The sequence below is a fragment of the Nicotiana tabacum genome, chromosome 10 (genome assembly GCF_000715075.1).
Source record: "Nicotiana tabacum cultivar K326 chromosome 10, ASM71507v2, whole genome shotgun sequence".
In the NCBI taxonomy this organism is placed as follows: domain Eukaryota; kingdom Viridiplantae; phylum Streptophyta; class Magnoliopsida; order Solanales; family Solanaceae; genus Nicotiana; species Nicotiana tabacum.
Window position 1 is genome coordinate 12,434,560 of NC_134089.1, and position 60,764 is coordinate 12,495,323.

The 60,764-nt window shown below is 37.5% G+C and overlaps 1 protein-coding gene across 3 annotated transcripts; it reads right to left on the reverse strand.

Annotated features, from left to right (window-relative positions):
- Positions 1 to 13,509: 13,509 nt before the first annotated feature.
- On the reverse strand, positions 13,510 to 28,310 carry LOC107810014 (protein PTST homolog 3, chloroplastic). 3 transcript variants are annotated; one of them, XR_012695368.1, is made up of 13 exons: positions 27,977 to 28,310; positions 26,510 to 26,629; positions 23,089 to 23,225; positions 22,790 to 22,999; positions 21,542 to 21,728; positions 21,044 to 21,107; positions 20,903 to 20,953; positions 20,709 to 20,762; positions 19,785 to 19,904; positions 17,716 to 17,876; positions 16,985 to 17,047; positions 14,888 to 15,020; positions 13,510 to 14,003 (listed from the first exon to the last, which is right to left on the reverse strand). XR_012695368.1 is itself a non-coding variant. In XM_075222585.1 (13 exons), the coding sequence occupies exons 1-12, from the start codon at positions 28,111 to 28,113 to the stop codon at positions 14,922 to 14,924; spliced, it is 1,392 nt and encodes a 463-aa protein (XP_075078686.1). In that variant the 5' UTR covers positions 28,114 to 28,310; the 3' UTR covers positions 13,510 to 14,003; positions 14,888 to 14,921. The 3 variants fall into 3 exon arrangements, 1 of the variants encoding a protein (XP_075078686.1); XM_075222585.1 differs by having other exon boundaries at positions 16,985 to 17,036; XR_012695369.1 differs by lacking the exon at positions 17,716 to 17,876 and having other exon boundaries at positions 16,985 to 17,036.
- Positions 28,311 to 60,764: the final 32,454 nt, after the last annotated feature.

Here is a 60,764-nt window from a genome sequence, read left to right on the forward strand (position 1 = left end):
AAATGGCACCGTATGAGGCTTTATATGGGAGACGGTGTAGATCCCTGGTAGGTTGGTTTGAGCCGGGTGAGGCCAGATTATTGGGCACAGACTTAGTTCAGGATGCTTTGGATAAGGTTAAAATGATTCAAGATAGACTCCGTACAGCTTAGTCCAAACAGAAGAGTTACGTGGACCGAAAAGTTCGTGATGTTTCCTATATGGTTGGAGAGCGGGTTCTGCTTCGGGTTTTGCCTATGAAGGGGGTCATGAGATTCGGGAAGAAAGAAAAGTTGAGTCCGAGATTTATTGGCCCTTTTGAGATATTGTGGCGTGTTGGGGAGGTTGCTTATGAGCTTGCCTTGCCTCCCAGCTTGGCTGGAGTTCATCTGATATTCCATGTTTCGATGCTCCAGAGGTATCACGGTGATCCGTCACACGTGTTGGATTTCAGTTCGGTCCAGTTGCACAAAGATCTATCTTATATTGAGGAGCCAGTGGCAATATTGGACAAGCAGGTTAGAAAGATGAGGTCAAAGAACATTGCATCGGTAAGGTTCAGTGGCGGGGCCAGCCAGTCGAGGAGGTGACATGGGAGACCGAGCAGGATATGCGCAGCCGTTACCCTCATCTTTTCACTACTTTAGGTATGTCTTTATGCTCGTTCGAGGACGAACGAATGTTTAAGTATTGGAGGATGTGATGACCCGGCTGATCGTCTTAAGAATTAATGCCCTGATCCCCTATTAACTTCTTTCCCCAAGTTTATTTCTGCTATTTTGAATTGTCAGGATGTTCGGTTTTGAGTTTCAGAGAGTTTTGGGACACTTAGTCCCTAAATGAGAGCTTAAGTGTTGGAAAGTTGGCCGTAGTTAGAATAGTGTGAAGACGGCCTCGGAATGGAAATCCGATGGTTCTGTTAGCTCCATTAGGTGATTTCGGGCTTAGGGACGTGTTCGGATTGTGTTTTGGAGGTCCGTAGCTAATTTAGGCTTGAAATGCCGAAAGTTGAATTTTTGAAGTTTCCGGTCCAATTGTGAGATTTTGATCCGAGGGTCGGAATGGAATTCCGAAAGTTGGAGTAGCTTCGTAGTGTTGAATGTGACGTGTGTGCAAAATTTCAGGTCATTCGGAAGAGGTTTGATAGACTTTTTGATCGAAAGCGTATTTTGAGAATTTTGTAGTTCTTAGGATTAAATCCATGGTTAATTCGAGGTTTCGATGTTGTTTTAGGTGTTTTAAGGATTGGTACAAGTTTGGATAGTGGGTATGGGTTGTGACTTGTTGGTGCCTTTGGTTGAGGTCCCGGAGGCCTCGGGATGAATTCAGATGGTTGACAGAAAGATTTTGGAGTTAGAGTTGCAGCTTTAGCTGCTGGTTCATGTGCAGATCTTCTGTGCAGATCCAGGTACTGCTACTCAGGCCTACCATCCTTGAGGGAGGCGACTGCTCTAGAGACTTCGAGGTACATCTGCCACGTTCGCAGATCAAGGAGTCCTTTCTATTCTAACTGTTAAATATTGCCCTTCTGTATTTTCTTTCTCGTTAGATATTCTAGAGTTAGAGAGTTAGATATTCCAAAGGCTTATGTTTCCGTGAGTTCTCGGGTTTTGGGAATAGTGTACTTGGTTTTGAGAACGTTGTGTTGTATATGTCGAGCGGCATTATAACTATTGTTTCCATTCAGTTATTTTGGTTTTTGATTATTTCTTCCGCAAGTTTCGTTTATGTTTCGCATTTGTTAGGCTTACCTAGTCGTAGACACTAGGTGCCGTCATGACAATTCACGGAGGGCGAACTGGGGTCGTGACAATGAATCACACCTAAATTCAAACTTGATGAACTTTGATTTTTCAACTTCAAAACTCGTGCCGAAACATAGCAAATTAACCCGAAATAAACCCAAATTTTGCACACAAGTCTCAAATGAAAAAACAAAGCTATTCCAATTCCCGGGATCATAATTCGAATCCGATATAAAAAAGTCCAATCCCAGTCAAACTTTCTAAAAATCCAACTTCCGTCATTCCAAGCCAAATTCAACTATAGACCTCCAAATCACAATTCGGGCGCGCTCCTGCGTCCAAAATACCCAACGGAGCTAACAGGATCATTAAAACTCCAATCCGAGGTCAAATACTAAAAAGTCAAACTTGGTCAACTCTTCCGATTTAAAGCTTCCTAGTTGAGAATCATTCTTCCAAATCAATTCTGAATAACCTGAAAACCAAAACCAACGATTCACATAAGTCATAATACATCATACGGAGCAACTCATGCCCTCAAACCATCGAGCGGAGTGTAAATGCTCAAAACGACTAGTCGGGTCGTTACAAATACTCATCGCTTCACAATGATAGCTCCTCATTGTTTTGCGTTTCAGGGCCACAAAACATGATTTCAACACAATTTTGAAATTTTAGAATGCTATAATCCATGCCATCTGTATGAATTCGAGCGACAAGCTCTGAATCTATAAAAGTTTACGGGACCATATAAAATTACCTAATAAACAATAGTCATTGATTCACCTTAACCATTCCTCTTTTTTGATTTTAGGTCCATAAAATAAAAATTCAGCACGATTTCTAAATTTTCATGTGCGATACTCCACGCTATCTGCATAAATTTGGGCGACCGGCTCCGAACCCTCTAAAATTTTGCGGGACCACAATGAATAATAGTTATCGTTTCGCCATGGTCATTCCTCGTTTTTTGGCGTTTTAGGACTATAAAATAAGAATTCAGCACGATTTTCAAATTTTCGTATGTTATATTATATGCCATCTGCATGAATTAGGGTGACTGCTCTGAATCCCCTAAAAATATTTGGGACCATAAAAATGACCTAACAAAAAATAGCATCGCTTCAGCATGAACGTTCCTTTTTGGCGTTTTAGGGCCATAAAATTAGAATTTAACATGATTACCAAATTTTCGTGCAGTATAGTCCACGCCATCTGCATGAATTCGGGTGACCGGCTCCTATTACCTTATAATTTTGCAGGATCATAAAAATGACCTAATGAACAATAGTAATCGCTTCTCATGACCGTTCCTCAGTTTTTGGTAGTTTAGGCCCATAAAACATGAATTCAGCACGATTTCTGATTATTTGTGTCCTATAGTCCATGGTATTTGCATGAATTCGAGCAACCGACTACAAATCCCCTAATACTTTTCGGGACCATAAAAGATGTCATAATGAACAATAGTCATTTATTCTCCATGATTGTTTCTCATTTTTTAGGGCCATAAAATAGGAATTCAGCATGATGTCCAAATTTTGTGTGTGCCATTTGCATGAATTCGGGCGACCGACTCTGAATCCCTTAAAATTTTGCGGGACCAAAAAAATAACCTAATGAACAATAGTTATTGCTTAGCCATGTCTGATTTTTGTTTTTGTTATTTTAGAACCATAAAACAGGAACTCAACACGATTTTCAAATTTTTATATGCTATAATTCATGCAATTTACATGAATTTCGGGCGACCAGATCCATATCCCGTAAAATTTTGCAAGACCATAAAAATAACCTTATGAACAATAGTCATCGCTTTGCCATGACCGTTTCACATTTTTTGACATTTTCAGGCAAGAAAATAGGAATTCAGGAAGATTTCAAAATTTTTGTGTGCTATAGTCCTCGCCATCTGCATGAATTTGGACGACCGGCTCCGAATTTCCAAAATAATTACGGGAATATCAGTAATGACCTAATAAATAATATTCACCGCTTCGCCATGACCTTTCCTTATTTTTTGGCGTTTCACGATTTCCAGATTTTCGTATCCTATAGTCCACGCCATCTGTATGAACTCGGGCAACTGACTCTGAATCCCCTTAAATTTTTCAAGACCATAAAAATGATCTAATCAACAATATTCATCGCTTCACCATGATCATTCCTCATTTTTGATGTTTTAGGACAAATAAAAGGAATTCAACACTATTTCCAAATTTTTGTGTACTATAGTCCACACCATCTGCATGAATCCGAGTGACGGGCTTCGAATCGCATAAAATTTTGTTGGCCCATCAAAAAAGACCTAAGAATAATAGGTATCACTTTTCTATGACCGTTCCTCGTTTTGGAGCGTTTAGGGGCAATAACATAGTAAATCGTCATGATTTCTAAATTTTCGTGTGCTATACTCCACAATATCTGCATAAATTCGGATGATTGGCTCGAATCCCCTAAAATATTGTGGGACCATAAAAAATAACCTAATGAACAGACGTCATCACTTTGACATGAACGTTCATCGTTTTTGTCGTTTTAGGGCCTTAAAACAGGAATTTAGCGCGATTTCTAAATTTTTGTATGTTATAATCCATGCTATCTGCATAAATTCCGGCGACGGCTCCGAATCCCCAAAAAGTTTACGGGACCATAGAAAATGACCCGATGAACAATAGTCATTGCTTCTCCATGACCTTTCTTCATTTTTTGTCGTTTCACGATTTACAAAATTTTGTATCCCATAGCCTATGTCATCTGCATGAATACAGGAGACCGACTCCAAATCCTCTTAAATTTTGCGGGACAATAAAAATGACCTAATAAACAATAGTCATCGCTTCGCCATGACCGTTCCTCATTTTTTGACGTTTTAGGGCCACAAAAAGGAATTCAGCATGATTTCTAAATTTTCGTGTGCTCATCTGCATGAATCCGGGCGACAGGCTCCGAATCACATAAAATTTTACGGCCCCATCAAAAGAGACCTAATGAATAATAGGCATTGCTTCTGTATGACCGTTCCTCATTTTGGGGCATTTTAGAGCAATAAAACAATAATTCAGTACGATATCCAAATTTTCGTGTGCTTTAGTCTCGACATCTGCATGAATTCGGGCGACCGACTCGAATTCCCTAAAATATTGTGGGACAAATAACCTAATGAACAAAAGTCATTACTTCGCTATGAATATTATCTTTTTAGCGTTTTAGGGCCCTAAAATAGAAAGAAATGCGATTTTCAAATTTTTGTGTGTTAAAGTCCACGCCATCTGCATAAGTTCGGGCGACGGCTCTGAATCCCCAAAAAGTTTGCGGGACCATAGAAAATGACCTGATGAATAGTACCCATCACTTTGCTATGATCGTTCCTCATTTTTTGTTGTTTTAGGGTCATAAACAAAAACTAGCACGATTTTAAAATTTGTGTACGCTATAGTCCACGCCATCCGCATGATTTCGGGAGACTGGCTATGAATAGCCTAAAAAAATTTTAGACAATAAAAAATGACCTAATGAACAATTGTCAATGTTTTCCCATAACCGCTCTCCTTTTTTGGTGTTTTAGGGCTATAAAACAGGAATTCAGCATGATTTTTAAATTTTTGTGTGCTATTATAGTCTACGCCATTGGCATGAATTCGGGCGACCGACCCTGAATCCTCTAAAATTTAATGGTGTAAGCACGTGATTTTTGCCCTATGTAAGAAATACTCCCAAAAAATTCAAAATAAAACAATTTTCCTTTTGTGTGCAATTTTGAGAATTTCGTGGCATTTTTGGATAATTATTTGTATTTGTCCGTGCATGTTTATTTGTTAAATTAATAAAAAATACAAAAATATGTCGCATTTGCATTTAGGATTTAATTCTACAATTAGGAGCAATTAAGTTTGTTTTACAAGAACAAAGAATCATAAAAATAATATACGTTGCATTTTTAGCATTTAATGTCCAAATTGTGTGATTTTATCGTAATTACTATTTAATTATGTGTTAATTGTTATTGAGAGTTAATTTGCACTTTTATAAATTAATTTAGTTCTATAGGATAATTTAGGATTTTTAGAATTTAGTTTTAGTTTAAGAAAAATAAAAGAAGAAAAAAAGAAGCATTGGAAATAAGAAGAAAATCGGATTGGGCCACCTTTTAATTTAAATCAACCAGGCCCAAACCAAATAAACTCCTACCGGGTCAACCCGACCCAGTCCGCCCCATAACCCAAACGAATCCCAACCCCCCATTTTCATATTTTCATTTTCCCAACCCCAAAACCCTAAAACCACCCGCCCCTCCTCTTCTTCTCCTTCCCCAAAACAAACCCTCCTGCTCAAAACCACCCTCCCATGGCTGCCCTCGCTGCTTCTGCTCCCCCTCACGCCATCCATGGCTGCCCCCTCACCACCATTTACTCCGTCGACCACCCTTTCTGCTTAACCTTCTTTGTCTTCAACTCCAGCCAAGCATCGAACCACCATGAACGACCATTCCCCTCTTCTTCTCGGGCAACTGCCATTTTCATTTGCGTCCACCACGACCACCCCAGCAACGCCTCGCGCCCACCAGACCACTCAGCTCACGTCGCCATTGACGCAGCAGCTTCCCCGTCTTCATCTTCTTCGTCGAGCTCAAACAGTCCGTCGAGCTCCAGCCAGCTTCACCTGCTGCTTCTTCTGCTTCGTCTTCACCAGTCCGTCGACCTCCAGCCATGAACGACCACGTCGCTTCAAACAACCCCACTGCCATCTCCAGCAACCACGGCTGTTGTGTCTTCTTCTTCGTCAGTCCGGCGACCAACACCTGAAGCCATCGATCCTCCAATCGCCGGAAAAACCATCGCCAAACCACCAGCTCCCTCACGACAAGCAGCGCTGCTGCTATTGCTGCTTCTTCTTCTTCGTCAGCAACTCCATCTCCAGGAAGCATGTCAAGTTCATGCTCAGTCGTATGTCGAGGCAGTTCATCGAGGTTCCGTTTAAACCCGGACTTCAATCTAGTAGGTTTCTGTTATCTTTTCTTTTAGTTTTCGTTCAGTAAATTCATCTTCCGCTCCTTTTCTTCTTTCCATGATTATGTTTGTGTTCCGATAGGTTGGTTTGAATTCAAACCCAGGTCTTTGTTTGTGTTAGATTTAATTCGTGTTCATTTTTTGTTTGAAGTTTGTTAGTTTTTCAGCAAGTGATTTAATGTGAGTGTTTATGTGTTGGTCTTTAGTTTTTGATTTAGTATGAATCATTCATCTTGGTTATGATGTTGTTTGATTTAGTTTGAGGTCAACTGATGATCGAGTTTAGTGATTTGGATTTACTTGTTTGTTCTGATGAGTTTGTTCGGATATGAATCTGATTTTGTTGTTAATGAACGTTGTCGATTAGGAGTTTGTTTAGCGAGTTTATTATGCAGAGTTTGATTATTAGTTGTCAATTGTCATGCTTTATTTGGTTATAACTGCTGTAATTAGATTAATTGATTAGGTGAATTGGTTATAGATGATATGGTTTTTGTACAGATTGAAAGGGATGGGGGTAGAATGGTTAATTGCAGTATTTTCAGGGGCATTTTCGGGATTTTAAGTTTTTAAAAAATGATTAATGAGTGCTCTGTCCACTAAGTATTAAATAATATTAAAATAATATATTGTTTAATACATGGTGGGGGACAAGACATATGGTAGTGGGAATTAATACATTATTTAATATAGTGGGGGACAAAACATACGGTAGTGGGGAATAAGGGAATTAAATAAAGAAAAGATATGTGTTAGTGGGAACTAATATATTTGTTTAATATAGTGGGGGACAAAACATTAAGTAGTGGAATTCAAATGGGGATGAGGAGAAGATGGTGGGAATGAATTTAAGTGCTTCAAGTTTGGCTATAAAGAAGAAGAGCTTGACACAAGTTAGGGAAGAGAGATTCGAAGGGAGATTTTTGGAGAGAGTTTGGGGAGGATTTTTTCGGAGAGAGTCTCGACCGAATTTTTAACATTTAGAAAATTCAGTAATCTGAGAGTAAAAGAGAGGCTAGTTATTTCTGAGATTCCACTGAGGATTTAAGTGGATTTTTGAGTTTGTTATTCCGGGTCTGCATTGGTTTGTGTTGATACTGTTTCGTTGAGTGTGTTGGAATCGTGTTGGTTTTCAAATCTGTCACTGGGTGTTCCTTTCGCTGTTTGTTGCTGGTTATTGTTGTTGTTGCTGTGTTACATACTACTTTGCTGACCTTCCTCTTCTTGTATTGGCAATACCAGGTATACAACTGTAACTTTGGCATTTGTAAGCTGAAAACATGAAGTTTGAATATACGTGAAGAGTTGAAATTCTGCTTTGGTTTCATTATGACTTATGTATTTAAATTTTTCAGTCGTTGATGATAGGTAGATCCCTGTTAGTATGTAGTAAGTGGACTGAAACGGAGTTGTATGAGAGATTTTTTTATTAAAACATGTTAGCATCTGGTAACTGATTCCTGTAGTTAAAAATGAGCTTGTTGGACTGTTAAATTAATCTGGACCGGGACTATTTGGATCTTGGAATATGATTATGTAATAGGCCAGCTGCAAGCTGAAACAAGAAAGTATTCTGGAATTCATGAATTTCACTTGTATTAAATAAATTGAGCTGAAATTAGTAAGGTGGGTCTAAAATTGGTAAAGAGTAATTAGTTTCGTTTTTGATATTATTGTTCGTCAATTCAGTATTTCTATTTATAATTTCAATTTTTTTGGAAATATTCACTTATAGAATAAGATATGAAATAATCTCCTTTTGTACAAGCTCGATTACAATTTCCCATTTGCATTTGTCTTAGACTAATAACTAATAAGTCACGTCCCTTTTTTAAGCATGTAATTAATTTGGAGATTTTCTTTTAGAGAGAAACTTAATAAAAAAATGTAGTCACTTTAGGATTGTCCTTTGAAAATAAATGAGATGAGCCTCGCCTAGCAAAACGCACAGATTGTGGGGCCCTCACAAATGTACGTATTAATTACTTAGAACTCGGGATCGGCCGCTTAGCGAACTTCGCGGCCTTTTCCCAAAACAACCGCATGTTAGTCTCTTTAGGCGCGTAATTTAATAATTTACCTCCTTAAATTCGGGTGCACATTTATGTGACCCAAATCCAAATCTCAACGGAGTCGAAATGTGCCGCTAATCACGGGTACATTGATTGTGACGTGGTTCGAGATGCATGTCCATGACGTTGCAAATTCCTTTTAAAAATAATGAATGAGACGAGCCTCGACAAACAAGAATACACAAATTGCGGGGCCCTCAACTGATAGTTATTTCGAATACTTAGATTTCGAGACAGGCCGCATAGCGAACTTTACGGCTTTTTCTCAAAATAACAACGTGTTAGTCTTTAGGCGCGTATTTAATAATGTTATTTTCCTAAACTCGGGTGCACACTTATGTGACCCAAATCCAAATCTCAACGAAGTTGGAACGTATCAAAAATTGCGGGTACATTTATGTGGCGCAATTCGAGATGCATTCTCACGACGTTGCAATTCTTTGAATAAATAATAAAAAGCGGTAAACAGTTAAAATTCGCACATATGTTCAACATGTATTAAATCAGATAATCAAGCCGAATATGACAGTTGAGCAACCGTGCTAGAACCACGGAACTCGGGAATGCCTAACACCTTCTCCCGGGTTAACAGAATTCCTTATCCGAATTTCTGGTGCGCAGACTGTTAAACAGAGTCAATATTTTCCTCAATTCGGGATTCAATCGGTGACTTGGGACACCATAAATCTCCCAAGTGGAGACTCTGAATCTTTAAATAAAATCTCATTTCGATTGTCCTTTAATTGGAAAAACTCCCCTCCGCACCCCTTTGAGGCGGCGCGGGTGAAAAAGGAGGTGTGACAAATGGGACCACCAAAAATGACTAATGAATAGTAGTAATAGCTTCGTTATGACTGTTCCACATTTTTTTGTATTTTAGGGCCATAAAACATGAATTCAGCACGATTTCCAAATTTTCGTGTACTATTGTCCATGCCATCTGCTTGAATTCGGGCGACTGGCTTTAAATCGCCTTAAATTATGCGGGACCAATAAAATATGACATAACGAATAATAGTCATCTCTTCTCCATGACCGTTCCTTATTTTTTGGCGTTTTAGGACCATGAAACAGGAATTTAGCACGATTTTTAAATTTTCGTAACGTATGAATCCCCTAAAATGTGCGGGATTATTAAAAATGACCAACTAAATAATATTCATCGCTTCTTCTTGAACGTTCCTTGTTTTTTGGTATTTTAGGGCCATGAAATATAAATTCAACACGTTTTTCAAATTTTTGTGTGAATAGACCATACCATTTGCATGAATTCAGGCGACCGACTCTGATTTTCCTAAAATTTTACGGGACCATAAAAATGACCTAATGAACAATGATAATCCCATCGCCATGACCATTCCTCTTTTTTTTGGCGTTTTAGGGCCATAAAACAGGAATTCAACACGATTTCCAAATATTCGTGTGTTATAGTCCACACATCTGTATTAATTCGGCGACCGGTTCCGAATTGGATAAAATTTTATGGACCATCAAAATAACCTAATGAACAATAATCATTGCTTTGCTATGACCAATCCTCGTTTTTTGGTGTTTTAGGGCCATAAAATAGCAATTCAATATGATTTCCAAATTTTCGTGTGCTATAAATCACGCCATATGCATGAATTCGGGCGTCCAGCTCTTAATTGCGTAAAATTTTGTGGTACCATAATAATGACCTAATGAGCAATAGTCACCGCTTCGCCATGATCGTTCCTCGTTTTTAGCATTTTAGGGCCATAAAACTAGAATTCAACACGATTCCCAATTTTTTTTGTGTTATGTCCACAACATCTGAATAAATTCGGGCAACTGACTCCGAATCTCCTAAAATTTTACGGGACCATAAAATATGACCTAATGAACAATAGTCATTGTTTCTCCATCATTATTCCTTATTTTTTCTCATTTTAGGGCCATAAAACAGGAATTCAGCAGGATTTCTAAATTTTCATGTGCTATGGACCACACCATCTGCATGAATTCGGGCGATCGACTCTTAATTGCGTAAAAATTTGCGGAACCATAAAAATAACCTAATGAACAATAGTCACCGCTTGGCCATGATCGTTCCTCGTTTTTAGCGTTTTAGGCTATAAAACAAGAATTTAGGACGGTTTTCCAATTTTCATGTGGTATAGTCCATGCAATCTGCATGAATTCGAACGACCGACTCTGAATCACCTAAAGTAATGTGGGACCATAAAGAATAACCTAATAAACAATCATCATCGCATCGTCATGACCATTCCTCGTTTTTTGGCGTTTTAGGGACATAAAACAGGAATTTAGCACGATTTTCAAGTTTTAGTGTGCTATAGTCTACGCCATCGGCATGAATTCGGATGACTGACTCTAAATCCCTTAAAATTTTACGAGACCATAAAAATTACTCTTTTGGCATTTTAGGGCCATAAAATAGGAATGTAGTCCGATTTCCAAATTTACATGTGCTATAGACCACGCCATGTGAATGAATTCCAGCGACCGGCTCTGAATCCCCTAAAATTTTACGGGACCATAAATAATGACGTAATGAACTATAGTTATCGTTTAGCCATGATCGTTCCTCGTTTTTTGGCATTATCGGGTCATATAACAGGAATTCAACGTTATTTCCAAATTTTCATACGCTACAATCTTTGACATTTGCATGAATTCGGGCGATCGGCTCCAAATCTCCTAAAATTTTGTGAGACCACAAAAAATAACTCGTGTTTTGGCATTTTAGGACCGTAAAATAGGAATTCATCATGATTTCATAAATTTTGTGTGCTATAGTCCACGCCATCTGTATAAACTCGGGAGACCTGCTCCGGGCCCCCTAAAATTTTATGGGACCATACAAAATGACCTAATAAATAATATCATCGCTTTGCTACGACTGTTCCTTATTTTTTTGGCATTTTGGGGCCATAAAACAGGAATTCAGCCCGATTTCTAAATTTTTATGTGCTATAGTCCACGCCATCTGCATGAATTTGGGCGACCGAATCCGAATCGCCTTTGCGATACCATAAAAATGACCTAATGAACAATAGTCATCGCTTCGCCATGACCGTTCCTCATTTTTGGTATTTTAGGGCCATAAAATTAGAATTCAACACGATTTCTTAATTTTCGTGTATTATAGTCCACGCCATCTACATGAATTCGGGCAACCGACTCCAAATCGCCTAATTTTTTGTGGGACTAACAAAATGACTCTTTTTGGCCTTTTAGGGCCGTAAAATAAGAATTCAACACAATTTTCATGTGCTATTATTCACGACATCTGTATAACATCGAATCCCCTAAAATTTTGCGGAACCATAAATAATGACCTAATGAACAATAGTTATTGCTTAATCGTGACCGTTCTTCGTTTGTTGGCATTACAGGGCCATAAAACAGGAATTCAACATCATTTCCAAATTTTCGTATGCAGATGGACAACAAAATTCAGGCGATCAACTCCGAAACCCTAAAATTTTGCGGGACAACAAAAATGACTCGTGTTTTGGCGTTTAGGGTCGTAAACTAGGAATTCATCACGATTTTCAAATTTTCGTGTGTTATAGTCCACCTCATCTACATAAATTCAAGTGGCCGACTCTGGATCCCTTAAAATTTTGTAGGACCATAGAAATGGCATAATGAATAGTAGTCATAGCTCGCTATGACCATTCCTTATTTTTTGACATTTTAGGGCCATAAAATAGGAATTCAGCATGAATTCGGGCGACCGGCTCCGAAGCGTCTAAAATTTTGTGGGACCATAAAAAATGACCTAATGAACCATAGTCATCACTTCGCCATGACCATTGCTAATTTTTTTAGCGTTTTAGGACCACAACAGAAATTCAGCACGATTTCCCAATTTTCGTGTGTTATAGTCAACACTATTTGCATGAATTCGAGCTACCGGCTCCAAATCGTCTAAAATTTTGAGTGACCATAAAAAAGACGAAATTAACGCTCCACCCAAAAAAGGATTAAGCATCATCAATGAATGTTATGACATGATTGAGATTCCTTCATGTAATTGGTTGTCTCAAGCTTGAGCGCTGAGAATGAAAAATGTTTCAAGTCGCTCTGGCGACAGCCAATATAGAAAATGAAAAACTTCTCATAAAGAGTGTTTTACTTTCCTCAATGGAGCTATCTGACAGTGAACCGAGTTAAAAGAATGATTAACTTCTTAATCAAATATTATCGTATGTGACTGACAGTTAATGCTCCAAAAATTAACTCTAAAAGAAAGAAAAGAAAAGACGACATATAACACAAGATGATGGTTCATGGCGAAAATTTTGGAATTAGACTCTAGAATTGAGCTATATAGGGCTTTTCTTTTTTTACTTTTAATCCGCGCCAAAAACTACTTATATTCAATAGCTGAAAAGATATATAAAATTTGTATAATTTTTATATATAACATACATAATATATACATATACAAAAAATATACATTTTTCAGTTATTATTTTGAGAGCGGCTATACGGTGCCATTTTCCCAACTATTATATACGCTTCTGACCATAATCTTGGTCATACATGCCATTTTTTAGCTACTTGTCCCTCATTCATGTTTGCTTCCTGCCTTCTAGTTTAATGTGGAGATCCCAGGCACAATTAGGTTTTGCAATCTTTGAACAAAAAAATTGCTGAATACTAGTTCTGTTTATGTTTAAATTTAACAAAAAAAAATGTGAACATAGGAGGCATGCAAAGATTTCACTACTGTACAATCAATGGTAATAATTTGTAGGTAAATGTCCTATACAGTTCCATCCGCAGGCAACTATATAAAAAATCATCCTACTGGGCTATATTTTGCTGCCCTGGCTCAACTATATATGCGAATCTCTTTCTGTATTCAAACCTGCTCCAGAAAGAAGGAGCAAAGGCAAAAAAGCTCAAGTGATTTTCCCTCGACAGATTGCTTCTAATGATCAGGAAATAGAAAATACAAAACAACATTGCTTTATTAGAACTCTACAGGCTAAAACTAGACATTTTCAACAGCAGCTGTTATGTTGTGCAAGTAGTCCACTTCCCCGGTCTTCAAATGAGATGAGGCGATTACAAGTAGAAGAAGCACGTGACCTTCAAGTTGCATGGATCAGCTCATTGATTGCAACAACATAAACGCAATTGGACAGCATGATCTTCAAGAATGGACTTCAGACTAGATCCTTCCTACTGATGTGCATAGTCTGCAGAGAAGAGGCGAGGCACGTTTTGGGGGATGGTGGGGGAATAAGTAGTTAGCAAATATTAGGAAGATGTTTAAGAAAATCAACGCTTTTACAGATTAAAAGAGCAAATATATCTTAACTATCACTAGTTTTTCTAATTATACTTGCTAAAACAAATATGTTACAGCAAATTGGGGTCAAGAAATTGGTTTAATAATGAGCTGCAAGGTGTACAAAATTAACAGCAATAATATATGGTCAAGTGTAACGTTAAATCTGACTTGTCATTCAAAAGAACACCAGTAATGACAATGATGAGAAGTATTTGGTTACTGAAATAGGTGTTGGAATGTTGAAGTCATCTGAATAAGAAAGCGAAAAGGAAATAGGTGTTGGAATGTTAAAGTCATCTGAATAAGCGAAAAGGTTCTGTAAATTGGTCAGGCAATTACGATACCAAGTATAACTTCAAAATAAAACAGTAGCTTTAACAGCATCATTAGACAAAAAAAAAATAGGGAGAAATTAAGCCCAATATCAACCTCAACTGATACAATTAGCGTGTAAAGAATAATCTACTATGGAGAATGATGGCTTGACAAAGTTATTTAACAAACTCAAGCAACTCACACAATTATCAAAGGGCTACTATCCCTGATCAAACAGTTAGCAAACAACGCCCATCTAAGAAATGTTAGGCCTATAACCAAGTTCTTTTTGTTATGATCTTCAGAAGCCAAGCAATAAGATGCCACAAATATACTGACAACCATAATACCACCAATTTCCAAAGATAGAAATAAAGACAGTGGCATTCCGATCGGGTGAGAGGGGAGTGTTGTAAACAAAGAAACAGAATGCTGGCTCTAACGCATAATTGTTGGAAGAGATTACTGAGGTACCTCTGTATGTGCATGTGGAATGCAATAGCCCAACTCATCTATCAACTCGTAGTACATTATTGTGTATTGCACCTCTTGTAACAGACTCCATTTGGGGATCAGTTGTCCAGTGGCCATCAACAACGAATTTTATCTGTAGGAAATAAAGTCGTTGAACAATGTAAGACACAATCAAACATCTTTAAAGCAGGAGAACAGAAAAGCTGTAATTGAATAATAATGGTAGAAACTTATCAGAGAACTAAACTTGCTTGCTCGTTGTAGGACGTTTTAAATTAAGAAGTCCTTGCTTAAGTGAGATTGTCAGACTATTAAAAGTTAAAGAGTAATGAAATTTCATTTTTCTGGAGTAAAATGGGAAGATTCATTCCAGAACTATACAGCAGCAAACTTCTTCCTAAAATCAAAATGGGGAGCACAATTGCTGCACGTTCATCATAGAACTATGATATCAGAAATGGGCAAAGAATTTAGTGGACCCCTTCAATTAACTCTGAGAAGTCAATCTATTTTCTTCCTTCTGTTTCCTTCGTTCATTTTCATTGCCCTTTTCTCTGTGTGCGTGTGTCTGCCGAGGGGTGGGAAAGGAGAATTTCAATATTATTTTGCTTTGTGGATTTCACCTCAATGACAAGCTGAAAATAGATTCTATGATCCTACTCCAAACATTGCAAACTGGAGCATACCACCCCTGGATCTCTTTTTTGTTTTAAGACTTAGGGGTCGTTTGATAGGGTGCATAAGAATAATGCTGAATAGGGTGTATTAGTAATGCTAGTATTAGTTATGCTTGCATTAGTTATGCTGACATATTTCTTATCCATTATTTGGTTTGATGTATTAAAGCATTGTGCAATTTCTAAAAGAATTGTTTGCTTACAAAAATGCCCTCAAAACCAGTCCATCACTTTAACTTTCTAAATGAAACATATGTTGAGAAATATTTTTATATGAAAAAGTTTTTAAAAAATTATTTAATTTGTCTACCTATATTGTAAAATAGAACTAAATATTTATTTATAAAAAAGGAAATATGTTAAGTATTTATTTATTTACTAGGGCTATAATTTTATTTCTCACTATTTGAATTATTTTAAACTTCCATCAATATAATAACTAGCATATTTTAATCAAGCATAAATGTTGAAGGACAATTTTGTTTTTAACTAAGCTAATGCTTGCATTAAAACCCATTGCATTGCTAATACCATTGTTTTCTATGCATTAGTTATGCATAGGGTAATACCAAATAGAATGTATAACTAATGCTTGCATAACTAATGCATAGGTTCAAAATGTCTACCAAACAATGTATTATTAATATACAAAGCTAATGCATGCATTATTTTATCTAATGCAACCTACCAAACGACCCCTTAAAATAAACTGGATACACCCAATGATTGATTTTTGCTTCCGCCTTAATAGTCTGAATATTCATATATTTTACTGACTATGTAAAATCTAACGAAGTAACATCATTTTCTTTCTTCTAGCAACGGATTGAGCATATTGAAGACAAAAAGCATACCACATAAACAAGTAAGGCAGCCCGGTGCACGAAGCATCCTGCATTCACGCAGGGTCCGGGGAAGGGCCGCACTCCAAGGGGTGTGATGTAGACAGCCTATCCTGATGCAAGCATCAGTTGTTGATTCCACGGCGCAAGCCCGTGACCTATAGGTCACAACGAGACAACTTTACTGTTGCTCCAAGGCTCCCCTTCATACCACAGAAACAAGTGCTAAATCTAATTTATTACTGCAAGAAAAATACAATGTTTATTTTATCAACACATTCTATGAATAAAACTCCATTGTGGTTATTAGTTTTACTCAACCTCAATTCTCGAATTCACTTGCCTGCACCCCTCCTGACTGCAAAGTTATGAATATGACTCGGCGAAGAATACCAACAAATGAGCTTAGAGTTTAAGATCTTCTAAAGATCAACTAATAATCACTAGAATTGTCTATAGACAACAAATGCATGTCAAGCCAAAGCCAAGTTACTTATTCCAAGTACAACTATGAGGAGAGAAGTGACTGCACATTCAGCTTTATTGCTCTAGCATATTGTAGTCTGTAGATAATGTACCTCATATATCCCTGGATACAGCCATAACACGGTTTTCCAAAGCCGAGGTTTCCTGGAAAGAATCTTTTATCATGTTATTCATAATATTACAGTAACTGTCAAAAAGGATGTTGAGCTCAATATCTAAACAGAATAAATATCACTCAGAGGATTGTCCATAGATTTCTGCTTCTGCATTTACATATTTAAATGACTATTGTAAACAATGAAAATACATGATGAGTCAAAAAATAAGAATAATTCAAGTCTATCAGGACCCGAGAAGTCAACTACATATTAGCACCTAGTAGAATTGTGGGTTTAGGCCCACGTGGGGAGGGGGAAGAATGGCATTATAAGATGTTTGAAATTTGGCACCTACCCGACCAAAGGAGAAAGGAAAAGACATGATGTTTGACATGAGACACTTTCAAAAACCCAAAATGATTGAGGGAATAGGTGAGGAAATCATTCGCAACATCTCTTCTTTTCTCATTCTTTACAAAAGCTTTTACCTTAGAGCTCTTTGCAAATACTAGACGACAATAATCAAGTTCACAAACTTTCAGCCATGGATATCCTAAGACCATTTGCCAGACTAAGCAATGTGCATAAATAGTCCCAAAATGATAGGAAGAGATGAATAAGAAATAATCTAAATACAATACCACATTTAAGTCAGAAACTAAACACAATTGACACTGATACATTAAAAATCACCCAAAAGATGAAGAAATAGACAGAACAAAAACCTCGTGCCAATGGGATCTACGATATCTGATGATGCTTCTTGGTCAATGGGATCGATGATAGTGGATGATGCTTCTAGATCCATTTTTATTTTATGATGCCACCCGTTGAAGCTGCCAGCCACCTCAACACTTTCCCCATCCACCAAATATTGAAGTTCAACCTAACATAGATAAATGTGCTATATATATAAGCCATAGCTCCACTAGTAGAAAGCCAGATACACTGGTGTGGAATGGAAAGTTGGAGGTGGGGCTCTAGTTTCCAACTTAATTAGGAACTCTTCTATTCTATTTATTGTCTGTTCATTTTTGTTTTGACAAGGACAGAATTGTAGTTAGTTTCAATTAGGGTTTTCAACCATTTAAACACTTGTTTCCTTTTTTTCACTTAAACTAACTCTTGATTTTTTTATTTTTTTTGATAAGGTAAATTATAGTATTAATCAAAAGGGAGAGAACTCCCGTATACAGGAAGTATACCAAAAAGTAGAGAATTTACCTAACTCTTGATTTTCTTAATTCTAAGATCATAATAGGGAAAGTTTCACATTAAAACAACTGGGCTCCCTACTTTTCAATTTTATAGCCCATATTTCAATTTACAACTAACTAGCCCAAAAATAATAGGCTAAGATTCAACATCCAACTCTAATAGGTTCTCAAAATTACTATTTAATTTTTAAAAAAGATTCCACAAGATTTTAAGTTAATTTTCGAATCAGCAACTATAACTCAAATATTAGTTTAACAAACCAAATCCATTTGAATAGTGAAAATTAAATTTTTAACAAGCTTAAATATGTGGGTTTAGATTTCGAATTTGATTTTGTGAGAAATTTAGAGTGGGTATTATTTAGAATTGTTAGAAATAGTATAAGGAGGTTGTATATAAAATTTAAAGTCATTTAATGGAGATTTGGACTGGTTTTGAACAAGAATTGCAACTGAAAATCGTGGAAGAAGTTTGTCAATAGACGCTTGTATAAAGGTGTGTAATAGTGTATAAGGTGTGTTTCTACACTCATATACACTATTATACAAGATTATACATAATTATACAAAAAACCTGACATAGTCTTCTTCCTTGCGTTTTTTCTGAAATTTAACTCAAATCTTGCTCAAATCTACTCCAAATCACTTCAAATTTAAATTTCGAACTCCTTTTGATATTTTCAATCAATTGGAACAAAACCCAATCCAAACAACTAACAAATTCAAAAAACCCCATTTTCGAAAGCAAAGCTTTGAATGGTCTTCATTGGTGGACTTCTACTCTTCCAACAACAACAACAACAACAACCACCCAGTATAATCCCACTTAGTGGGGTCTGCAGAGGGTAGTGTGTACGCAGACTTTACCCCTACCCTGGGGTAGAGAGGCTGTTTCCAAATAGACCTCTAGCATCCTTCTCTCCAAGAACTTCCCACCTTGCTCTTGGAGAGACTCGAACTCACAACCTCTTGGTTGGAAGTGGAGGTTGTTTACCATCAAAGCAACCTCCCTTGTCTATTGCAACCAGGTGACACAAGAGGAGAAGCAGAAAATACGCGGCCCCTTGAAGCATATGTAGAAGATGTGAGAAGAAGAGAAAGTGAAAGCAATGGTTGTGAGAACACAGATTTATCTCCATAGCTTTAGAAGCAATGGTTGTAAGAACACAAATTTTGAATTTGCTGGTGCTTTCAAAATATGTACAATGTGGGCTAGATGGGGTAAAACTTAAAAACATGGGCCGTTTTTTGTTATGGTGTGAAGTCATGTGTATTTTCTTGTAATTCTTTCATCATAATATTCTTGCTACTTCTGTTGTGTCAAATATACTACCCTGATCAGTCTAAGTCACGCTCCAGTAACAGAATCATGTTTTTCCTTATTTAAATGATATTACCTCAAATGAAGCCAACATCTTTGTAAAACATCTGGTAGATATACCTTGTGAAGTTGATAAAACGTCATTTCCCACAGAAGTCGGATCAATTTCCCAATTATTTTTTCTTAATATATTGGTTGCAGTGGCCAAGAATCTTGAAAATTCAGGAAATGTTAAAACAAGAAGTTGCTTGAATACCTCCTTCAGTCCTGAAAGGCTATCTTCAGTGGCATCTAGCTCTGCATCTTTTTCCGAAATTAGTTTTTGTGCTTCGCTGATTTCTCTTTCGGCTTTGATTTGCAAAATAGACAGTAAGCGCTGAAAGTAGAAATATAATAAAATTACACTTTTCCACTTCAAGAAGAACAGATTGTTCTTTTGAGTAACATGTTAACAAGTATCAACTTTATGGTAAAATTCCAACTATCACAGTAACATATGATCCGAATAGCTGATATGAAACACCAAAAATATAAACTAGTTCAATTCCAATGCCACAACAAGTTTACAAGAAAGAACAGTCAAGTTTCCCTTACCCAACTGTGTTAATTGTGTTTAAAATGGTGATATCAAAATGTCAAGTAACACTTACTCCCTCCACTTCAATTGTAAGTGTCTTAGTTTGACTGCACGGAGTTTAAGAAAATAAAAAAGACTTTTGAATCTTGTGGTCCTAAAGTAAAGATGTGTGTAATATACCAAAATGCCCTTTGAATCTTTTGGCATTAAACATGCCATGTAGGCTGTTGGGTTTGAAGAGTTACCAAATACAGAAAGAGGCTTTCTTTTTTAAATAGACTAAAAGGGAATTAAGACACAGATTGAAATGGGGGGAGTAATATATTACAAGTTCATAAGCCAATAGTTAAGAGTTAAGATAACACAGAAGGATGGCAACAGAGTGGCAACATGTCAGCGTGCAGCCTTTTTTTTGAGAAGGTAAAAAGCCTTTCGTTCATGTCAAAATATTTCTCTGAGGATCTGAGCTTTTCCCTCTGCCATGTAAAAAGAAAATATTCACTACTCTCTACTACCACAAGACAAGATGGCAGTTAGGTCCTTGTAATTTGATCAAATTTTCTTTTCCCTGAAGAATGGGAGGAGTAAGAAGAAACATTATACCTTTTCCTCTTCAATCTGCTGCTTCAATTGAGTTAACTCCAGCTCCTTCTGATGCTAAGAACAGCAAAAAACCATTTAAGGCATAGGTTATTCTTATGGAAAAGAATATATATAAAATAGCTTCGTACAAAAGGAAAATTGAAGCCAAGTGAGGTAAGTAAAATTTCAACAGTAAATTATCCAAAGAGTGGTACCAGCATGAACTTGAGACGATTAATTTCAGCTTGATTCTCCACTTTTTGGGGCTAACAGATAAAATGTGAAAGCAAAGGAAATTCCAAGTCAAAAGTGGCATCAAATAAAAAACAAACAATCAGAATGAAGAATTTTAGCACCTCAACATCAGCACTATTTCTCCCTTCAGCCATGGTTAACTCTTCAGTTGAAAGGCTATTATTCCTACAAAAATCAGGGTGCATTCAGATAGAGAACAAGAAACGTCTTCAGTTCAATGCCTGAAGTGTAATCGTAGAGCTAGTAAAAAACAAACAATTCATAGACAAGAAGTGAACAGGAAATCTGAACTTTCAAAGAAGAAAAACTTATCGGCTAGTTGATTGTGTAAAAAAAACATCAAAGTGGATTTATTGAATCAGCAAGAATGAGACACAAAAAGAATTTCAATGGTTTTATATATACGTCAAACTATTTCAATTTCATCCTGCATCAAGTTTAACTAAACTACTAAAGCATGACCGTATATAGGTAAATACAATTGCAAAAGATGAAGCGAGGCCGATGAAGAACCCAAAGATAGTTTACTGAAAGCCCAGTGGAAAAATGAAGAACCTATAAGTTCAGATGAAAGCATAAATATTGCAAGAAATGCATACCTTATTCGGAAACTCTGCCCACTAGGATGTTCAACATGTTGGGTTGATCGTGGCATGGAATTTCCATTAAATGTCTCAGCGCCATTACCGTTAGGAGTAGTAGATTCTGTTTTTACAACATTCTGTCCTACAACAGATCCCTCCACTTGCTCGGAACCTCTTTCATTGAAAATTTCGAAGCCAATATCTGTAAAATCAAGCAAAAGCAGAACAGTTAGATTTACTCAAAAAATTTGGATCTCATTTCAGAATCAGAAAGATTTACTCAAGCTCACATAACCAGAACTTAACAGTTCGCCAAGGCCTTAGACAAAGATTAGTAGCTGGAAACTAGCATTTGAGGAAAGACTGAACAGCAGATACAATATGCATCAAAACTACATATAGGTCAATGTTTTTACATTAGGCAAGAGGAAGGTGTACGTCTCAAAGGTAGCATTTTGCAGAAAATCAAATAAGAACACAGAGCATGAAAATAGAGATGACCCCTTATCTACTTTTAAGGAGTTAGTTTTATTCAAAATTTAAGTTCATAGGAGTAGAAGAAAATTTAAAAAACTAATATTTAGACGATGTGTAGTTGATTCGATGATTGTCAGTATTTTTGTATAAAGTTGGTTTGATAGAGAAGAAGAATGTTACGTCATATTTTGGATTGGAGGGAAAGAAATAGGAGAGTGTTTGGGGTAGAGAAATTCTCTTGTTTTAGAAAATTCTTTTTGTAAGAATTTCCTACCCAGAAGTTCGATTTTTTTTTTCTTTGACCTGGTTTACTGCAACATCTTACAAATGAGACATGTTTATTGTTTTTACTCAAACTTCTGGAGCACCCACGAGGTTCCTGTATGTATAGGTAATGGGATGCTTGTTTTGATAAACAAATTTGTGTAAGATTCCGTACTTTTTGTAAACTCTTGTATACTGGAGTTTTGCTCCTGTACATCAATAAAATCTTCACCTTATCGACACACACAAAAGAAGATCAAAGCTTAGATTGAGTTGCTACTAATTTTGAATTCAGGAGACTTCAAATGGTTTGGGACCAAAAGGGAAACGTGCAACATGGATGAATTGGAGTACCAAGTATTATCACCATAAACTACCTGAATACCAAGTCAGTGAACCAAGATAAACATGAGAAGAAGAGAGTGCGGTATGGATGGATCATATCTTGTTTCTATCGAACAAATGTAGCAAGCGCACTTCTCATGCAATTAAAGGTAAGTACCCTCGAGTAGCATCGCTTACCCTCTACACTATCCAGTTCTCCATTCTGAATAAAATTGGCCACCTTTTCTTCCAAGGAGGAATAGCGTGAAGGTTCTTGAACACTAGAATTTTGCTCATCAGACTTCAGCATACTGTCATTGTTTGCATCATTCGTGTAGTCAGCTACTGCAGAAGCTTCACTTGGTAAGGAAACATCATGAGCCACGTCTATCATCTTTCCATCCTGACCTTTTAAATTAGGAGGTTGTCAATCAGAAGAATCCAAAATGGGCTATGTTGTTAGAACCTAAAATACACAGGGCCCAAGAACTGCTGACCTGACGATTCATCTCCAATTTTTTCAACAAGGCCATCCTCTTCACTGCACTCATCATAGTTTGGTAGCTTGGAGGTTGAGAGAAGCTCCCTGAGAAGTTTATAACCTCTTCTTCTAACAATGTTCGCGAGGTCTTGCCTGTAGGATGTATGAGAAAACCACATAGCTAAAGCTTAGACTTGTTTCTTGACCTGGGAGAGAGAGAGAGAGAGAGAGAGAGAGAGAGAGAGAGAGAGAGAGAGAGAGAGAGAGAGAGAGAGAGAGACTCTAAAAAGAAGTAAGGAACAGCGAAATAGCTTGCTTGATGAAGTTTAACTCTCATTATTTTTATCCTAGTGGTTCAAGTAATGCGTCAACTTCATAGTCATAACTTCGCCTATTATTGCTTGCATAATAATTCAAGATCTGCATGCTTGGCCCATATTCTTTTTTTTTTTTTTTTTTGATAAGGTAAATTGTATTAAACCAATAGAATGGCCCATATTCTTCTTGCAGAAATGATCTAAAGATCTGGTTCTTAAAGACTTAAAACCCCAAAAAAAATTGAACTGTTTGCACTTTGTCAAGTTCCCTTTATTAGAACAGAGGGGTCCATATCCAAGAGACGAACAACAAAGAAAGATGAAAATAGAAGGCAATAGAAAGAATCAACACGCATACTTTCTCATAATGACCTATGCATGCGCTATAGCTCTTACATGTACATTTCTACGTCCTCTCTTTGCTTCAATTCAATTTTTTTCTCTTTTTACTGAATCAGATATAATGGTGCTTCAATTCAATTTAGTTCTTATAAAGAGTTATTAACCTGAGTGTTGGGAGTTGATATCCCCTCCTGCATTTTCTCGGATTTTTTCTATCAGTCTCCTGCATTTTCTTGGAATTGTAGCTTATAATCTTCTTATTTCCTCTTTCCTTGCAAACGACTGAACCGAAAGTTAGAGGCTTACAAGAAGAAGTTATCTAGTAAAATCTTCAATCCGGAGAACGTACCCTAGTCCTGATAGCTCCAATATACCGATGGACATTACTTAATATTACATACTCTATTACACCAATTTATATTTAACTAAGTCCAAGTTTAACTATTTGACACTCTTCCTCAAGTGAGTGCATACATCTCGTATGTATCAAGCTTGCAACATATATTATAATTGATTCATGAATAGACAAAGTACTTGGTGAATAATTTGCAAAACTAATCCTTTGACATTACAATTTAGTGTCAATATGTATATATTTTCAATTATCTTTATGTGCTTGGTTCCCATGAAACATTGGATCTGGTGCAACATAAAGTGCGGCTGATTATCTTTAAGAAGTTCCATATGGTAGCCTCCTCAAGATTTAGTTCTTCAGTAATTGTATTGATCCATATTTGTTTGTAAATTGCCACCACCATCGCCCGATTCTACTTCTAGGCTAGATCTCACAACGACATTTTGTTTCTTTCTCTTTGAAGACACTAAATAATAGTAACACGCAGTGGAGAATCCACTAAAAAGTGACTATTCCTATCTGTATCTAGATACAGATAGTGAGTGCATACATCTCGTATGTATCAAGCTTGCAACATATATTATAATTGATTCATGAATAGACAAAGTACTTGGTGAATAATTTGCAAAACTAATCCTTTGACATTACAATTTAGTGTCAATATGTATATATTTTCAATTATCTTTATGTGCTTGGTTCCCATGAAACATTGGATCTGGTGCAACATAAAGTGCGGCTGATTATCTTTAAGAAGTTCCATATGGTAGCCTCCTCAAGATTTAGTTCTTCAGTAATTGTATTGATCCATATTTGTTTGTAAATTGCCACCACCATCGCCCGATTCTACTTCTAGGCTAGATCTCACAACGACATTTTGTTTCTTTCTCTTTGAAGACACTAAATAATAGTAACACGCAGTGGAGAATCCACTAAAAAGTGACTATTCCTATCTGTATCTAGATAACCAACAATCTAATCATGTCCTCAATTAACAATCAAGAAAAAAAATCATGTCGGCGATTCTCGAAGAGTAGTGCCTCACTGAAGCAAATTTTGTGTACTCAATGAAACAATAACTATCTTTCTATCCCAATGAGTACCACTGGAACTGACTTATAATACTAAACACAGATGCCTGAATTCTTTTATAGCACACTTTACAATCTATATCTTACATTAATGATTAATCCTTGAAACTTTAGAACGTGCACAACTACACATGTACATATTATAATAATTCTAAGCCTAACTATCTGGCAATAATCTAACTATACACTCTCACATACCCTAGTGCACCATGTTTGTTCAACTTCACCTCTTTAGCTTCATTTGTCTCTTGGAATAAAAGAGTTCTATCCAGCAAGCAACCTTCACAAGGTCCAAGTCATGGTCTAGCAACATTTCTACACCATGACAAACTCTTGCGATCCTATGTGAAAGCTAAGTAACAACTTGTGAGGTTGTGCCACATGTCCAGAAATTTAAGAGCATTTGAACATGATTTGGTTGAAATTTAAGGCCAACAAAAAAGGGGTATTTGAAGTTGAAGATGAAAAAGGGTACTTGGATTTTGGAAGTTGAATTTGGAAACCTAACTTGAGAACTGCTTCTCTGGTTCACAACCATGGGTCCCACCTATGATTATATGAATAATGGTAGAGGTAAAATCCTTGTGGCCTCTGCCCTTATTCAATGGTAATGTGGTCAGGAACCAAGGATGAGGGCATCGGACACAGACACAAAAATGATTCTAAATCTACAAATTTGTATCAGCATTCCATGCATCTTGTCCAGTGGCACCTATATATGCTACACTAATGCATTCACTTATCGAAGTAAACATTAAAAAAATATTCATAAATTTTCTCCACTAGACAAGTTTGATAGAATTTCACCTTTTCCATATGCATGCACTTTGCTAAAACAAGTGCAAGAACACTGGAGAAGAAGTTATGCGGATGAGAACGGCTGCTTATGCAGTTAATTCATGAAATTGATTCATTTGTAGCTAAAAATTTGATTGTGCCAGAAATTTTTCTTATTTACCAGGTCACGTTAACATGTAAGATCCTAGAGAAGACCAATCCTAAAGGAAAAAACAGTTAGTATCTTCTTTCTCGCTCCAACCAAACATTGGGCACATCACAGGAAAACTAAAAGCTAGAAGTAGCTACTAGCTCCCACACAAATAACTCCGTTTTTCCTATGTCATTTTACCTAGTTGCTATATACATAGTAAGAGATTCTTTTTCACTGCTAACGTTTAGTTAGATATTGCCATGAATGAGGTCCATCTCTGTACACATACATCTTTTATCAAATAGCTTTGAATCCTTTAACTGTACAAATGTTACATTAAAGCTGCAAAATGAAACAAAAATGGAAAATGAAAACCAAGAAGTTAAATGGCATTCAAATCACACCTTCCGTGCAGTGACAGCTCCTTCATGGTGGGTATATGATCCTCAGGAAGTCCAACAGAAGATAAAAATTCCCTGATGTCGTTGCAGAGATCAACATTGCTTTTCACATTCCGACTTGCACTGTACCCACCAAAACCAAGAAAAAGAACACCAAACACCCATCTCAGTAAGAGCAAGAAACCAAGATTCTCATAGCTAATAAGTTAGTATCGAGAACTAAACGCTAGACACAGTACAGTAAAGAAACTTAGATAAAACAAGAGTACACCCAAATGGGTAATGGAAAATAATCTGAATTTATTCTTGAGGCACAATTTCAATAAAACAACTCGCATTAGTGCATTCAAAGATTTTCGAAAGTTAAAAAAGCCGGTCACAAGAACCAAACCACAAGTACAGCAGCAAACAAGGAACATAGATAAAACCAATATACAGTCAAATGGGTGATGAAAACGAAACTGGAATTTTTTATTGAAGCAAAAGTAACCAAGATTTGAAGAAAAAACACTCATATTAGTGCATTCAAAGTCTATCACAGCTAGAAAGGTTAGTGTCAAGAACAAATCTACAAGCATAGTATCAGTATCAAGAACCAAACTACGAACACAGTATCAGTACCAAGAACCAAACTACAAACATAGTATGTGTCAAGAACCACATGTTGGAATTTGGAGCTATGCTAATTGGTTATAGCCTGAAAGGATAGTGACGTGACCCAAGTGGTGGATTAAATAAAAGGCCTAATTAGTATTTTATTGTGTGTGGATAAGCGAGGCCCAATAGCTATTGGATGTGATGGGTACGCACTCTTTATAAATAGAGGCCAACCCGCTTTCCCAAGTTATCCGAAAAACTCTAGCATATCTATTCTTGAATACGTAGTATAGCAGTTGACGTCCCATCAGTCGTGTTCTCTGAACCGAGAGCGTTTTTTTTCTTTGGATAACTGTAGCGTCCGGGCAAGCTTGTGCACAACTCATTAATTTCATGGGATACCTGCTAACTCCCACCAGCAACAGGTACCAGGCTTAACTGTCGTTTGCTATCGCTGCTAAATCAATGGAGTTGAATGGTATGTGTATCTAACCCTAACATAAGATTATGTTCATATGTCTATATAATTATATCTTAATCTCTGCTATGGTAGTACCTAATTAATCTTACATCACAAATAGTACACTCAAGAAACACAAAATATAGCCAAAAGGGTAATGAAAAAGAACCTGAATTTTTTTATTGAAGCACAAACAAACAAGATTTTTGAAGCAAAAGCACCACATTAGTGCATTCAGAGACTCTCGGAGCTAAAACGTCAGTACCAAGCACCAAACTACAAACATAGTATCAGTATCAAGAACCAAACTACAAACATAGTATCAGTATCAAGAACCAAACTACAACCATTTTACACTCAAGAAACGTAGAAAAAACCCAAGAAAAAAGCAAAAAGAGTAATGAAAAACGAACCTGGGTTTTTTAATTGATGCACAAATTGCTGGTTTTGAACGGTAAGCAAGAAGGTAATGGTGACGAGTGCAGCAGAGAGAAGTAGGGAGAGGAGAAAAGAAGACTAATTTGGGAAAGTGGAAGAGAGTAGTAGCCATTATGGGGTTTGCAGCATTTGAAAATTTGGGAATTTTTGGGTTATGAAGCAAACTGAATAATAAGCTATTAGTAGCATGACAACTTTGTGAGAAGGAGACAATGTCTTTCTTGGATTGCTTTCCACATAATTCTGGGAATGAGTTTCTTTTTTTCTTTCCACACAATTATGATTTGCCTATTTGTACGAAATGAATATGAAAAGGCTGTTGTCCTTTCTCTTTGGATTTAACACAATGTGAAAAAGTTTTGTGCTATTAAATTGGTTTTTGCCCGCTTTTTTTTTTGGTTTCCCGCCCATGTCTGCTACCCGCCTTGGAGCTCGATTATATCCGAAATTCCGAATTGGTTAAGGGAAGAACAGTCTCATCCACTACATCACATTCCTTGGTGATAGTTTTTGCCCGCTTTAACACATACTCCCTCCTTTTCAATTTAAATGAAATAGTTTAACTTGTCACGAAGTTTAATAGAAAAGAGGGACATTTTTAAATTTGTGGTCTTAAAAGCTTACGAGTAAAAACTTTGTGGAGCCTTGACATTTATGTGATTATAAAAGTTTCTCAAATGAGAAAAGTTTAAACTTGAATTATTTTCAATTATATAAATGTGTCATTCTTTTTTTAATAAACTAATAAAAAAAGTGTGTTACCTAAATTGAAACAGAGTGAGTAACTTATAAGCTTTTCCTAATAGCTTGTTTCTTTAAATACAATATATGTTTTGATTGTTATAAATTAGTGTTATCGCGTCATTACCTTGTTTCTTTCTCTCATTTTTGTCCTTTCTTATTATTAGATAATTAAATTTTATCGTTTACCCCACCTTTTTGTATAACAATTTTATCTCGTACCTTATTTTTTTAATAATATTGCAAGTTTATTTTTCATACTATTGGTGTGTGACACCATGAAACAACGGTAAATAATACAATACATCCAAATATCCCGACTGATTGTTCGCATTTGATCTCAGGTACTCTATTACACTTCCTAAATAGGGGCTTTTTTCACCTTTCATGGTACTTGTACGTTATTGGTCATTGAGGAATACTTAAGCTTATATGCATCAAAATAATACATTACAATACAATATAATATTATATGATACATTAGGAAACGATACACCACAAACCCTCCGAACAATTTGTAAGTTATCGTGTAAAATTTCAGCTACTAAAAGTTAAGCTCGTTTCTTGTTGCTATGCCTAATAACTGAAATTGTAGTATTTACAATCTTGCTTGTCAGTTGTGACAATGCCTTGCTTTTAATTTAGTTCACAATGTTCATTTTCGATTTTACTGTGTATTTACATCTTCCGCATTATTTTATAGAAGATGGTCATTTTACTTGCTAAAATAATTTCTTGCATGAATAATTCAGTAGATAAGAAGTAGAAGTCACATTTTGAATTTCTTTTTTTCATGAAAGAAAAAAGGTATGTAGCCTATCGGTGGAGAAGCCAGAACTTTCATCAACGGGTGTCAAAATATAAAAAATTAGATATACCAAAAAGTTTAAGAGAGTCAACATATAATAAATATACATCAAACAAAAAAAAAATTATCTAGCAATACAATGTAATTTTCCGGCAATCGACACCCCTTGATTGTGGCTCCACCACTGTAGCCTGTTGTATTGTCATAATTGTTCACAGATAAATAAGCAGATTGAGCTAAGCTTTTCCAATCATGTAAAATTGTAATATGATTAATTTTTCTATATTTTAGAAGAGCAATACTTTCGACATATCTGTTTCAAATTTTTTTAAAGAAGCTTGAGGGCAATTCAGTCATTTTCTAGCAGTTCTATACGTGCCCTTTTGTGTGCTCCCCAGATACTACGTGTAGCTTTTAAGCTACTCCCACATGTACGCTTCGCTTTTCTTCTCTTCTAATATATCGTAGACAATGGAGTTACGAGCTTAGAGCTCGTTTGGATGGGTTTGTTTTAACTAATTTTTAAGCCAAAATAGTTTTTTTAAGCCATAAGTTAGGGAATTCTAACTTTTTGCTTTTGACTTATTTTTATCATTTTAGCTTTTACTTTATCCAAACACTGCATTGCTCAGATTTTCTACTGTCTTGGCAAATCTCTTCAACTTGCAGGTAAATTTCTTACTCTTTAAAATTAACTTTGTTGTTACCTATGTGTTTTTTCTCCTTTTTTTGTTCCAATTTGTTTCAACCCACATACTATTCTTTTTATATCAATGGCAATGGAGGTTTACCGCAAATTCATGAAAATAAACTGAATTAAAGACAGATTTGTCTATATTCAAGAAGATCCGAAAATTTTGGAGTTAGGGTTTTGATGAATAAAATTGGGGGAAGCGTTTTTTTTTTTTTTCTTGTGGAGATGAATTGAAATCAAGAGTTCTGCTTTGGTTTATTCAATTTCTTTCAAAACTTGTATTGCAAATGTTTGTCTTCTCGCTCTAAAGTGTAGTTGCAGCTACTTTTTTTTCCTCCTTTTTTCTTGGTTCTTCCTTGTGTTTGGGTCATTATTAGTTTCGAAATTTAATGGTTCCTGATATCTTCTCTCATTTTTTCATCTTTTTCCCCCTTTGTATTATTCGGCTAATTTTGAAGTTTAGTGATTAAAATTTTCCTTTTCGCTTGTCGGGTTATGGCGTGTCCAGTAGTCATCTGCTTCATTTTTGCAGGATCCATTGATGGTGTACATAATGGTATGTATATGTGCTGCTAATTGCTTTTTATTATTATTTCATATATAGTTGGTATTTTTTCCACAACCAACTATGCAACCGACCAGCCGTCTCATTCTTTTCATGACCCAATTCTGATTCCTTAGGTAAAAACCTCTGATGTGGAGGTGTTTGATAAAAAAACTTCAATGAATTGGATTTTCTATTTGATTTCTTATGCATTTGTAGTCTTTTCCATCCTTCGAGGTAAGGGAGAAAATAGAAAATCGCTAGCGAATGTTTTATACAATTAGCACCTGTAGGTTTTTACACCTCTATCATGTTTTCTATTTTCACCATAGAGCATGGGAGTTATAGCTACAGAGCGAGATTTGTGGATTTTGGTTGTAACTATTTGTATTTCATGTCTTTCATTTATTCTTCACGAATGAAAGAAACTAAATTTTCACGAATTAATTAAAGTGGAACTGAAAATTTAAATCCAGTGTAAAGAATTTCAGAAAATTCAAATTTATTATTGATTTTCCTTGTCATCCGCGAAGAAACTCCTTGCAGTTTAACTATAAATTGAGCCTGATTTGCTGAATTCCATGACTTTCAGATACAATCACTAGGTGATGAAGCAATCTATTGTTTGATTATAGATATCATCTGCTGAAGCTAAGAATCTCATTAGCCATGTAAGCTGATTAGAAGATATTCATAAGTTATGTGAAGAATTATGCTGATGATGTAGCTATATTTGTTTGTCATGTATCTTACGAAGGACATTTCAAAGAGGCGTTCCCTTCAGGAGATCTTGGACCACCCTTGAATAATTAAGACAGCTAATCCGAATGGAGCCTGCTAAAAGTAATATTTTTGCATACTGCTCTCACCTCGAGTCTTTCAGCCCGTTTGCACCAGTTGAATAACGTCCAGCATCACAAAATTTGACAGAAGATTCGTAGTAGACGTCAAATTCTTGAGAGTCTATACCTCTTGTGCAGGCAGATGGCAGAAATATTGAGGTTGCAGGAAATGAAGTCACCAACGAGATCTTTTGAGAATTTAATAGGCTGGATCTAAGGGGAATCTGATGGGAGACATTTGTTATTGAAACACAAAATTAAGTGAATTTTCCTGAAGCTATAGAATTTGGTAAGTGATTTCTACTGTAAATCAAACATATAGCTGCTTTTTCATTTTCAACCAAATGAATCTCTAATCAGATCATTACTGCAGTAAGTTGTGAATTTATTTATATGCCTAAAGCAATTGATTTCAAAGTATATATTTGTTTAGCTTTTAATATGCCTGAATATTTTTTATATCCATTAAGTATCAAGTTTAACATTTGTAGGGGCAACGAATCTGTCATATCTGCTTGACGAAATTGATATTCACATTTACAAGGTTAAAGAGGAAGCTTTTAGTAGGAGAGACATGACCTTGAAAAGGTATCGAAGTGGTTGGCTGTATGTCGGCGATGAGTACCGGCTGGAGGAGTACAAGAGGTTGGAAATTATGTTGTGTTTTTAGCTGCTTATGCATATTTCTGCACTGTCACACCTCCTTTTTCCGCCCCCGCAAGGGGTGAAGAAGTTTTTCCAATTAAAGGACAATCGAAACGGGATTTGTTTATTTATTTCAGAGTCGCCACTGGGGAGATTTAGGGTGTCCCAAGTCATCGGTTTAATCCCAAATCGAGGAAAAAGATGACTCTGTTTAACAGTCTGCGCACCAGAAATCCGGATAAGGAATTCTGTTAACCCGCTAGCACGGTTGCTCAACTGTCATATTCGGCTTGATTATCTGATTTTAACAATTGTGCACTGATGTGCAAATTATAACTCTTTTACCGCTTTTATTATTATTATTATCATTATTTTACCAAAGAATTGCAACGTTGTGAAAATGTATCTCGAACCACGTCACAATCAATATACCCGTGGTCGTCGACACATTTTTGACTCCGTTGGGATTTGGATTTGGGTAACATCAATGTACACCTGATTTTAGGGAAGTAAATTATTAAAGGCGCGCCTAGAGCGACTAGCGCACAGTTGTTTTGGGAAAGGGCCGAGAAATTCACTAAGCGGTCGATCCCGAAGTCTAAATAATTTTATGAACACATATAGAGGGCCCCACAACTTATGTATTTTTGTTTGTCGAGGTTTCTCATTTATTCATATATATCTTTTTTTAAAGAATTACAACATCATGGGAACGCGCCTCTAACCACGTCACAATTAATGTACCCGTAATTATCGACACATTCCGACTTCGTTGAGACTTGGATTTGGGTCACATCAATGTACGCCCGATTTTAAGAAGGTAAGATTAATTAAAGCGCGTACCTAGAGAGACTAACGCGTTGTTATTTTTGGGGAAAAGCCGTGAAGTTCACTAAGCGACCGACCCCAAAGTCTATCCACTTATTATGCCCATTTATTGAGGGCCCCGCAACTTGTAATTTATTTGGCGAGGCACGCCTCATTTTTATTTTAAAGGATCATCCTATAGTTACTATATTTTTCTATTTTTGCCTCCGTCTTTTTTAAAAATAAAGAAAAGATACTACCTAATTAGCACGTTTTTGGGTCCTTACTAAATACCCAACTAATGGTTTAATGGAAACAACCAAGCCTCATTGAGGCTTGCAACGTCTGTGCCTTTTGTCACACCTCCTTTTTCCGCCATCGCGGGTGTACAGGAGTTTTTTCCAATTAAAGGACAGTCGAAACGGGATTTGTTTATTTATTTTAGAGTCGCCACTTGGGAGATTTAGGGTGTCCCAAATCACCAGTTTAATCCCGAATCGAGGAAAAGAATGACTCTGTATTACAGTTCGCGAACCAGAAATCCGGATAAGGAATTCTGTTAACCCGGGAGAAGGTGTTAGGCATTCCCGAGTTCCGTGGTTCTAGCACGGTCGCTCAACTGTTATATTTGGCTTGATTATCTGATATAATACGTATTATAAACTTATGTGCAAATTTATCCCTTAGCCGCTTTTATTATTATTATTATTATTATTTATTGTTATTATTTTACGAAGAATTGCAACATTGTGAAAACGTATTTCAAATCACGTCGCAATCAATGCACCCGTGATTATCGACACATTTCGACTCCGTTGAGATTTAGATTTGGGTTACATAAATGCACACTCGTATTTAAGAAAATAACATTATTAAATACGCGCCTAGAGCGACTAGCGTATCATTATTTTGGGTAGGGCCATGAAATTTGCTAAAACGGCTCCTCCCTAATTCTAAGCAATTAAATGTACATTTATTGAGGGCCCCGCAATCTATACATTTCGTTAAGCGAGGCTCATCTCATTTATTTTAAATGGACAAATCTTAAAATGACTACATTTTTCTATAAAAATTAGTCTCTAAAATAAAGAGAGAAAATCCTAATTAATTACTAGCTTTTTATTATTTTAAAAAAATGACATGCTAATTGCTTGATTAATACAAATATTGATGAAAAAGGAATTTTACTCTTAATTTCGAAATTATAAATAAAATAAAAATTCAACAACTAATATTCAAAATAAACAAATATAGCTAGATTAAAATTCAGCATTGTTATTTTTTTTAAAAAATATTATTGAGATTAATTATTCACAATCATTTGAAACTAGATTTAACCATAATTACTAAAACTTATTAGAAAGTTTATTAGACTTAAACGTTCTTTTAATCTTGCTTAAGCTCAAGTCATGCCTTAATGCCTAATTTACGATGTTTTAATTTAAATTCGTGTCTTAGCTAAATTTAGCTACTTGTTCATGATCAACCTATAATCTTGAAGCCTTCATAACTAGTGAATTAACCTATTTTGCCGAATTGATTTATTACAGACTAACTTATGATATTATTTTCTTATTTCAGTTATTATTTAGTAATTCATGAAATAGCTTAAATACAATCAACAAAAGGAACAAAGAAAAAACGAAATTAAAACTTCAAATTTTCATTCTTCATATGTATTCACGCTTCATATTTCGGATTACAATAAACAACTTTTCAGTTGTGTACCTGATATTGGAAGCAAAAGAAAATGAATATGAGAATCAGCAGCAGCAGTAAATTAGTACAACACAGCAACAATAGCCCAGCAACAGTAACAACCCAGTAACAGACCGGTGGAGTAGTAATAAAAAAAAAACAAAAAAAAACTTCCAGCTTTTATGAAACAACAATTAATTCTGATTTCAAACAACAAAAGAAAACAGAATATTTTTTTTAGTTTTTTTTATATTTGAAAGCTTAAATATTTTTCGGAATTTTCTATCTCTTAAATGTTCAGCCCTTTTCTCTCTCTTATTTTCAGATTTGTTTCTCTCTCTCGTTTTTTTTTTCTGTCTGTGTATGTTTTTCTGTCTATCTCTCTTCTTTCAAGACTTCTTATATCTCATCCCATAAATCTTTCCATTAATTAAAATCAATACTTTTTCTCTACCCAACCCATTATCTTCCCACTCATCTCCATTACATTAAATAAACATATCACACCACCCCATTATATTTTGTCCCCCATGCCTAACATAAAATAATACAAGATTCCCCCCACTAAATTTTGTCTTGTCCCCCCTTTATATTAAACAACTATATCACAACCCACCCCATTTCATTTTGTCCCCCATGCTTCATATAAACAATTACAAAATGTACAATTCCTAAACTACCCCTCCGACCCTATTGCAAATTACTATTTTACCCCCGAAAGTACTATAAATTATCAAACTACCCATCAGCTATAACACATCAATTAATCAAACTTAACCAAAATATAGACAATATGATTAATTTCTAACAATGTTCAAACAACAAATTTCATGAACATGATTTCTTCAACATTTCAACAACAAATCACATGAACACAAATTGAACAACAAAGAACAACTAAAATTTGATTGAACAATATTCTAGCAACAAACAATCCTATTTTCGGATTCAACAACAACAACAAACAAGTATATTTAGATTTCTAAATTCAATAATATTTGAACTTAAAATCAACTACTCTAACAACATTACAACAAACAATTCCTATATTAAACTTAAACAAGATAATGAGACAAATTCAAGAAATAATCATAAATGATAAACAAGAAATCAAACTATACAAAATTCGGATTCAAGATCATCCAAACCAAGTATGAACATGAATGAATCTATTTTAACACAACAAACATGACGGATTAAAACGATTAAATCAATATATTTCCTTTAACACAACTAAATTCTTTTTAGAGAAATAACAAGATCGACGAATAAACAATTATGAACTTAAGCTTGAACTTAACAATATTAACAATTTCTAACAATACATAAACACATGAAACAAATTGAAGAAATAGTTAATTAAATTTCAATTTGAATCTAACAAACATCAAACTAACAACTATTCACTTAAACAATAATACAAACATGAAATGAATATGAAAACGACTAATTAAACTTCTATTTTGAAATCTGAAAATTAATTTAACAAAACACATGAACAAACTAAAAAAAATTAATTCAAACGACATACATAAACAAAACAAACATTTGCTGATTTTAGATTCGAAAAATATCAAAACAAAATATGGACAAAATAAAACTCAAAAATCTACTAACCGGAGATGAACAACATACGTGCGGACTGTTTCGTCAAACCTCGAATGGGAATAAATCTGTCCGGATTCAACGACGAACTCAACGATGAACTCACCTTCCTTGTAAACTTGACGAACTCAAAACTACGCTTGACGTCCTCGACTAAAACTCGACCAAACGAAATGGTCGAATCTTGTTTTGGGACTGAAGGCGACGAGAAGAAGAAAGCGTTGGACGCAGCAAGGTCGACGATAAGGAAAGTGAAGCAGAAGCGGCAGCGCTGGGTCTGTTTGGCTCGACTGGTTCATCCGGGCAGCAGTGACTGGTTCTGTGAAGACGCAGCAACGGGGTTTGGACGATGAAGCCGCAGCTCGGAGGAAGAAGGAGAAGCAGCGGCGTCGGAGGGTTGTTTGGACGTGACTGCGTTTGGATAACGCAGCAGCTGCTGCTTGACAATGGTGAGGAAGATGAAGCGCGACGGGATAGTGACGACGCAGCAGCAGCTGCGACGAGCAGCTGGGGACGAGGGTGATGGTTTGGATCGTTTGGTCGTCGACTAGTTATGGCCGTAGATGGTGTTTGGACGGTGTTTGGGTGGTGTTCGACGAAGGGGGGGAGCTGGTGGTTGACGGGGCTGGTGAATGGCAGCCATGGATGTTGGGGTGTTTGGGAAGTTTTGAGAAGAAGAAAACCAAAAGTTGGAGAGGGGGGCGGAAAACTTTTCCCTTTTTTAGGGTTTTTGGTTTTTTCTATTTTTGTTTTGTTTTGTGTTTTGACAAAATGAAAAAGGGGTGTTGGGTTAATGGGTTAATGGGGTGGACCGGGTCGACCCGGTCTGAAGTGGACTGGGTCATGGAGAAGATTGGGCAATTTTTTGGGCCTTTGGCTTACAATTGAAGAAGTGGCCCAATTCCGACTTTCTTTATATTTTCGCTCTCTTTTCTTCTTATATTTTTTTTCTAAAACTAAATTATAAAAATATTTAAATTATTATTAAGAACTAAATTGAGTTATAAAAGCGCAAATTAATCCCAATAACAATTAACGCACAATTAACTAATAATTAAGCATAAAATTGTATATTTGGACATTAAATGCTAAAAATGCAAACGATGCCTATTTTTGTAATTTTTAATTTTTGTAAAACAAATTTAATTACTAACAATTGTAGAATTAAATCCTACATGCAAAATGCGACATATTTTTGTATTTTTTATTAATTTAGCAAATAAACACGCACAGACAAATACAAATAATTATTCAAAATATCACAAAATTGCACACCAAAGAAAAATCATTTTATTTTTGATTTTTTTGGAGTAATTCTCATATAGGGCAAAAATCACGTGTTTACAGTTGCCCCTCTTTGCCCGGAGACACGAAGGGTTTTCGTGCAAAGATAAAGCGAGCGATTTTTGCCCATCCGAGTACTCCGTTGAAGCATTTTTTTGAAAAAGATTTGACCGAACCTTTGCTTCAAAGGTTTCCTACATATCCTGGGCTAAACAGGAATCAGGTCAATGTAGTTCGGGAAATTTTGGTAGCTGGGACTACCGTGGGCCTGCATTGTTACTGTTGTTGCATGCTATTACCACTGCTTACCGATCTCCTTATTACACCATGCTTAAAAGAAAACAAGAAGCTAGGCTAGAGTACAATTTGTTTTTGTTGCCTTGCTTCCTTGTCTGCTTGCATTTCTTCCGGTGCTTTTCTTCTTTTGACACATGTACTTGAGTTTGTACTGTGACCTCTTGTTGCAACCTTCTGTTTCCCGGTGCCGGGGAATTTTATTGTTTCCTGCTGGGGATTCCTATTGTAACCCTCTGTTTTATTGTCCTCTGACTTGATCTTGAAATGTATGCCTCTGTTATCTGGGCGGGCTCCCAACTTCAATACTTGAAAATTAAAGACTTGAAATGTATGCCTCTGTTATCTGGGCGGGCTCCCAACTTCAATGCTTGAAATGTAAAGACTGCAATGTATGCCTCTGTTGTCTGGGCGGGCTCCCAACTTCAACGCTTGAAATGTAAAGACTGAAATGTATGCCTCTGTTATCTGGGCGGGCTCCCAACTTCAATGCTTGAAATATAAAGACTGAAATGTATGCCTCTGTTATCTGGGCGGGCTCCCAACTTCAATGCTTGAAATGTAAAGACTGAAATGTATGCCTCTGTTATCTGGGCGGGCTCCCAACTTCAACACTTGAAAATTAAAGACTGAAATGTATGCCTCTATTATCTGGGCGGGCTCCCAACTTCAATGCTTGAAATGAAAAGACTGAAATGTATGCCTCTGTTATCTGGGCGGGCTCCCAATTGCTAACTTTGAAATGGAATATCTCTATTCTCCAGGCAGACTTCTGACTTTTTTAAAATTTAAACTATGTGTCTCTGTTCTTCAGGCGGACTCCTTACATCAAACTTGAAAAGTATGTCTCTGTTCTCCAGGCGGACTCCTGACTTTTAAAATTTAAGCTGTATGTCTCCGTTCTTCAGGCGGACTCCTGACGTCAAACTTGAAAAGTACGTCTCTGTTCTCCAGGCGGACTCCTGATTGCTAAATTTGAAATGAATGTCTTTATTCTCCAGGTGGACTCCTGATTTTTGAAATTTAAACTGTATGTCTCCGTTCTTCAGGCGGACTCCTGACGTCAAACTTGAAAAGTATGTCTCTGTTCTCCAGGCGGACTCCTGATTTCAACCAATAAATCGCCATTCTGTTATTCAGGGGGGCTCCTGACTTCAACCAATACTTGAACTGTGTGTCTCCGTTCTTCAGGCGGACTCCTGATTGCTAAATTTAAAATTGAATGTCTCTGTTCTCCAGGCGGACTCCTGATAACTTGCATTTTATCCTGATTAGTGCTTGTTTTTCCCTCCTGGAGAATTCCTCTTCAACAACTAACTTTTCTCCCCCTGCTCAATCAAAGAAAATTTTGTCAGTTTAAAACGGTGGTTAGTTGATGGCATTCTTGCTGAAAAATCCTTCCACTTCCTTGCTTTGTGTTGACTAATTTCCCCGCACTGACCCTGAACCGCTTGACTTTCTGACCAACTTTTAAATTTCCCAACCTCTGGCGACCTAAATGTTTTACACTCCTACTGTTATTTCACTTTTCTAACCTTTTTGTTTGAGCTTTCGCCTTTCCCACGACATTCCCCAATCATTTCACCGATGAAACTTCCGTTAATTCCCTATATTCCACTTGACATCAAGTTATTTTTGACATGCTCTGACCACGTTGTGCTTTACAATTCTAGAAGCTGGTAGTGAACTTTGAAGTCCTTTCTGCTTGCATTGAACAAACTGGCACTGAAACATCTCAGCTAGATAAAACCCTCAAAAGAAAATGAAATGTAATGATTCTTGAGTTAAGGATAAGAAGAATCCAAAACCAGATGACTGTTTGAAAAGAGAAGGAAAAGAAACTTATATGAGCGAGACAAACTAGTACCAATGGTCATGACATGCATTTTGGATTAATCAGCCCAATCTGTCCAACCAAACAAACTCTCAATTGTCGTACCTCATTGCCCAGAACTTCCATCACTTGTTTGATTTATCCAGACCTTAACCTTATTTCCCTGCGGTACCGCGAAACGGTTTCTATCAACAGACCTTTCTTAGTTTTCCATTTCTTATCTCATCTTCGCCTTGAGGTGCCCGTAAAGGTTTTCACCAACAAGACTCTCTCATTTATTTTTCTCTCAGCTCCCGTCACCTTACGGTGCCCGTGAGGGTTTTCACCCATAATACTCTCTCATTTATTTTTGTTCTTCTTGCTCGAACCAGAGTGTTGCCCCTGTCGTGGGTTATTCCTACCTGTTCATCTTGGCATTTCTCAAAACTGATCATAAGGTCTTTCTTTGGTCCGTAATGTAGGCTTTTGGATTGATTTAGAAAGAAAGGTATAAAAGGCTCAAAACAATTCAAATGGGGTTCAAATTACAACTTTCGGAATCCCACTTTCATAACAATCACCACTTCTGCCCCAGTTTCTTGCTTGGGGATTTTTGGATTTCTATTTGGTATGACTGAACCTCGGAGTAAGGCTGCCTACGTACCCTTTCGGGATCAATTCAAACGTAGTTCACTTCATAGAGACTACATTGTTATGTTTCTCTTCTTTCCCTTTTTTCACTTTTCTTTCTTTTCCTTTTCTTCTTTTCTTTTTCTTTTTCTTTCTTTTTTTTTCTTTCCTTCTTTTCTTTATGTTCGTCACATGTGTTCTCTTATAGTGCCGCTGATTCCGAAAGAGGTGTATGAAAAATAAGTAAGGCTCGAAGGGGATAACAAGGGATAAGAGTGTTTGGATAGCAGAACAAAATGCCTTCATCATTTCAATCTTTAAGATATGCCAAATACGAACAGATACATTCAGAAAATAAAGAAATCATACATAATATCTCTTGACCGCATCGGAATTGATGGCCATTTCTACACATTCTCCTTCCATATCTGTCAAATACAACGCTCCGTTAGACAACACTCTGGTTACTACAAATGGTCCCTGCCAGTTTGGGGCAAATTTTCCTTTTGCCTCAGCCCAATGAGGCAAGATCCGCCTCAGTACTGATTGCCCGACTTCAAATTTCCTTGGACGTACTTTTTTGTTGTATGCTCTTGCCATTCTTCATTGGTACAGTTGGCCATGACACACTGATGCCAATCTTTTCTCATCGATCAAACTCAACTGCTCAAGACGGCTTTTCACCCATTCATCATCATCGATCTCAGCCTCTGCAATGATTCGCAGAGATGGGATTTCCACTTCTGCGGGTATTACTGCCTCGGTACCGTATACCAATGAGTAAGGAGTCGCCCCTACCGAGGTACGCACGGTGGTGCGATATCCTAACAATGCAAAAGGCAATTTCTCATGCCATTGTCTAGATCCTTCAACCATCTTCCGGAGTATTTTCTTTATGTTCTTATTGGCCGCTTCAACCGCACCATTTGCCTTGGGACGGTACGGAGTAGAGTGCCTGTGAGCAATCTTAAACTGCTCACATGTCTCCTTCATCAAATGACTATTAAGATTAGCCCCATTATCTGTGACGATTACCTTTGGGATCCCAAACCGACAGATGATATTTGCATGCACGAAGTCAACTACAGCCTTCTTGGTCACAGACTTGAATGACTTCGCTTCCACCCATTTGGTAAAATAATCTATAGCTACCAAGATAAACCTGTGCCCATTTGATGCTGCTGGATCAATTGGCCCATTAACATCCATGCCCCATGCAACAAAAGGCCATGGCGCGGACATCGTATGTAATTCTGATGGTGGAGCATGAATCAAATCTCCATGTATTTGGCATTGATGACACTTACGCACAAAACTGATACAATCTCGCTCCATCGTGAGCCAATAATAACCTGCTCGGAGAATCTTCTTTGCTAGAACATACCCATTCATATGCGGCCCGCAAACTCCGGAATGCACCTCAGTCATGATAGTTGTGGCTTGCCGTGCATCTATACATCTCAACAAACCGAGCTCTGGCGTTCTTTTGTACAGTACTCCCCCACTAAGGAAAAACCCACTTGCCAACCGTCGAATTGTTCTTTTCTGATCACTGGTGGCCTTCGTTAGATATACTCCCGCTTTGATGTACTCTTTGATATCATGGAACCACGGCTCTCCATCGATTTCCTCTTCTATCACATTACAGTAAGCATGCTGATCATGGACTTGAATTTGCAATGGATCAACATAGGCCTTATCTGGATGGTGCAACATTGATGCCAAAGTAGCCAAAGCGTCAGCAACCTCATTATGAATCCTTGGAATGTGTCTGAATTCTATGGCCTGAAAATGCTGGCAAAGCTCATGCAGACACTGCCGATACGGTATAAGCTTCAAGTCCCGTGTTTCCCATTCCCCTTGAATCTGGTGTACCAGTAAGTCCGAGTCACCCATGACCAAGACTTCCAGTACACCCATATCCACAGCTAATCTCAATCCCAATATACACGCATCATATTCTGCCATGTTGTTTGTACAGTAGAAACGAAGCCGAGCTGTAACAGGGTAATGCTGACCTGTTTCCGAAATAAGTACCGCACCTATTCCTACGCCTTTCATATTGGCGGCCCCATCAAAGAAAAGTTTCCATCCCGACTTCTCAGCTTGTTCTAATTCTTCAATGTGCATTACCTCTTCATCAGGGAAATAAGTTTTCAAAGGCTCATAATCTTCATCAACGGGGTTCTCAGCCAAGTGATCGGCTAATGCCTGTGCTTTCATGGCAGTCCGTGTCACATAGACAATGTCAAACTCTGTAAGTAAGATCTACCATTTTGCAAGCCTTCCTGTGGGCATGGGTTTCTGAAAAATATACTTCAACGGGTCCAAGCGAGATATAAGGTAAGTGGTGTAAGATGACAAGTAATGTTTCAATTTCTGTGCTACCCAAGTTAGGGCACAACATGTCCTTTCCAGATGAGTATACTTGACCTCGTAAGATGTGAACTTCTTACTGAGATAGTAGATAGCCTGCTCCTTTCTGCCTGTAACATCATGCTGCCCCAGTACATAGCCGAATGAACTATCCACAACTGTCAGATATAGAATCAAAGGCCTCTCTAGTTCTGGTGGGACCAACACGGGTGGGTTTGACAAATACCCCTTTATCTTATCAAAAGCCTCCTGGAATTCATCAGTTCATTTGACCGCGACATCTTTCTTTAACAATTTGAAAATTGGTTCACACGTTGCCGTGAGCTGAGCAATGAACCTGCTGATATAGTTCAGTCTTCCCAACAAACTCATCACCTCGATTTTGTTTCTTGGAGGTGGCAACTCCTGAATAGCTTTGATCTTTGACGCGTTTAATTCAATACCCCTCCGGCTAACTATAAATCCCAACAACTTCCCAGATGGCACCCCGAAAGCACATTTCGCAGGATTGAGCTTAAGATTGTACCTGCGAAGCCTTTGAAAGAATTTTCTCAAATCTCTGACATGGTCGGATTGCTGTCTAGACTTCACGATCACATCATCCACGTATACCTCGATTTCTTTATGTATCATATCATGGAAGATAGTTGTCATGGCCCTCATATAAGTTGCCCCAGCATTTTTCAAACCAAACGGCATGACCCGATAACAATACGTTCCCCACGGCATCTTCCTTGTCCATTAGAATCTGATGATAACCCGCATAACAATCCACAAAAGAGCCAATATCATGTTTGGCACAATTGTCGATCAGTATATGGATGTTGGGTAGTGGGAAATTATCTTTTGGGCTTGCCTTGTTAAGGTCTCGATAATCGACGCACACCCTGGTCTTGCCATCTTTCTTTGGCACAGGCACGACATTGGCTAACCAAGTGGGGTACCGTGTAACCTGAATGACCCTTGCCTCAAACTGCTTGGTGATCTCTTCTTTGATCTTCACACTTATGTCTGTTTTGAACTTTCTCAACTTCTGCTTGACAGGGAGGAGTGCTGGATTAGTGGGCAATTTATGAACCACCAAATCGGTGCTTAGACCCGGCATATCATCATATGACCATGCAAAAACGTCTTTGTACTCATGCAATACTTTAATTATCTCCTCCTTGAGTTGTGGCTCCAAATGAACACTTATTTTAGTTTCCCGTACATTGTCTTGGTCCCCTAGATTAACTGTTTCTGTGTCATTTAGGTTAGGTTTGGGTTTTTCTTCAAAGTGACTTAATTCTTTACTAATTTCCTCATAAGCTTCATCATTATTACAATCCCACCCCATCATCACACTCGATCTCTTGTATTATTACTTCTGAACTAGATTGGCTTTTATAACTGGGCCGAAGATTCCTCATGCATGTCATGTCATTGATATCAACATAAAAAGAACTGTACAAAGAAAAGAAAAGAAAATGGAAAGAGAATTAGGGACGAAGAAAATTGCATTTCATTAAACGTAAAGACAACAAGGTTTTAACTCATCCAAATGGACGGAACATAACAACTGGATTACAAACCCTGGAATAATCCAGGTGACAAAAAGGAAAACAAAACCCACTACCACGACTCCCTCCGAACTGGAAGAGGAGTAGCTTCCCAATTGCTGATGTTAGCACGTGGTCCGATGTACTGTATGTCTGCTCTGCTTGACCCTTCCCCGGCCTCAACCATGTTTACTTCAGCAAATACTTTCTTAAACACCTTATCCAAATTCCCATCCGCCTCAATTAACGAACATGACATCTTTGCCAATGATTGTTTCTTAATACTCGGTCTGACGAAGGACCTGGACAATCGAGGAATTTGTTTAGGGAGCACCCAAGCTTTATTCTTCAATTTACGGGCCTTTCTGACATCTGTCGCTGTTGGTTTGAACCCTAACCCGAAGGTGTCCAGATTTTTGGGCAAAGACACAGGTTGAGTAATGCCCTGCAGTTCAACCCCCAAACCCTTCCCGGGCACGAACCCGTTATTCAACATTTTTGACACTACCATGACGGTCGCAGCTGACACCTTGGGACATGGCATGCTTTTACCCTCAGGCACCCTGCTCACCGGAACCGTGTCGAGGATCTGATACACCCATGGCCCCTTATCATCTTCGGTCTCTATAAAGGGTACAATGGCATCATTCATGGCGCATGTGGGATCTTCCCCATGTAACACAATTTCTTGTCTGTCCCACTCGAATTTGATCATTTGGTGCAGTGTGGAGGGCACGACTTTTGCCGCATGAATCCACGGTCGACCCAACAAAAGATTATAGGATACTGCAGCATCCAACACCTAAAATTCCATCGTGAACTCGACTGGGCCAATAGTCAATTCGAGTACAATATCTCCTACCGTGTTTGTTCCCCCTCCATCGAACCCTCGAACACAAATGCTATTTTTGCGGATTCTATCCTCATCAATCTTTAACTTGTTCAATGTGGATAACGTGCAAATATTAGCGCTCGACCCATTATCGATCAGTGCCCGAGTAACCATTGAACCTTCACATTTGACCGTCAAATAGAGAGCCTTGTTGTGTTCTGTGCCTTCCATAGGCAATTCATCATCAGAAATTGCTATCATGTTCACTTCAAAGATCTTGTTGGCAATTGTCTCTAAATGGTTTACTGAAATTTTGTCAGGCACATGAGCCTCATTCAATATCTTCATTAAAGCTCGGCAATGCTTATCAGAGTGAATTAATAATGACAACAACGAGATTTGGGCCGGTGTTTTTCTCAGTTGCTCAACAATGGAATAATCTTGTCCTTTCATCTTTTTCAGAAACTCTTCTGCCTCTTCTTCTGTTACAGGTTTTTTAACTGGTACTAGATTGTCTTTTGCGCCTTTAGCTTTTCTCAACTCTTCGGGGGCAAAACAACGTCCTGACCGGGTCAGTCCCTGTGCTTCACAACTTTCTTCCTCAATTTCCTTTCCTTTGTATGTCACCACTACCTTGTCATATTTCCAGGGTACGGCTTTGCTATCAACCATGGGTAACTGGACTACCGATTTTATGACAACCAGTTCTACATAGGCTCCCTTCACAACCACCACGGGCGCAGACACTGACCTTGGTACCACTATCTTGACTGGTTCCTGCTTTTTCTCGGCCGCAAATGGTCCCTCTCCCATTACTAGCACTGGCTTGTCTTTTATTGTTTTTAACTGAACCACTGGCCTTGCACTCACTGTCTTTTCTTTGGTTTCCGTAGAACGAATCACCATAACCACTTGCGAAGGTTTCTTAGGCTCTGCCCCCTTATGTATCAGTTCGATCATGTTGGCCTCATAATGCGTTGGTAACGGATTTTGATTGATGTTCGGGGCCTCTGGAGCCTGTACCTCAATACGGCGATTATCAATGAGCTCTTGGATTGTGTTTTTCAACTTCCAACATTTTTCAGTATCTTGCCCCGGTATCCCTGAGCAATACTCGCAGCTAACAGAATGGTCCAGGTTTCTAGGAAGAGGATTTGGTGCTTTGGATTCAACTGGGGTCAGCAACCCCAACTGTTTCAATCTGTGGAAGAGAGAAGTGTAAGATTCTCCCAGCGGAGTAAATGTTTTTTTGTTTGGGGCTTTCTCATTTCTAAAAGCTTGATTTGGGCAGAAGCTGGTTCCTGGTCTGTTAGCCCTGGGAGGTGGATAGGTGTTTTGTGGGTGTGGCTGTGTATTTTGGGGACTTGGTGTACGCCATTGCGAGTGCACTGGGGGTTGAGTGTAGGTCTGGGCGTGGTGAATAGAAAAGTGTGGTTCTGGTGGTGGATAATAGTGTTGCGGTGGACCATATGGGGTATATTGATAGTTTGGGTGGTGGGGTCTGGGTTGGTTGTAGTAGAGTGGACGGTTATTGTGCCTGGACCAAACATTAGCTTCAACTGTAGCAACTTCTTCTTTCTTCTTCTTCCCCAGCACACCACGAGTACTGCTTTGGATGGCCTGGGTGGTTGCTTTCAACGCCGAGTAGCTCAAGATCTTGTTAGATTTCAGTCCTTCTTCAATCATGGCTCCCATCTTTACCACTTCATTAAACGACTTCCCGACAGATGTCACTAGATGACCAAAATAGGTAGGTTCCAATGTTTGCAAGAAGTAATCTACCATCTCACTCTCCCGCATGGGAGGATCAACCCTTGCAACTTGTCCCCTCCAGCGGAAACCAAACTCTCTAAAACTTTCCCCAGGCTTCTTTTCTAGTTTCAACAATGACAGATGATCAGGGACTATTTCGAAGTTATATTGAAAATAGCCGATGAATGCCTGGGCCAAATCATCCCATGTATACCATCGGCCGGGGTCTTGCCTCGTGTACCATTCTAGCGCTGACCCGCTCAGGCTTTGCCCGAAATATGCTATCAACAACTCATCCTTTCCCCCAGCTCCTCTCATTTTGCTACAGAAACCACGCAGATGGGCTACTGGGTCACCGTGCCCCTCATATAAGTCAAACTTCGGCATTTTAAACCCCGCAGGCAACTGTACATCAGGAAAAGGCACAAATCTTTGTATGCGACACTAACTTGGTTTCCTAAACCATGCATGTTCTTGAAGGATTGCTCCAGGCTTTTGACTTTACGAATCACCTCCTCTTGTTCTGCATTCTTAACCGGTTTCTCAACTTCTCCCGGGATTTCAAAATGGGGAGAGGAGGTATATGGCTCAGGCGCTTTGAAAGTGGGTTCAGGAGGGTAATATTGGGTATCGTGAGCTTGGAATAGCGGCTCACTGGATGATCTATGTAGTGGAGCTGGGGGAGGTGCCACAAAGACGGGAACCATGGTTGGTGGAGGGTTTTGTTTGGAGGGTGGAGCTGGGGGAGCGTATGACGTGGTACCATAACCCTGGGCCTGATAAGGGAAAACTGAAGATGCATGGGGAGTGATAGGCTCCTGAGCTTGAGCCAAGGGTGGGATGTAAGATGGGTTGGCAGGATATAGTGGTGCTGGGTGTCCCTGCGACCATGCCTGATGCATTTCAGCCATTTGTGCTTTTAATTTCCTCATCTCTTCTTTCATAGCACCCACATCTGTTACCTCAACCTCATTCGAAGGGTCTACGATGCTGATTTCCGAATCCTGCCCTGTCATTTTTACTTGATCTTTCGACCGGGTGTTGTATGGATGCGTTGCCAGAATTGCCAATCTATTAACCACCTGCCTGATATCACACATTTAGACAACCACTTTGTTAGCGATTAGGTCTTAACAGATTTAACAACCACACGTTGGCATGAATGCACTTATACAGTCATTCCTTTCTATTATGCGTTTGCTCGATTGCATGCGTCATCCCGGCATTTCATTCCTTGTTTCATTTTTCTTCTCCTCGCCTTATCCCTCTCTTGTTTTTCCGCTCTTTTCTTCCTTTCTATTTTTCTTGGTTTTCCTTATATTTTCCTTTTCATTCTTTTTGTTTCCTTTTCGGTTATGGTCGAATCTTATGGAGATTGCCTACGTATCGTGACCCCGCACGAATCAAACCAAGCGTAGTTCATGAAGATAAATGTAAAAATAAGGGTGGAAATAAAATGCTCAACTTTCATTAATAAACAGACTCTTACAAACTCGACATCTTTTGTTTTGGAAAGAAACTAACAAACGCAATCTGAAAGCAAACAAAAACTCTAAGCTGCAAACATACTCAATCCAGAAAGATAACGGACGTACAAAAGACTGACTCGAAATGGTAGACACTCACAGACACGGACTATGCATATTCTAGTGCTTCAAACTTAGGTATCCACGGGGCGTCGTTTGGCCTCGCCGCGGGTCTAGGATCCAAATCCCTTTCAAGCTGCTCTAACTCATTCATGGTTCGCTTCACATAGATCATCACTGCTGAGATAAAAGTAGTACGGGTCATGTCTTCACAAACCCGGCATCTCCTGACAATAGCATGAGCAATGGCTCTAATCCTGTCTTTTGTTTGCTTCTTTTCTATGAGCAAGCGTCTTATCTGATCGTTGCACGTCTTTAAAGCTCGGGAGTCTTACAAGTGCTGGTATTGCAGCTGTTGCACTCCTGCCTCCATTTGGGCTAACAAGTTGTAACAATGTCCGCTTTCAGTTTCGAAGTCTCTAGCCTGCCTAACCGCTCTACCTTCAAGGGCAACTACTTTTCTCTTTAAATTGGCAACAATTTTCTCATGGTCCCTTTTCAACTGATTCAAGTATTGGCGACGCTCTTCGGTTCTTGTCTCCCATTGTGCTTTAAGTTCTGCCATGACATTTTCAGCTTTTCCTAGCTCATCCCGCCATTCTCTGACTTCGCTTTCCAATCTTTTTACCAATTGTTCATCAGATCGGCTCCTCGGTTGCTTATCGATGGTTATCTTCAACTGTCGGACTTGGGCTTTAAGAGCGTCATTTTCTCTGGCTAGTCTATTCTTTTCACCTTGATCCTCGGCAACTTGTACACTGCTCTCGAATTTCAGACTCTCGACTTGTTGCTTTAATTTACCAATCTCAACTCGATAGCTTTCTTCCTTTGCTAACCAATCCCACTGCTCTTGGGACGACTTGGTAAAATCTTCGAGATGAGGTCTTTTAGCCGGTCTTCCATATGCCACATCACCTCTGAACCATTCGTGATACCCTGGAGCAATTTCCCCTCTGACCCTATCAGACACACAAGTGTTTGCCATCAGATATTGACACTCACTCCAAATTTGACGAACCTCTTCCTCGGGGAATCGACCGTCAGGACTAATTTCGACCACTTGGGTACTTAAATCTTCATCTCTCGGTATTACTTGATATCTACCGAGTTGCCTCAGAACCCGATACGGTGCATAAGGTTGTATGCTTTTGAGTCCCATTAGCAAAAAATGCGGTCGGGCTGCTGGCATATATATGACTTCCTCGACAGACAACCATCCAAGCACCCACTGTATCTGGATAGCCTCGAGGTTCCGAAATAATAATGCCCAAGTCGTGACTCCTTCAGGTAGACTAGCCCCTTTGATTCTCGTACAAAATTCCCCTATACAAGTTTTCTCAGCCGAGCCATAACTCAATAACTGAGAGCGCGGGCACAAATGCTCAATCATCCACATTTGTAACAATAAGTTACATCCGTCAAAAAATTTGCCCCCAGCTTTGCACGCAGTGAGAGCTCTGAAGATATCAGCCACAATCATAGGTGCTAAAGTGTTTTTCCCCATGGTTTGCAAAGTACTGACGACGCCTGCTACTTTCAAATCAATATTACCATCTTTCCTTGGGAATATTACGAGACCCAAAAAAGCTACCATAAATGCCACTCGCCTGTGTTTCTCCCATTTTTGTCGGCTATTTCTGCTGCAAAGCTTAAAGTCTGGATTATTGAACCCGCCCACATGGCCATATCTATCATACACGAAGCGGAAACTGCAGAAACCCTTTGCAAAATCTGGGTGATGAACTGTCCGGAGTACTTTCAAGGAATCCAGGAATCGATGTATGGTAATGGCTATAGGAGCAATCAAGTATTTGAATCTCAATGGAGCTTGGTCACTTCCAATGTACCCCGCTATTTCTTCTATTGTTGGGGTGAGTTCAAAGTTTGAAAAATGAAACACATTATGTGCCGAATCCCAATGGGCGACCAATGCCCTGATGATATCCCCCCGAGGTTGAATGTCTAATAAATCTGGAAGGTCTTTCAAATATTTTCTCACTTCGTCTTGCCCTTTTTTGCCCAAATCATTCCACCACAATTGCAGCTCAAAAGGGATTTTGGTCATTATTGAAAAAGGCTCATTTATTGTCGTGCTCATCCTGCACATTTATTAATGCGTTTAAGCAAAAAAAAACTTTTATTTAACTCAAAAAACTACTATCTATATTATCGACTCAAAATTAACCATATACTTCAAATGAAGAACTCAATTCTTAATTCTAATATTTTTAGATAAAAGACCCGATATTGCAACACGGCCTTCCTGCGCCTCAGGGGCGAAAATTTTAAGGCTGTGAGGGTCAAAAATCAAAATACGACCAAAGGTGGTTGTTTATGCAAAGTCAGCCCTCCGGTGCCCCGTTTGGGAATATTTGGCTATTTATGACATAACAACATCACCTGACTTATTTATGACTCTTTTTTTATCGTTTTTCAAATTAGGAAACTCAATATTGCAAACACGGCCTTTCAACGTCTCGGGGACGAAGATTTTTAAGGCTGTGTGGGTCAACTGGACCAAATCTTAAATATGACCCAAAAGTGGCTGTTTATGCAAAGTCAGCCTTCCAGCGTCCCCTTCGGGAACATTCGGCTATGTCTTCATAAAACAACGTCACCCGACTTCTTAGAAATTTGACATATATATTTTGCTATTATTATTATTATTTTTTTTGTAAAAGGGGAAGTTGGACATCACCCGACTTATTTATGACAAAATTAAAAATCTTGACATGTTTTTTTTTTTTTTTTTTTGGCTTTTTTTTTAGCAAAAGGGGGGTTGGACCCGATGAGGGTTGCCTACGTATCTCACATCCGGTGAGAATCAAACCCGCATAGTTCGGGCAAATTAACCGAACTATTTTAAAACATGACTCTTTTCCATTTTATTTTTTTTCTGGAAAGACAATCTATTTTCCTTTTCTATTTTTGAAAAAGACAAAATAACAATTTTTTTATTTTCAACAAACAATAAAACATTCTATTTTTCCAAAAATAAAAGACTCTTTTTTTCTATATTTTTTAGTAAAACAAAATAAAATATTTTCCTCTTTTTTTTTCAAAATTTCGGCAGAGTTTCGCCAGTAATTGGTCATTGATTTTTTCTAAAATAATCAATTAACTCCCTAACTGATATATTCTTTTTCCTCTTTTTTTTCTCTTTTTTTTCTTCAATTTTCCAACATTCCCGAGATTCAGAAACCGGTCAACATGCAAGTTCGAAACAAATATATGTACAGAGCAAGTAGGATGCATTAGAATGGTCTTTTCATTTCAGGTTGCTAGTCCTAGACGGACCCAACCCCTGTGTTGAGTCCCCTAAGTCAAATGCAACGTGATGCAAATAAGCGTTCCTACTAGGGATCCGGCATGAGGTTTCGTTATACTAGGTTTATAACCTGGGTATATGTTCTAGACTGTGTACCCGAGCGGACAACTCGAGTCGAGGAGGGGGCAACTTACCGGGAACCAAAAGGCCATCCGGTTTCGTAACTTGTCCGACCTCTTTCTTATTTCAGGGTATAACACTAACAGAATAGGGAGTATCAACCCGTAAGCACATCCCCGGAGGTGAAGAGAGAAGGGTTCGGCACAGTTTATATATACAGTCAAATAATATCAAAGCGGTAAAAGCAGCATTTAACACATTAGGCTCAAACATGTAAAAATCAGATAAAGCCAAATATAACAATTTATCTAAGCTCGAATCTCTAACCCCGAACCAGTGGTTCTGGGTTACCAATAAAAACTCCCCAGCAGGGTCGCCAGAGATGTCACACCTCCTTTTTCCGCCATCGCGGGTGTACAGGAGTTTTTTCCAATTAAAGGACAGTCGAAACGGGATTTGTTTATTTATTTTAGAGTCGCCACTTGGGAGATTTAGGGTGTCCCAAGTCACCAGTTTAATCCCGAATCGAGGAAAAGAATGACTCTGTATTACAGTTCGCGAACCAGAAATCCGGATAAGGAATTCTGTTAACCCGGGAGAAGGTGTTAGGCATTCCCGAGTTCCGTGGTTCTAGCACGGTCGCTCAACTGTTATATTTGGCTTGATTATCTGATATAATACGTATTATAAACTTATGTGCAAATTTATCCCTTAGCCGCTTTTATTATTATTATTATTATTATTTATTGTTATTATTTTACGAAGAATTGCAACATTGTGAAAACGTATTTCAAATCACGTCGCAATCAATGCACCCGTGATTATCGACACATTTCGACTCCGTTGAGATTTAGATTTGGGTTACATAAATGCACACTCGTATTTAAGAAAATAACATTATTAAATACGCGCCTAGAGCGACTAGCGTATCATTATTTTGGGTAGGGCCATGAAATTTGCTAAAACGGCTCCTCCCTAATTCTAAGCAATTAAATGTACATTTATTGAGGGCCCCGCAATCTATACATTTCGTTAAGCGAGGCTCATCTCATTTATTTTAAATGGACAAATCTTAAAATGACTACATTTTTCTATAAAAATTAGTCTCTAAAATAAAGAGAGAAAATCCTAATTAATTACTAGCTTTTTATTATTTTAAAAAAAATGACATGCTAATTGCTTGATTAATACAAATATTGATGAAAAAGGAATTTTACTCTTAATTTCGAAATTATAAATAAAATAAAAATTCAACAACTAATATTCAAAATAAACAAATATAGCTAGATTAAAATTCAGCATTGTTATTTTTTTTAAAAAATATTATTGAGATTAATTATTCACAATCATTTGAAACTAGATTTAACCATAATTACTAAAACTTATTAGAAAGTTTATTAGACTTAAACGTTCTTTTAATCTTGCTTAAGCTCAAGTCATGCCTTAATGCCTAATTTACGATGTTTTAATTTAAATTCGTGTCTTAGCTAAATTTAGCTACTTGTTCATGATCAACCTATAATCTTGAAGCCTTCATAACTAGTGAATTAACCTATTTTGCCGAATTGATTTATTACAGACTAACTTATGATATTATTTTCTTATTTCAGTTATTATTTAGTAATTCATGAAATAGCTTAAATACAATCAACAAAAGGAACAAAGAAAAAACGAAATTAAAACTTCAAATTTTCATTCTTCATATGTATTCACGCTTCATATTTCGGATTACAATAAACAACTTTTCAGTTGTGTACCTGATATTGGAAGCAAAAGAAAATGAATATGAGAATCAGCAGCAGCAGTAAATTAGTACAACACAGCAACAATAGCCCAGCAACAGTAACAACCCAGTAACAGACCGGTGGAGTAGTAATAAAAAAAAAACAAAAAAAAACTTCCAGCTTTTATGAAACAACAATTAATTCTGATTTCAAATAACAAAAGAAAACAGAATATTTTTTTTAGTTTTTTTTTATATTTGAAAGCTTAAATATTTTTCGGAATTTTCTATCTCTTAAATGTTCAGCCCTTTTCTCTCTCTTATTTTCAGATTTGTTTCTCTCTCCCGTTTTTTTTCTGTCTGTGTATGTTTTTCTGTCTATCTCTCTTCTTTCAAGACTTCTTATATCTCATCCCATAAATCTTTCCATTAATTAAAATCAATACTTTTTCTCTACCCAACCCATTATCTTCCCACTCATCTCCATTACATTAAATAAACATATCACACCACCCCATTATATTTTGTCCCCCATGCCTAACATAAAATAATACAAGATTCCCCCCACTAAATTTTGTCTTGTCCCCCCTTTATATTAAACAACTATATCACAACCCACCCCATTTCATTTTGTCCCCCATGCTTCATATAAACAATTACAAAATGTACAATTCCTAAACTACCCCTCCGACCCTATTGCAAATTACTATTTTACCCCCGAAAGTACTATAAATTACCAAACTACCCATCAGCTATAACACATCAATTAATCAAACTTAACCAAAATATAGACAATATGATTAATTTCTAACAATGTTCAAACAACAAATTTCATGAACATGATTTCTTCAACATTTCAACAACAAATCACATGAACACAAATTGAACAACAAAGAACAACTAAAATTTGATTGAACAATATTCTAGCAACAAACAATCCTATTTTCGGATTCAACAACAACAACAAACAAGTATATTTAGATTTCTAAATTCAATAATATTTGAACTTAAAATCAACTACTCTAACAACATTACAACAAACAATTCCTATATTAAACTTAAACAAGATAATGAGACAAATTCAAGAAATAATCATAAATGATAAACAAGAAATCAAACTATACAAAATTCGGATTCAAGATCATCCAAACCAAGTATGAACATGAATGAATCTATTTTAACACAACAAACATGACGGATTAAAACGATTAAATCAATATATTTCCTTTAACACAACTAAATTCTTTTTAGAGAAATAACAAGATCGACGAATAAACAATTATGAACTTAAGCTTGAACTTAACAATATTAACAATTTCTAACAATACATAAACACATGAAACAAATTGAAGAAATAGTTAATTAAATTTCAATTTGAATCTAACAAACATCAAACTAACAACTATTCACTTAAACAATAATACAAACATGAAATGAATATGAAAACGACTAATTAAACTTCTATTTTGAAATCTGAAAATTAATTTAACAAAACACATGAACAAACTAAAAAAAATTAATTCAAACGACATACATAAACAAAACAAACATTTGCTGATTTTAGATTCGAAAAATATCAAAACAAAATATGGACAAAATAAAACTCAAAAATCTACTAACCGGAGATGAACAACATACGTGCGGACTGTTTTGTCAAACCTCGAATGGGAATAAATCTGTCCGGATTCAACGACGAACTCAACGATGAACTCACCTTCCTTGTAAACTTGACGAACTCAAAACTACGCTTGACGTCCTCGACTAAAACTCGACCAAACGAAATGGTCGAATCTTGTTTTGGGACTGAAGGCGACGAGAAGAAGAAAGCGTTGGACGCAGCAAGGTCGACGATAAGGAAAGTGAAGCAGAAGCGGCAGCGCTGGGTCTGTTTGGCTCGACTGGTTCATCCGGGCAGCAGTGACTGGTTCTGTGAAGACGCAGCAACGGGGTTTGGACGATGAAGCCGCAGCTCGGAGGAAGGAGGAGAAGCAGCGGCGTCGGAGGGTTGTTTGGACGTGACTGCGTTTGGATAACGCAGCAGCTGCTGCTTGACGATGGTGAGGAAGATGAAGCGCGATGGGATAGTGACGACGCAGCAGCAGCTGCGACGAGCAGCTGGGGACGAGGGTGATGGTTTGGATCGTTTGGTCGTCGACTAGTTATGGCCGTAGATGGTGTTTGGACGGTGTTTGGGTGGTGTTCGACGAAGGGGGGGAGCTGGTGGTTGACGGGGCTGGTGAATGGCAGCCATGGATGTTGGGGTGTTTGGGAAGTTTTGAGAAGAAGAAAACCAAAAGTTGGAGAGGGGGGGGGCGGACCACTTTTCCCTTTTTTAGGGTTTTTGGTTTTTTCTATTTTTGTTTTGTTTTGTGTTTTGACAAAATGAAAAAGGGGTGTTGGGTTAATGGGTTAATGGGGTGGACCGGGTCGACCCGGTCTGAAGTGGACTGGGTCATGGAGAAGATTGGGCAATTTTTTGGGCCTTTGGCTTACAATTGAAGAAGTGGCCCAATTCCGACTTTCTTTATATTTTCGCTCTCTTTTCTTCTTTTATTTTTTTTCTAAAACTAAATTATAAAAATATTTAAATTATTATTAATAACTAAATTGAGTTATAAAAGCGCAAATTAACTTTCAATAACAATTAACGCACAATTAAGTAATAATTAAGCATAAAATTGTATATTTGGACATTAAATGCTAAAAATGCAAACGATGCCTATTTTTGTAATTTTTAATTTTTTTAAAACAAATTTAATTACTAACAATTGTAGAATTAAATCCTACATGCAAAATGCAACATTTATTAATTTAGCAAATAAACACGCACAGACAAATACAAATAATTATTCAAAATATCACAAAATATCACAAAATTGCACACCAAAGAAAAATCATTTTATTTTTGATTTTTTTTGGGAGTAATTCTCATATAGGGCAAAAATCACGTGCTTACACCTTTGGCACCTCATTATTCAATTCTGCCTGTGTTAGAAGGCATTGCCCAGACATGAGCCGCATTCAGACAAAAACCAGGCCCCAAGTAGCTCAATTAATGTGAGGCCCAACTCGGCTTACTATACAATTGTTGAAATCTATTGAAATAAATTAAGCCAACACAGTTCACAATTTAATTGATACTCAAATCACTAAATCCCACTACAACTCGGCAAATAGGCTATCGTGTACAAAGATTATTTGAAAAACATGTTTAACTCCTACTCTCCAATTAATACTTATTATCATGATCGAATTTGAACATACTTTGAATCTAATTTCAGCTATCAGTTTGGTTTGGGCTTAAGGTCACTTTAACAGCATATTTCAGTCCGGTTTTGTACGAACGCAGTCAGTCACTAACGTGAATGCACATCACAGCTCAAATTAAACTTCCGATTCAGACTAATCCTTAGTTAAAGCTATTTCTGATTTTCAAAATTTAAACAGAGAAATGCTAACATAAATCAAATGCTAACTACAACTGATAACTATAAATTAACAGTCCATTACAAATATGAATTCAGTCCATTCACATCACTCTTAGCAAAACAACACTCCAAATTAACACAATTGATTACAAAAAAACAAATGTTGAAATAACTGCAGATGCAACTGAAATTAAGCCTCCATTTCATTTCATTTCAATTGGATGTTAACACGCATCGAGTTCAGGGCATATACCTGGTATAGGAAAGCAAAAGAAGGAGAGGAAAATCAGTAGTGCAAACAGCAACAACAAATTCAGCAACAAACAGCAACACCCAAGAGCAAACAGTAACAGATTCAACAACACAACAGGAAATCCAGTTTGCAACCCAGCAATACCAAAAACAAGCAAATGCAAAGCAGAGAAGGAACCAGATGCAAGAAAATAGTAGCTTCTGATTTTTGAACCCTCAAGGAGAAACAACCCCAGGCTCTTGGTGTAAAGCGACCTCAAACCCTCAATATCCCTGGAAATTATGTTCAAATTCCAGCCCAATCTCACTCTATATCTCTCTTAAAATTTCAGCCTAGGAATGACTTTCTGATTACTTAGTTTCTTAGGGTAAAAAAAACCCCCAGCCTATTCAACTCTATTCTCTGGACTTTTTGTGTGAAAAATCCAGCCTATGCTCTGAAAATAAACTAACCTTCTAAAGGTTGGAAGACCAGCCCCCTCCTTATCAAAAATGACTTTATTTATAGCCCAAAACAGGCCTGCTCAAACCTGCCTTGAGATTCCCAGATTAATTCTGCCCATACCCTCTACTTCCCCACTCCTAAGTGTCTTTTCTTGATGTAAACTATTTGGTTCCCCATGCTAGCATGCATTGTCCCTATTTGTTTTAATCAAGAGTTATGGGAGGGATTATTGTATTCAAATAAATCCATGCTCTCATGTTATGCACCCCACTGACAATTAAACTAAGGTTAACAAATGACCCCTAGGCAGACCTTAGCTTTACAACCTGTTAAAATCCTATTAAACTCCCAAAATTACCCCTTAACCCCTGCATATTAATGTATTACCCTAAGCCTTACTTGTCTGAACTTACCAACTATATAAGCTTAACACTGATTTCTGATTGATCTCCTAGATTTCTACAGCTATATCCAATACGCAGCCTAAGTTCAACTTAAAATCAGATCACAAAGGGGTGTCAATCAGGTGAAATAAGTTGATCAAATTGAGTACCAATCCTGATCAACTTAAATCAAACAATCAACAGGGAGCAAATGATGAAACAGTGACAATCAGGTTTCCATGGCCAACTATGAAGAACATGGGATTACTAAATGAACGACCAGTCTAGTTCTGAACATATTCAATGGGTTCATTACAAGTTAGCATAGCAGATGCTGAACTGGTAAACATACATGGAGAACATCAATGAACTACTATCATGTATCCTCTAATTTTAAACAAATTAATTGACGACACTTATTTAAACGACTATACAAGCTATAATAGATAACAAACAACAACAAAAACACACAAGTTAACAGGTGATTCCAGCGGCTTTGGGCTAAACCGGGACTTTATATGAAACTAACTAATCGATGAACTTGTTCGTGTTGACTGTATAGTTTAAAGAACATTCAACGAACAAAAGAGGGTTTCGACTAAATAAAAGGTCTGGAGATCAACAGGCTCGTCAGAAAAATCAAAAAAAATAAACTAAACTAAACATGAAAATGGATGAAAATCATAGAAGAACAAAAGAAAGAGAAAAGTTACCTCAGGGACTCGAAATCAAACTGTCCCAGGCTCGAGCTCGGACTCGACCATTTTGGAGGTCGAATGGACCTTAATCGAGTGTTCTCAACTAAGAACACTTCGACTAAAGTCGATTAGACCCCACATCGTCTTTTAATTTGGACAGATCTCAACTTTTGGTCTTTTAGGGTTCTTTGTGGTTTGATTTGGGATTCGTCCAGCTCCGGTCAGATTCGAACGGAACCAATGGCGTTTAGGGTGTGAGGGAGGTCAGGAGGTGTTGTAGTATGAATTTGTGGTCGGTAGGTGTAGATCTGGTTTTTGCTCGAACCTTCGAATGAAGATTCGAGACGTTCGGGGAAGATTCGAGGTAAACTGAGTGTGGATTTGGAGAGAGGGGGTCATGGTGATTCAGGGGTGTTAGTCTGGTGGTCATCGGCGTCATGGTTGCCGGGTTTACGGTGGGGGAGTCCTAAGGCGGCTAGGGTTTGTAGGGTTCGTCTCTGAGGCGATGATGAACAGGAGGTGAGTGGGGGTTTGGTTTGGGGGCATGGGGTGAGGGATTGGGGTTCTTACGGGGTGGGTGGTTTAATCCTGGCCGCTGGATCAATCAAGATCAATGGCCAGGATTAAAGGAGTTAACCAACACGGCGTCGTTTGGTTTAAGTAGGGAGGCGGTTCAAACCGAGCAACGGGTCGGGTTCAGGGAACGGGTAAGGGGGACGTATTCTGAGCCGTTGGATCATGTAAGGTCGACGGCTGGGATTGATTGCCGCAGAACGACGTCGTTCCAGTGATTGTGGGAATGGACCGGGCACAAGGCGTTTGGACTGGGTCTGCGTCTTGGTTTTGGGCCTGATTTTTGGGCCTAATATGAGTTTTCATTTTTTCAACTCTTTTTCTTTTTACTTTTAATTAACAATCAATAAAATTCTAAAATAATTTGTAAAACCAAAATTATCCTACAACACTGTTAAACCTTAACAACAATTGTCACACAAGGCTAAACATTTAATTAATTTAAAACAAAATTACACAACGGCACACATGACTGACAAAACGCAACAAAACTGCATATTTTGTAATTTTCTTTCTTTTTTTTTCTCCATAAAACGTGACTCAATTAATTCCAAGATGTACACTTAAATCTTGAATGTGCGTGCAACATGTATTTTTGTATTTTTTAATTAATCACAGCAAGGGTAAATATTTGCGGGCAAAGATAATTACTAAATGTCACGCAAATTCTCAAAATTGTACACAGATGAGATTTGTTTTATTTTAGATTTCTTTTGGAGTAATTTTCGTGAAGCAAAAATCACGTGCTCACATGCACCATTCTTCTTTTTTAATAATTCCCGCATAGAAAAAAAGTCCTTGACGTAACAGTTATAGCCTCAAGTCTATATAGAAGGAATATTCAAACACAAAAAACAACGGTCAACGACATATGGATAATTAAACAAATACCAGCTCATGATACAAGTACAAACTTTTAAAAGTCAATGACATAAATCTTTATATCCTCCTTCAATAAAAGTTATAACAGCATGATAAAAATTAAGAAAGTTAACAAAAAGATAAAAACTTAATATATGCTACTTAATTAAAGAATATGATGCTTATCAGGGTTTTAGAGTGAATTCAGGCAACTTAAATATTGAAACGGAGGTAAAATACAAGTTCAGATTTGGAGCGCCGCCAAAGGAACATATTGCTTGGACGGAGGGAGAGCACAGGTCAAGTCAATAACCGTTGAGCTTCAGTCTGTTGTGCAATATTAAGCTAGATATCTTTTTCTTATGTGCTTATAAGAATTCATGAGTATATATCTTCTGTGTTGTAGATTACTGTAGATCGTTTGTTTTAGCCTATGTCATGTTTCTGTCACCTTTTTGTCTACGTGGATCCACCATATAAATGACTAAGAAAATATTGCACTTAAATGATTTAGTAGGTTCTA

What these genes read in the sequence shown, in the direction of transcription:
- LOC107810014 (XM_075222585.1), bottom strand. Translation starts at nt 28,113, where the DNA reads ATGGCTACTACTCTCTTCCACTTTCCCAAATTAGTCTTCTTTTCTCCT. An exon ending in GAGCTGTCACTGCACGGAAG is followed by an intron (nt 23,226 to 26,509) that starts GTGTGATTTGAA and finishes TACATCCTACAG; the next exon opens with GCAAGACCTCGCGAACATTG. An exon ending in GTAGATCCCATTGGCACGAG is followed by an intron (nt 17,037 to 17,715) that starts GTTTTTGTTCTG and finishes GATTCTTTCCAG; the next exon opens with GAAACCTCGGCTTTGGAAAA.